The 72,089-nt window shown below is 37.3% G+C and overlaps 3 protein-coding genes across 3 annotated transcripts; 1 reads left to right on the top strand and 2 right to left on the bottom strand.

The window, feature by feature from the left end:
- Nucleotides 1-35,873: 35,873 nt before the first annotated feature.
- Nucleotides 35,874-41,776, top strand: LOC149899905 (neurotrimin-like). Its single transcript, XM_090113384.1, has 7 exons — nt 35,874-35,886; nt 36,012-36,148; nt 37,335-37,475; nt 37,811-37,904; nt 38,178-38,477; nt 38,559-38,709; nt 40,182-41,776. Exons 1-7 carry the CDS (start codon nt 35,874-35,876, stop codon nt 40,213-40,215), a joined length of 870 nt encoding a protein of 289 aa, XP_089969510.1. The 3' UTR covers nt 40,216-41,776.
- A 7,159-nt stretch (nt 41,777-48,935) lies between these two features.
- On the bottom strand, nt 48,936-53,200 carry LOC149899904 (uncharacterized). Its single transcript, XM_090113179.1, has one exon. It carries the CDS (start codon nt 53,110-53,112, stop codon nt 49,768-49,770), a length of 3,345 nt encoding a protein of 1,114 aa, XP_089969305.1. The 5' UTR covers nt 53,113-53,200; the 3' UTR covers nt 48,936-49,767.
- A 3,080-nt stretch (nt 53,201-56,280) lies between these two features.
- On the bottom strand, nt 56,281-61,639 carry LOC149899903 (uncharacterized). The gene is made up of 4 exons (XM_090113383.1): nt 60,737-61,639; nt 59,687-60,469; nt 57,129-57,248; nt 56,281-56,394 (listed from the first exon to the last, which is right to left on the bottom strand). Exons 1-4 carry the CDS (start codon nt 61,637-61,639, stop codon nt 56,281-56,283), a joined length of 1,920 nt encoding a protein of 639 aa, XP_089969509.1.
- Nucleotides 61,640-72,089: the final 10,450 nt, after the last annotated feature.

The following is a 72,089-nucleotide window of genomic DNA, read 5'->3' as shown; positions in this document are numbered from 1 at the left end:
TCTAATAATGCACAACGTTGATACAAAATGCAGCTCATTCCGTGCGAGTACAACATACTTGTAACTTTATTAAACTGTTAAAGCATTTGTTTTGTTTTTTTATAATTTATGTAGTTGCTTGTGAGTGAATGGATAGGAATTTAATTCTTGTTCGTTTTATTTGGTGATATTATGATTTCAATTGTTACACTATACTGCTAATAAACTATCTGTCTCGCTGAAATTGTCAAAACATTTAAGACTTTACACTTTGTGTGCCTTTATTTTGTGATGATATATATTTCGATGAAATTTTGTGTAACAACACATAAGTTTATAAATTATTATAATCAAGATTAACCTTTACACAAATTCTTGATTGCATGGCCATTTTCAGAGCACAAGTTAGAAATTTTTTAATGTTTGGTTATTAACTTAAAATGTTTTGATACCTTCTTTCAATTCAGGATTCTATTGTTATAATTAGTACTTTCTATTCAATGGTAAATAGGTATACACGTACCTAGTTCAGTATAAGTCGCCAGGCTCCCGTCGCGTCACCGCGCGACGACGCTAAGCAGTCTCGACGGGTGACGAGCGCGGAGTGACGGGATGCCAATGACAGGTGTCATTAACGTCACCTTGCTTGTTTCGGTGTTTCGGGCATGGACGAATAATATAATAGGGTATATTTGTCTATGGTTTCGGGCTAGCTTGTGCGACGGTAAATGTGTTATATTATTTGTATGGTAGGTTAACAATCGTATGTCAATGCAGCGTTAGTAAAGATATCTGTAATTCCTTTTATTTTTTTTTAATTTAATCATACAATTAATAGTAATTAATATTATGCCCTTATAAACCAACAATGCATCATCAAATTGTAGACCCGAAATGAAAGTTTTTCTTGTATTACGATTTGATAGAATTTGTTTCGATTCATAGAAAGATAATATAGCCATAGCGTGGTTTTATTCGAACTATTTACCGTTAAATCAAACAAAAAGCAACTGATAACGTGAATACATTAATCCTTCCGCACATGAAACTGAACTGAATTATTTATATACCAAAGTATAAAATAATACGGGCTGAACTTTTTACAAAATAGTTAAATTATTGCGGTTCAATGCGGTCACTGTAAATAAATAACAGGGCAGGAGCAGGTCAGGCGGAAAATCAAAGCAATGCGCGGCGGACACCCGCCCCGCCCCCCGCGCCCGCCCGCGACCCGCGAACATCGATGTACGCTCTATATTATATTATACTAGTACTGATATACCTCTCTTTTCACACTACCTGCTTTGCCCACAATGTTTTATGTGATGATAATTAAAAAAATGCTTGTGACGAGCACGCGTGTCAGAAGTGAAACTTATTTGACAAGATTCAAAGATATCGAAATCGTCGCAACCTTGAAATTTTACTCTCAACGCGCCTAAAGAAGTATCACTTCAAAAGTATCTAATCTTTAAATGTTGCAGTACGAGAAGGCGTTTAATATCGAGTCGCTCTCGTTAATTAGTTTAGATCCGTACATAGGTACTTATACTTATCAAAAAGTGTCTTAAATATGGTTTGGCGTATACCTTAATTAAATAATTAAGATACTAGTAGTCTCACAAACATCTAATCACCTACTTGAATTTATACAATGTACGATAAATGTGAAAAAAATAACATTAAATACGTAATAACAATAACACGTACCAATACAAGTATGTAGTTACAAACGTAAGCATTAAGCCGTGTTCGCAGCCACTCCCAGAGACTGCCGAGTGCCCGTCCTCAGCTCGTACTCACACAGCCAATTACTCAGTAATTGTCATCAATACAAAGAACGAATATTAAAGGATCTGCGATTATTGTATTGAGAGAAAGTGATTTTCAAAGCGATAGAGTGTTAGACACTTCGCTCTGAGTGGAGATAGACTTTTATGTTTTACGCGGTTCGTAATATGATGAGTTTGTGATGTGTGAATTTTGTTTTGCCAGAAAATAGCTTAGTAATATATAAACGATAGATATACCTTTTCTTTTTTTTGAAGAAGATATTTTCATTACAACATTAAATTTTATTTTCTCCGTTCATGCAACATAAACAATTCTTTATAATCGACGAACGGTTTTCTCATAAATAATGAGGTATAATTGAACAATAGAAACAAACAACCACATTAATAACTTAAAATGTTAGAACAACAACATTATATTATTTACGTAACTTTTGTTACAAGGGCTTGTTAAATTTCCCCAGAATTCTGGTAAGCCCGCGGGCACAGTTAGTTATTTAACATTTTATTACATGTAATTGAAATACACGCATATTCAATCCAATTTTATATGCCATTTATCATTAATAAATCATATCCATTGTTCACTATTATTAAATTTATTTTCACCGAAACGCGCAAACGATTATGCTTCACTTATTCAACTGTGTTTTAATATTTGCAAAAACATGTTTATTTAAAGCTATTACTAGGTTGTAAAATAAAAACGATTTATAAATTATTCAGGTCGTTCATTTTTTAAATCAGCGAATAAAACTAAAACAAAAGAATTACCAATTCTTTATCCGATGAATTAAAACAAGTAAAATAAAATGTCAGCTAAAAAGCCAAAGTTGCAACAGCCGCACAATTAAATTCATCTTAGAACTAAAGCGGAAGATGAACTGCAGCCCGACCTAAACTCTTCGTTAAATACTCTAAATGAGCAAAAGAAAACAGTAGAGCTTTATAAGCTCACAGAGAGTTTGCTCAGCGACGCTGCAATTATGGCGTGTTTGCTCACTAGCTTACACGCGGGGCTCAAGCAAACACCACCAACATCCTGCCTTCCTTGAGAAATGATGCGATTCTTAATGATCATTGCTCCACGCGTAGCCTATATGAAAATACATGTTACTTGCTACAACAACTCTTCGTTCGAAATATTTTCGTTATAAAGCAAACTCTTTCATTGTCAAAATATTTTCATAAATACTAGATTTTTTCAATTATCTTAAAAGTCTGAACCTCAGCAATTCCGATGCGAGCGAAGAAAATTCATAATTTTCAGTAATTTCTTCGTTGCTAGTTCGCTCGCCACTTAAGAGAATTGAGATAGCGACAAACAAAAGTTTTTTGAAAAACGAAGACGTTCGTATCAGAAACATTAAAATTCAAGAGACGCCTGTCACGTTATACTATGTTTCTATTAAATCGAGTGCTCCCGTTCTACAGTTCTTCACAAAAACATGCATTATGCATGAGATAGTTTCGCTTCACAAAATAAATCACGCTCGTTGACGTGTTATTTTCAATTGCAAAGGCGCTATTGATGTCCAAAAAGTCACGTCAACGTCATTTGGAAATACAGTTTCCGATCGGAAGGAGCGGAGAGTGGCGCCGCGACGTACAGGCGGAGCGCGCCTCGGAAGGAGCTCTTGAATTACAAGGATGTTGCCTTTTACGTTCATGACGAGGTCAGAGGACGAAATTACGAGCGAGCGAAATAAAAAGCGGCACTCCACCGAGTCGCTTGTAAAACTCTAAACAAAATTTCCACGTACGTTTGTAGAAAAACTTTAAAAATGCCATTTGTGCTCACAGCGCTAGCTCCCAGTAGACGTGCGTGGAAAGTCGGGCTTAATGCGGTTTATTAGCCGGCGTGCACATGCTTTCTGATATAGTGCACTACAGCTCACTATACGAATATGAAAACCTTATACCGTTGCGTGTTTCGGCTAGATTTTAACTACATGGTATCGAGTGTTTTATATTATGATTTTCTATCGCTTCGTAAAATAAAGAAGATGTAGCTTACAAAATCGAAGTTGGTACTGTATTTTTACCGTGTTGAGAAACACTTAAAAATTTATTAAATTCCATTCAAAATATGTTTTGATAAAGCTACCTTTCTGGATGACACGCGTTCTATGACACAAATATTCACGAAGCGACCGCAAGAGCGCTCTTGCGCGGTAGACCTATTTTCATTTCGGGACTTATTAGAAAAGACAAAGCATTTTAATGAAAACTATACTAACATTATCTCATTCGTTTTACATAACCTAAATATCATATAAGTATATATTATTTATTCAATTAGTTTATATACTTTCTTCTGTCTTCTTTTTTATCGAACTATGTAGTTAATGCTTGAATAATAATTACATTTTTGGTATTAGTTTTGATACCGTTTCTCATATAATATTTATGAGTGTGTGATTGATTAGTTATTTATATTTGAAAATTATTACGGACGATGATCGGATGGTAAATTTAAACTCCAAATAAACAAATGAGTGAAAGCTTTAGCTTGGTCACTAAGTACTTTGTACTCGACCTACGCATATGGAAATTTAATCCACTGTTTGACATTCCAAAAAGATTAAACGGTTTATTTGTAGTAAAAATATGAATCAGTCCGCTCAGCACTCACAACATTATGTTAATTTGTATAATTACATCATTCATTCGTCGGCGAGTGTGTGTTTATTCACATGTAATTTGCTCTTTTATTGTTGTGTTAATGTGTGTAATTATTCTGTTTTTCTTTTCCGAAGTCGGTAACAAATGGCCGCTCGCGAGGAGCGAGTGCCGTGTTTTGAGGGATCGAGGCGATTCAGTTATCGAGTTCCGTTTTCATTATGTGGGAGTGTCAGAATGTCGGCAATTAAAGCTAATCCCATTTTTATTTTGTTGGTAGCAATTCTTCAACTATTTAATAGCGATCGAGTGTAGTTGCTACATAATTAACTAAAAATAAGCCATTCAAGTGTCTCCAACTGTAACAAGGATGTATTTTATTATGTTTATGCTTATCGCATTCTTCAATATCTAGTGAATATTCGCTGTACAATATAAGTTGCTCATGTGTTTCTATCCTAATCTGGCTATTGAAATATGGATAGAATCATATCGGTGTGGAAAAGCTCCTTACATCAATTTTCTACGTGAATTCATTTCCAATAAACACGAGATAGGTACTCATGCTCGTATAAAATAAAACACTTGAGAATCCAATAGAGCTATACATAATAATCATTTATTAAACAATAATAGGTGTAATGGTTGTTATCGCGAGTACCAGGGCCGCAGCGGCGTGTAAGAGGCCGTATAGCCGCTATAACCGTAACATCGCCGACTAAGGCCGCTCTTATCTCTCCGCTCTACAATTGCAGTTTAAACGTCTTATGTTCCCAACGTGAGAGGATAGCTAGTGATTACGCGGACAAACTGCGCACTACTGCTGTGTTCCTGGTTCCTGCGGGTTTCACAAAATATTGTGTTCAAGTGTTTCAGTTTTAGTTTCAGAATTGGTCGGCGTTGCATTCAAGTATTTAACGAATCCAAACATTTAAAATTTTTCTTTTGTTTGCTTTTTCATCGTTATTCCGAAAAAGGCGAATTTTAGAAGAGAAAGCAGAATTGACATTGACAGTTATGATTTGTTGTTGGCTAAAAATAGATTGATGGTTTGGAAATAAATTTTGGAATAAAAGTTGGATTGTTTCTAATTGAAATAAACAAATATTTTACAATTCTATCGATGCTTGTATGTATATAAAAGTCATGTTAGTATTTTCATGTGATTTCATGTGATTGAAGAGGTCGCTTTCATCTGAATTTGTTCAAAAGTAATTCACTTACCTAAGCGATGTCATAGATTCTACCTTAAGTTTTTCTAGTACTTAAGTATATACCAATGCAGATCGTAGAATGGTAAAGTGTCTCCCATTTACACCCCCTTTATGTTTTTTTTCCATATACTATTACTGGATAAATTCACGAATAAGTTAAACAGCAACAACATTCCACCATACCTGTACAATGAACACACATACGCCCATAATGTGCCATTATCGCACCGCCGCTCGGTAACCTGTTTTACTATTTTATTCCGTTCAATTTTACAGCCACGTATAAATTGAATGGCTAATGTGGCGACAATTCCGATCGACCCTGTGAAGCGTCACCGTCATTTTGGGGCTAGCGGGGTTTCGTCAATATATTATTGGTGTTCGATTAGCGTAATAACATCATCAGGTTATAATATTTAGTTAAGTGCTGCGTTCGAAATGACTCGCTGAGTATTAGGAGACACTAAAAATAATAGAATACATAAATTGACTACTGCATTTACAGATAAAAGTGTTGTTTCATATTATTTATTTGCAATCAGGTAAGAGAAAATCAGAATGAAGATATCCAAGTTATTGTTTTGTTTCTCTTTAAAAAGTAGTGGCATAAGCTTGAATTTCTGTTACGTTACAGAACATCGTAAATATCAGAATGATAAGTAATCAAGAAAGGAACATTAAGTTCGACCACTCCACGACTTAATACAATTCAGGAGTTAAGTAAATCGCGGGTATCAAGACGAAATGTGTTAAAAATAGTGTGCGGCTCAGAAAGCCGCAGTATCACGTGCACTCTGGCAGAGAGGGCAGAGCTGATAAATGCTCTCATTACAGCACTTACTCACTTTAACGGAGCGAGTTCGGCCGAAGTTTTTTTACGGAACCATAATAAACATTAAACAACGGCTCTAATGGAGGTATAAAGAAAATTGATGTGTTATATAATTTTGGTTTACGACTCGATCGCGCGCCAAATTGCTTTCTTTACAAGCGATATCTTTGATCATTCTAGGGCTGCCACCTCAAAGTGTGCGCTCTCTTGAGATACGGCCTCAGAGATATTATAATAAAAACACTGTTATTGAAACTCGACGACATTAGCATTTTTTTCTCAGAAGTTCATTTGGGTAGAAAATATAATAATTTTAAGTTATCGGTTTTATAACTCTCTGATAAAAAAAAATCTTCTATATTATTTTTATCTACCCAACATTTCGAGGAACACTAGCATGTTCTAACGTTTTTTTTTTTTTTTTAATTATGCCATACTCGCGTTCAGTCAAATTCACGTAAACATAAAGCTATTAAACATCAAGATGGCCTAAATCCTATAAACATCGAGCTAAGGCATCCCTGATGTGCCTCGTTAGGGCGCGCACACACGGGCGACGGAGCGACATAAAAGCGATCGCAATACTGATTTCAAACCAAATTCAATAACATCCTCGCGAGAAATTACAAATCATTATTTACATCCAATTGGCGGTACAAACCAATAATTTACGTTCAGTGACGCATTGCGAACTGTGAATGTGGTCAAAGTCTTGAAAATTAAGTAACTGAATATAATTATCATTCACGAATTAATTACAATTCCAACACGGAAAAATAAATTATTTAATTAAAACAGTCTGACCTAGCAAACTTCGTCCCGTCTTATGAATTTTTATCATAATTTTTTATGAATTTTTATATTTAGACATTCTACCGTACAAAATACGTCATCGTTATCAAATAAATACTTCAGATAATATGCTCTTGTCTTAAAAACGATATTATTACTGTTTACATTATTTTACTTTTATCTACAGAAACAATATTAATAAATCCACCTAAATCAGTTAAAAAATATCATTAATTGTTCAGTCACAATAATTGTAGAGATTAAAGCTATTAATGACTTGAATATTCGTTTCAAAGAGCACTAGCGCACTGTGGAGTGATACATCAAGGCCTAAGTAAGAAATATGGCGCCGGCTCATTTGTCAACCCACGACCTCACACAATGTTGAATTACTTCAAACCAAAGGCTCTTAATGTCTTCTTTAGACGCTCCTTTTAATTACTTTAGCTTTAGATTTTTGTAATCTTCAATCGAAATCGTACCTTTATGTTTTGTGAGGAATATTTTATATTATCATGATCTAAAGAACTGAAATACAGTTGTTTACGTATATAAGTCACCGTAATGATTATTACACTGACTTTTTAATTTTTTATGGCAAGTGATTAACTTACAGAAGAAATAACTAAAAGTAAAAGTCTATTTTAATAAATTGTGCTTTAAAATAAACATTAGAACATTTCAAAAACTTCCCGTTTTTTCACTTTCAAAGTTTTCTCTCTCGACCCACGCACACTCAAAACTTTTCCTTTGTTGAATTAGAGCTAACATTCGTCTAAAAGCAGATACGAATATCCTCCTGCGATGTACTGCGGGCCTGGTATCTCGGGCGGGTACTACGCGCCTGGTACTGCGCCGGGACTGCCAGCCTCTGTCGCCGAACATTTCATTTGGAGAATTTTCAACAATTCGCATCACGCACCGGCGGGGATTCATTTCGCCGACCTTTTTATAATTTAATCTAACGCCTTGTTGCAATCAAAATGATAAAATTGCCGAGCGAGCCCCGTACCCACTATTTAATTTCGAGGAGTATTGTATTATTGTCGGATAAGGAAATTGCTAGCGATATTTTTATTTATTCGCGACACGAACTCGGGGTGACTATTCATAAGCGTGTCGACGGCCGATTGAATTTTATTAAATTACGAGAACGAGATGTAAAGGGAGAGTAATACCTTGCTTTTCGAGTATAATTTGTTGATCCGGTACGTAATACTAACACGTGTCGCGATACGAATTAAACTTGAATTATACTTTAATTGAGATACTTGACCTTTAAAACAATAGCCTTAAATTACGTAGCTACAGATCGGCAAAGGTTGGGAGCTTGCGAGGGCGTGCCTGAAACTTTACCTGTGACTCCGAACGTACAAGTTTTAGTGCTTACTCCACTTGTTCTCGTAACTTTGCTATTTAGAGCGTAATGTGGGACTGTGTACAAGTTAATATATATTTAATGCTCACAATTATAGATCTTAAATGCTCAATAGTTAACTCAACTGGAATTTAAATAAAGTTTAAACACCGTACTGGAATTCATTTAAATATGCCATTTTGTACTTTACCTACATTGTAATTACGTTACTCCACAATAGGTTGCAGTAAAAGAGTATTAGCAATTTTTTGTTGCAGTAGCGTTGCCAACCCTGATAATAATAATATGTAGAAATATAATTTATGATCTTGTTGGATGTGGCGGATACGAATTGAAATGACAGTATAGTAATGCTTTGAAGATAACAAATGTATTAATATTTCTGTTAAACGCGTGTGCATAGAGCGGCAACAACACGTAAGTAAAACAAAACAAAAGCTCGTTATATTAAAAGCATAAAATAAAACGCGAGTATTGCGACTACATAAAAAGGTCGCCCACTTTCATAAAAATCTCGTTCATCAACAAATAAATTCCGTCTTCGCATTTAAAAACATCACAGCGGCAATAATTGTTTGAAATGTATGTGAATATTGTTTCCGTGTAGTGAATGTGATAACAATACGAGTATGGGGAAATGCTGACGTCAGCGGTAATGGATGACGGTTCGAGCGGCGAGCGCCTAGCGAGCGAAGCGAGCGGGGAGCGGACATGATGGCGCGCTCAATGACCGCCATTTGTCATCTTCTAAGGAAACCGGGTTAAGTCGAAATACATCGCACGAAAACAAACCATTCTCTTGTTTACGTAAACCGCGGGATTAACTGACTTCCTTATCTGTATTTCGAAGAGCTTTTTTATGTCACAGGAAAGCGAACGTTAGTTAATGTCATGTTTCAAGGACTTGCCACTTTTAACCTTTCACGACAAATAGCGTATTTGTTGTCCAAGAATCCGATTGGATTGAGAGGTTGGGAATTGAATGGGGGAAAATACAAAACTCATTTAGTTCTGTATTTCTATGTTCAATGTATTATCAACCCAAGTATCACTGATTACGCTAACCTGTATTAATATCGATAATCGTACCACATTGTATTCTACATAGTTTGCAGGACATACGCAACTAATTCAAATCAGTCGCACAAAGGATTATTGTCATAACATAAATAAATAAATAAATCAATTGTCACTTCTGATGCTTTTATTCAAAGCCTGCTGTATAAAAAGTTAAGACTCGTGAGAATTGTATCACGTGGGCTGACGATTTAATTCATGATTTATAAAGTAAATTACGTATCACACACCTATCTCTTTGTTGGAGTTGTGTATTTTTAATAGAATATTACTCTTTAGTACAAACATTCAATTAAAACAGGAAATATAAAAAAAATAATTTATCGTGTGATAGCATCACTACGATAGCAATGTCTGTTCGAACACCTGCGCAGAATATCTAACTAAAATTGGTATCATGTTATTATTATGGTGTGATTTATTGTAAATAAAAGATTTTTGTTTTCGATTTGGAATCAATACACCATATAAGTGTATTGATATAAATTTATATCAATACACTATAAATTAATATAGGTTGACTAGAAGAACTAAAAATAACATTATCACATACAAACACATTGGCCCTTGCGACACCGCACACAAGACCGTAATTGTTGGTGTAAGTTTGTTTAACCTACATAAACAAGGAAGGTGCTTCCGTTTCCGATGGCAGTTTCAACAGACGCAGAAATAAAATAAAAGTATATTTAGTTGTAGAACGAAACGAGGCAACTTCGTCCCGAGTCCTGTCTGCGACGAGGTTTATGGCTCTTCAGGTGATGTGTTTCTGTTTCTGCCGCGACGCCGAACGAACTTGCTGCCCAATTACTGTTCTGTAATTACCCACGGAACTACACTTGTAGATTACGTTATACAAATTATTCAGAGAGTATGTTAAGGTTTATGTTTGACACTTCTTACTTAACAACAAAATGTTTTCTTCAAGAGAATTGCTTTCTATCTCTTTGTAAATCCGATAAAGATCTAAAAAGATGTGATTTTTATAATACAAATTTATTATTTTCTAAATAAACGAATCATTACGTAGATAAAATAAAATTTTCATGTGAGTACACAATTAGTAGTTAGTACCAAATAAATTGAATCGAATAAAAAAAACCTTGACATTGTTATAAATAGTTAGAAGTGTATAAACTTAATAATTTCGTATAAAATAAATATGCAAAGAGTTTAACAAAGAACAAACTTTATCGTGGAAAGAAAGAAGGAAATTATTTCTCCAGTTAGAATAAACTTATTTTACACTTTTTAGTTCTTTCTGAATAATGAGAAATATTTTATTCGTATAGCAAGAATCTTAAATGATTACGGTCTGGTTAAATATTTGGTATCGTAGAATATTTATAAGGATCTGACGTGGGCGAGGAAAGTTAAATAATTAGGGTCGGACCCTCTCCGTGTGCGAGTCCATGTGGCTGTCAGGTGCACGCTTCGCCTCGCGATTTGTTCGCGTTTTAACAAAACTGAATGAAATTATGCAAATTGTTCAAAGTAAGCAGGGAGGAAAGTGCAATCATGACAATGCTTTACGCACGGCTTTTGATACGAGGAGGTAACAAGACCTCCAAATGTTACTTTAATAGCGCAATCAATTTCAGTTTTCATCTTTATCGTGGGGCATAATTATTTTTGTATGATAATTAAAATAAAATGTTATCTATATTTCCCTGCAATAATAAAGCAAAATCTACCCGAAGACTACTTCGGAAAGACAATGTTCGATCGAGAAGTTTATATCAACTTTTGTTTCCGTACACACTTCATAGGTACATAACCATGTACATAACAAACGCAAATACTTACTTAAATTGAATAATTTTACTTCAGCAAGTTTTACTTGATCTAGTCTAGAATTCATACATTTTTGTTGATAATATTAGAAAAATAAGTGTCATAACTTTTTGTTTTTGCAGCTGATTTATTATCTACTATAAAAATGTTTACTTATAGAGCATTAATTATTCATATAACATCTATTCAAACAATGCATATTATAGTGTATAAAAATACAACGATAAGTTTAAAAAAAATAACAAAGTTCAATCTTTAAGATGCCTGCCTGTCCATCACGGCAGTCGCAAACTAAACAGTTAATTTACCCCACATAAAACTATACAGGATTAAATATAAACAAAAAAAACTCGTATCATCGAGTTCTGTAGCGGTTACCATTTGTTTGTCATCTCCGTGCTCCACTGGACCCAAATAGTAAACGCGATGTTATGCAAATAGCCGCTCGCCGCTCGCCGTTCGCCGCTCGCCGTTCGCCGCGCGGTGGCGCTTTTGTAGCCTTTACTAATTGATATTAGCCGCTGTATCGTTTATTTTAAGCTTTAATTTGTTAAGAATCACTTTCATACAAGGGCGATTTATTAAAATAAATAATTATGTGCAGATTTATTCGAATAAATGTGTATAATCCAATGTATTTAAATCGTAATCTTTTATTTAAGTGCTACTTGTGCTGTGGCAAGGGATCTGTTATCAAATATCTAGAACAATGGTACAAATAATTTTGCATTCAATTGCCTCTTTAACCTTTACAGCCCGGTATCACCTCACCTCACTATTCCTTTAGGTGGGCTGTGAAAGCTCTGTAGTCAATACGGCGATGACGTGCCGTGTATTCAATTTTTTGCCGGTTACTGGCCAGCCTCCAGGCACTAAATCCTGGCGCCTTCCGCCTCGTTGCGCAATATTAAATGCGCTGTATATCAACCCTCTCTCCCCTCTCCCCGTGGCTCTCTCCCCGCACCTCGCCTCACGCCCCGCCCGCCGCAAACTGCGAGGCAGCACAAAATATGTTTGACGGTAGTTTTCGTTAATAAATTTCGTAAATGAAAAAAGTTATTCATACGTAGAAAATAATAAAACCAGACTAAATCATTACTTATACATTATATTGTTAGATAATTTTTTGCGAAGAATCGTGGAAATTACGCTTTAATTGGAATTGAATAAAAATAACGATAATGAGGAGAAAATTCCGAGCAACAGAAACTCCAACAACTACCTACATATTTCTTGTAATGGGATTATTTAAGAAGCTTTCACCTCGCTCTTTCTAATGCTAAACCTTAACAAAGGCCACTTAGTTAAGCCTCTTAATTTATTAATGCATTTATTTAATTATAAATACAAATAAAAAAATCTAAAGCGAGGCACTAAATACGTACGTCATAGATTAGTAAATTATAATGCTGCGTCTTTATCATTCGATTTCTAGACAACTTCGGGCAAATAAGTCAGCGTTTAAATGATATTATTATGATATCAGTCTTTCTGAAGCCGCTCCACCGCTAATGGCAGCGTGCCGTGCCGCACATCATACACTTTTATTGCCCCGGTTTGTCCGACCGAATGTAGCTCACTTTCACAGGCATTCGTTACGCAAACATGAAACCATTTGAAACATTGATCCTCATAGACTTGATGAAATATGAAACATATTTACGGACATTTTAAACTATTTTTGTAGAACCACGCTGTTTTACGCAAAATACACTTTATATACGGTTGGCTTATTTCATTTAAGGTTTGGGAACGCGCAACGGGAAAGTTTTTAAATACATATTTCGGTACACTAAAATGTTGATAACTTTTTGTAAAACTGTCGAAATTTGTTTCGTAACTTTATTAATGAAATTTAAAACAATTTATAGTTCCGGTTGTAGGATACAATGTTTATAGACTCAAATTAAAAGGTTTTTGTAGGATTGGTGCATTGTAAAAAGAACTTTAATTCGATAAAGGATATCTTGTAGGTAAAATAATAGAAAAATTGTAGATAAAATTTGTATTAGTTTGAAAAATCTGCGTCATAGAGTCGAAATAAATATACAACGTATTTAACAGGTATTTACTGTTTATTCTCAATGCACGCTTATTCTGATTACAATTCCACATTTTATGAATTAATTAAATAAAATCTCAGCTTTTATCTTTGCTTTTTAAATGAACCATAAATTATTCAACATCAATAAAGCATTTAAACTTAAAGTAGGTTTAGTTAAAAACTTTATAACTGATAAATTACATCGCGTGAAGTTCCATTGAGTGCATTCAAACTTTTATATGCTTTTCATGTAACTTTTATAATCCTTTCATTTGATATTGCAAGTTTACAATTCAAATGTGTATATCAGATTATTTTTTTATCTAAGACATTAAATGAAATTTAAATTTAAAATATCTGACTAGCCGCTTGCTGTGGCTTCGCACGGGCTATATTATATTCCTCGTTGAAGCTTAATTTCTTATGGTCAAAGAAATAAATTTCAAAATTGGTCGAGGAGTTTTTGAAATAAATAGTAAATAACAAATGTCATCTTTGCGATATACAATATAAGTAAAGACTTAGGTAAAGATTAATGATAATATACATAGATGATGATGTGTCGAGTGAAGAAAAGTTTTTATGTAAAATTTAATAGGTATCATTCATAACACGCTTATTGTATGATTGACTTGATTCCAGTGTAATATCTAATGTACGCTGATAATATGTTGAAAGCAGTCTATGGGCAATATTATAATGGGAGTAATATGAGGGTTTGGTATTTGTGTATCGCGCAATAGGGCGGAAGAGGGCGCCCCTCGCGCACGCAATAGCACTAATACATCGCCTGAGCTATCGGCCATATCATATCGTAATATTAAGCTATAAAACATGGAGTTAGGAGCTATATTCGCAATGCTACTAATGGACTTCGTTCTATATTAAAGGTAATACAGACGATTTGTAACTAGGTGTGTTTTAATCTTAAATAGGGAATGTTATTTTGATCTTTTCGTCTGATGAATCGTCTTCCAATACACTATTTCTTAGCTACACATTACATTACTTATGTGTACTGTGTATTGTTGTCTCTAAAAAGCTACATTAGGTCGTTTAAAATGTATTTACTATTCAAAGTAACTGTTTTATTTACACACTTGTGTTAATGCTCATTGTCGGGCCGTCTGTTAATAATAGAATAATTAAAATCAAAAACATTGTTAAAATGTCGTGCAATTTATTGTAGAGAATGCCTGTCGCACGCGGTGATCTCACGCGAAATCTGAAGCAGCTCGGAAGCGCACACATTTACATGAACAGGAAAGCCCGCGCGAGCGTGACTGCTTTATTCTTTTTAATAAATACGCTTTGAAATATTTCAAAACATTTTCCAAAACTTTGTGAAATAATAAATTTATATTGTTTTAGAGATGTGCGTGGGTTTAATAAAATAGAAATTGTTTTTATTTATATCCTGATTGAAATGTTCACAAAAGGACCTAAATTGAATATGAGTTTTTTTCCTGTCAACTCAAGTGACAAAGAAATCAGGAATGTGTAGATTCCAATCTGTACGATAACAGGAAAAACTGAAACGAAAGTAAGATAGTTATATTTTTATAACGATGCATAATAACCTTATATATATAATTATCTGCTGAGTTGCTTTAGTCATTATTGTGATATGTAATTCATCATCTTATTTTATTCTTACTAAATATTCCCTAAAATTATTGAATAGCGCAAGCAGTACTTTGAAACATGGATTGTTAAATTGAAACATCAATGCTTTTATCAGCTTTACAGATAAAACATACACAAAAGAGCGCAATTACACCACAATAGCGGCCACTAATTCCATTAAACGAGCCCGTCAAATGTCAAACTAAATCAATATAATTAGTTGGGAATCGTGATAGCATCGTGAACCAAGATAGGTCATCTCCATCGCCGCAATATGGAGTCGAGTCGCTTAATCACTGGTTAATTACGTCAAGTGTCAAACGATCGAGCGCCCCTTGTGTCCAGGGCACGAATTAATTGGCCTTATTTATGAGTTCTCAACTTGTGTCCATGTCATAACTGCTCCGCCGAGAGATTACAACTTCTCGCTGTTTATTATTTTATACTAACAGTTACGCTATTTCAATTTTCCGTAACTTTTCGTTTAGGACCTTAACTACGTGTTGTTCTATGTGCTCTATGTTAAAGTGATAAATATTATTTAAAAGAAAACGAATTGAAAATATTTTTATTTCAAATAATAAAATTCTCATAAAAAAATATTACAACCTTCACAATAATTATCCAGTGAAAGAATATGTTTATACCATTATATGCGATTGAAAAACCCGCATTCATATCAATTATGAGTCGGAACGATCGAGCACAGTTATAATTTGTTAGCTTTGCGTAATTGTAACAACATCGGCTCGGAATCACTCCAAGTCCCGGCTCCGCTGCACTTATTGTACTTTATTGCGAATGTCACGTGATACCGTGGCGTGCCTAATTGCCGTAAAATATTACATCGCGAAATATTACATTTCTACATTATATTTTATACTCTCTAAAATTTTAATTACTTTAAAAGCTTCACTCAGATTAACACGCAATTTCAAGGACGTCTAATCCCCAGTTTACAGTAATAACGGTAATTATCGTTTCCTGTTTTTGTAAAATTGGAGTATAGATTACGTTGAGTTTTATTCGGAACAGAACAGTAACGACCTCGTAAGTTATTTTCAAAGGAAATAATTAATAACTCCGCACGAGTTACAAAAGTATTTAACGTTGAGCCACATTAGTTTGGCACGGTTTGAATTTGCGATAAAGAACAGTATTAATCCATCAGTCCTCGGAATCACAGACACAATAGAAAATCTATTGTGTCGCGCCCCGATCGGGCCTTACGGTGGTCAATGGGTTAAAGCGCTTTCGCCCGACCGAGCCGTCAGCCCGCCGCGCCGCGTCGCACAGCGCGGAGACGGGCGACGCGTGACGTAATCTGCTTGTACTTGACGTGACATATCATAATAATATATTACGCGGCTTAAACATTTGAGAGGAAATTAAATTTGAACTTTTATCTAGAGTAACCTCCTTGCAACTTTCTTTTCGCACCACTGTGATTTGACGATTTTATAAAAATTACAGGCAAAAATTTACGATTTACTTTCTACGCAATAACTTATCACCCTTTCAGTACAAAAGCCTCCTTCATTTCGAGTTTAAAACGTTACCTACTAGAACAACTAATTGAAATACGTTCACGAAATCCAATATAGTGGAGGGCAAAGGATTTAACATTAATGCGAGACATCCGAGCACCTCATTTAGTCCGAGGGGCGTATTATCTCATTAAATCAGCTCCAATTTATAGTTTCAGCGTAAATTTAGGCGGCTTCTGCGATATATTAGTTCGCCGAATCACTCGTTACGGCTAATGAATTCCGCGCCAATCTGATTACGCTTCTAATGAAAATGTGCCGAGGCTCCGATTTATTACAAACGAAACGCAGCGCCTTGCCGAGTTCGCTTCGCCCGCACCGTCGGCAGCGAGCGGATGGCGGACGGCCTGAGGGCTGCAGCTGACCGCGCCGGGAACTTCTCACAGCAATACTTACAAGTCCTAATAATGTTCTTAAAGAATCGTTATGGTGAGCCTTTCTAATTAATTTCCATATTAAACAGAACTCAAACAGTTACATGAATTTTAGTCCGTAACTTCCCAAAAATAATGAATATAACTGTACATCATACACGAGTAACTATCTAATGACTATTGAATTAGTTGTCATGCTACTTACATCGAAGAATTCACTACAACTTTCGTGCTCTGCGTTAAATGTTCCTCAACAATTACTGTTAACTTGCTTCAATAGATACATCATAACATTTCACATATTTTACAGTCAATAAATTGAATGTACAAGTGATGACTGATCGGTACTAAACCCCTAATATGTTATATTTTGGCAGACAGGAATAAGACTTATTAATGGCGATGTAATAACTAACATAACTAATTTATTATAAGTGTGCTTGTGTGTGCACAACATTGCGCTTTACAAAAATATGTAAATAATAAAAGGTAACAAAAACACAATACAATAATTGCAGGCTAGATTTCATTGAGTAGTTGTTAGAGCATTCCGGCAGCCCGCCGCAACATAGTCACTAATTACTAATTACTAACGTCACGGCACCGCTGTTCCCGCTCACCGCTCACAGCTCACCGCTTACCGCTTACCAGCTACCACATTATGAGCATTGTAATTTGAACAACTTCATAAACGTTTTACAATTACCGCTAACAATAGTTATTTGTGATTTTTAAACATTCCACTTTTTGCAGCTTACAATTTGAGACTAATTTAGTACTTTTATTTAATTTGCTATTTGCTTTTCAGAATTTTTACGTGTTTTAAACTAATATTATGCATATGCGGATTAATTTGCAAATAAAGCTTTGGAAAGATTATATTAAATGTTTATGCCAATGCAAATAAAATGACTAAGTACAGAACATAATAATAATATCAACATAATTATCGATACCCAAAAATAATACACTCGGATTGCTTGCTACGAACTCGTAGGTGATGAAGCGTAGCACTCGTAACGGCCGTAGCATCATAGCTGTAATCTACGGATAATAAATTAAGAAGAAAATGTATATTGCCTGCCGCATTCGCTCTAGTTCAAACTATTTTCTATTTCACATTGTTCGAGTAATTCCTTAAGTATTTCTCATTTACATTCTCATTCCTGCGAACCGCCCACAGTAAATACAAAATAAAGGAAAGTTATAATAGTGGGACTTATTTTAATATGGTTTTATTTAAATAAGGCTCCTATAGTGTTTCATTTAATTAAAGGGAATATTGAATGTTTTAAGTTATATTCTGCCTCAGAAATAATGAAATATTTTATAACGTGTTATTTATTGTTTCAGGTACGTTTACGGATATTTTCAACTACAACAATATGTTATTACAACGGGCGGTAATGTTTATATGTAAGTTGTGTATTCTTGAAATAATGCATATTCAACGTTTCGTTTTTAATATTTTGTTAATCTTGAATATAACAAAAACTTGGCATCGCTCGCTATCGAAAATTTTTCCAATCAACATTTATTTCCAAAAAAGTTGTAGCGAAACACTTGAACGCGGCGGTTTAAGCGTAAATAAAAAGTGAAAATAAAAGTCAATGCACCATTTTGTTGACTGCGGTGTATTGGTGTTAAGGAAAACAAACTACAATGTCGATTGTAGGCGGTCGGCGGCGCGAGCGGGCAGGCGGCGGGCGCGGCGCGACTGAGACTCATTGTGCTCATTTCTCGTTAAATATGTCGTTTTTTCGAGTTTCACTGCAGTTTTGCAGTTTAAAGCTTAACCAAATCTATGCACAGACGAAATTAGGCTCCGCACTTTGTAAAGCGATTTTACTTTTGTCCTTGTTAGAGCATACAAGGGATTTAGTGAAAACTTTCACTTTTGCAGTATTTTCACGGTTGCTACGATATTATGTTGGACGTTGTTTTTTAATAACACATAAAATATCAAATAATTGGCTTGTTGTCGTTGCCCTTGATTGTTTATCGACTGCTAATTGAATAAAATCATTTAATTTTAATATACAAACATACAAAAGAAGAAATTCATAAAAAATAGTTTCTAATTGATAGTATAATTCTCGAGCGATGAGCAACGTGTGAACTGAATATTGATATTCGTTTTATTTGGTATTTTAATCATTTATATCCATACTAATATTATAAATGCGAAAGTAACTCTGTCTGTCTGTCTGTTACTCAATCACGCCTAATTTTTCTTGTATATTTCCAGTTTAAAGACCGCTCAAACTGCGTCGTAACAAAGATTATTGTCGCGAGCCAAAATAATTCGAGCACGAAAGGGAAAAATAAAATGATCGTTTTGTTTGCTGTATCTTCGTTATTTAAGTGGTATAGATGTAGTGGTGCATACAGCTCCGGTAAGTAGATTGTGCGGCGCCGCGCGACTCTGGCCCGTGAGCCCGCGCCGCACGGTGCAGCCCGCGCGACGCACTGCAGACTGTTACGTAAGCCCGCACTAAAACTACGAATTGACACAAATTCTATACAGCCCTGAATGTGCACAGTTTTTTAATCCACATTTATATACGGCCTATTTAGACTCGTTCACGGCCGCGCTATTTAACATTAATTGCGATCTCAGTTTTCGCTTAGATGAGAAAAGTTTTAATTTACTTTTGAGATCTGTAAAACCGTTTAAACACATTTCATTAGTAGTCGGATTCATCGCCGACTCGACTCGAATTAGTCGACTAACGACTTATTTATACAACTCGTAACAAACTTTATCAAATGATTTCGGATTTAATTACGACTCGTGTTAAATATTTTTAACATTAATTATTCCCTATTATTAGTTTAAGTCAAATAATGAACGTTATGAATAAATAATAATTATATAATCAATACAACCTGCTGAATGCTAAAAATGTCTTAATAATAGAAGTTTGTATTTCTTTTCACACATTTGTCAAAACGGATAGAATGATGCAAAACAAGCCAACAACGCGAATGTGAGTGGTTGCGTGGCGACAATTTGCATAATTACACGTATTGAATAACAATCCGCAGCCGTCTGCCCGTCGACCGCCGCTCCTGCGTGCCTTATCTGAAATACTAGTTACACGGATGATCTGTGACCGCACTTCGTATGCTTAATCGACGTGACGGACATATTGTAGCATTTCTCCGATTTTATTTGTATTTATTTCAGAAGCACTTTTCATGTCGATAGAACACGCTTGAATGTAAGTTACATTTTAGAGACAAACTCAAAACAAACACGCATCAATAAATTACATTGAATTTGACAATCGGTAACAATGGATGTTTCAAATAATGAAATTTACTGAAGCGACTACTTTTATACGATTTTTCGATTACAATACGATTGTATTCTGTTGTACCGTGACCACGCTCGACAGTGGCGTGTTTCAAAGGTCGATATAAACAAAGTTTATCTTTATTTTTGTCCCTAGTATTCTCACTGTGCAGACTTTTCATTTGATAAACCGACCAACTAGAAAATCCTCATTTACGTTTACATTTAATCCTAAACTTAATGCACGAAATAAAATGCTACATTTATTCTGCGCTGAACACATAGTTCGTTCGGAAATTCCCACGGTGCGCTACTTAAATCGTAAATAGTTAAAATATAGCTCGGAGCGAGCGGAAGCGCCTCGCCGCGCGCGACCGGCCGAAGACCAACAAGTAATAATTTACAGTGAAAGCGCCCTCATCACCATTCGTTCACGTAATTTGTAGTAAAAATAAACTTTTCCAGTGAATTACGGGCGCGTTTCAATGACCTTATCTCTGAACGCTCGTCAGTCCGCTGAGTCACAAAGGTTCCTCGTCCTTTACGGTCGGCTGGATCTGATGGAGACAGGTAATGTGGAGCTCTCTCGGCGCGTCTTTTAGGACTTCAAACGCACTTCTCCATAATGAGAGCTGTTGTGTTGTTGCCTTCAACATCTTGCATTCATTATGTTAAACTTGTCAACGAGACTGTCGGAACTCGTGTTAGGTATTTGCTCGATTAACATTTTTCAAGAGATAATTGACTTCAATTGTTAGTTTTTACTGAGGCGTCTGATTTTAAATTAGTATTATACTAATTAATATAATATATTATATATATTTATATTACACATAGAAACTTAAGATTAGTATAAGAACCGATTGAGCCTTTAATTTTCTAAAGGTCACGGTTACTGCCAATTATAACATAAAAACATTAAAATAATAATTGATTTTTTTTTTACTTTACGCGTTCAATATCACAATATATTATTACCTTACAACAACTTCAACTCATAATAGCCGAGCTATAAATAAAACTGATAATCACGATTAACAAAAGAAACTTAATCCCGTGCTTAAACTGAAAAAGCGATTTTCATCGATGCGACGTCAATACATGACAAATGAAGTCGGCGACTAGCACCAGTATAGATAGTTCTATGGACACGCATTTTGTATTTATATTAGTAGGAATCGACATCTGAATTTTGAAAATCATTCCTGTTATTAAAACTATGATATCATCCACGTTACGGATTTGATTCTGTCTTCAAATCGAAGTTATTTCATATTTAAATCCTCGACACGATTCGCGATTTCTTAGAAGAAAGAAACTCTGGCCTAATTAAAACACACTAGCCTAAAAGCCTATTCAGCGTCGCCTAGAGACTGGATTGTCGATTTTTGCTAAAGTAGGTCACACATAATCCGAGCGAGATGAGATACTCGAACGAAGTTTAGTGAACGTTTAAAATATAATATTGTTACGACAGGAAATTATCTCGTGGCGAGGAAATTGTGAAAGTTGCGGTGGAATCGAGCGGTGAGGGGCTCGGCGGGGCGCAGGGCGGGGTGCGGGGCGGGGGGGAGGCGCCCGCGCTGCCTGCAGCGTACACACACGCTGAGCTATAGGTGATGTGGTTAAAGGCACAGCTTTACTAATTTGCAATGGATAAAATTAATAGAGACCAACCCACACTTGGCCAGAGTAGTATATTAAGACTCATAGGAGGTACGAGGTCCCTGGAACAATTATGAGCTGATGATGAAAGTTAAAGAAGAGTATGGACATTGGACATTGCCTTTTTTATCTATAATACTGTGATAAGAATAACTTCAATTTCAGTCGATCTTTTCTATAAGGTTACATAAGGTAAGCGAAAACTTTTTGGTCTTTGTGTTTTTATATCTTGTATTATAAAATATGTAAGTGTGCTGTAAGTTTTCATTAATAATAAATAAACAAATCAATTACGCTGCTGAACTTTTAAAGAACCTTCAGAAATGTCAACGGCGTTACAATTTTGTTTAAAGATTAACATTCGAACCTTGTTACTACAAAATAACATTCTTGTTATTTTGTAGTAACAAGAATAATTTAAGGTATTTATTAATTATTGTAAAATATGTTAGGAGTTAAATTTCATTAATCAATAAAAAGCAGTAACAGCATAAAATATATTCTTATTAAGCCAACTGAATATGTTTTTATTGTACTTATTTTATCACTCCTTTTAATGTAGAAACATTTAAGTCAACTTCAAAAGTTAATATTCTTCTTAAAACTTGTTCTAAAATAACAAGACATGAACCACGTCTCAAATTTAAAGTATGAGCTCTAAAATGTTGACTACAAAGCTGCCACAGGGGCTTAAGTATGAATCGAGTGAAGCTCGTCGCGACGTCTTGCGGACAATAAATTAATAACCGCGCTGGCGTGTGACGCCGACACGAGATCACTTCGCTTATGACTATATTATCAATTTTAATTTTACTCTGAAATGTGCAAGCAATTTAAAACTGTCTTTTGTCTACATGTTTTATAAAACTCTTAAATTTAAAATGGTGACCGATCAATGGTTCTTGACGTTAGTTTTCAATTTGAAAGAGTGAAATGTGCTATCCACAAAAATTTAACCAGTGAGAGAGTAAGAGATGATGCGAAATGTTTAATAGCGTCATCGCGTCAACGTATTTACTGCGGACAGTGAAATAAAAAGATATTTATCGTATTCAATGCAACATACAACCGCGTCTTGCTTGTCATCGCTTAAAAGACCAGCAAATTGATAATGTCTTCCCGATAATGTAATCCCACTCCAAGTTCACACGAGTGAGGTCAGCTCTACACAACTTAAATTGGATCCCATCATGCGTCGATCCCCTCGGGGAAGTTGAAAATAAACAATATTATTACATTACTTGTAACATTTATATTAAAGTTAGTTCATAACACTTGCTATGCCCCATTGAGCCCATTCACGTGATTGAGGGTCCGTCAAGTGTTTTGAGGATCTAAATAGGGTTGCCAGGAGCAACAAAAACATAGATATGTATCTAGAAATTCCTAACTTTGTAAATTACTCAACCAATTTAGCGAATAAAGAAAGGGTCCTTCGTTAATAAATAAGTTTTATTTTAACAATTCAGCCGAATCATTACGAAATTTTAAACGAATTTACTCATTACATTATTATATATTAAATATTTTCATAACAATTTCCGTTACGGAAGACTGACGAACTGACGAAGACGTCAGAATGGCTACATAGTCTGAGCTAAAGATTTTATTACTGTAGTTGTACTTTTCATATTTTTATCTATAAAAAAGTCTAAAACTAGAGGTTTTAATAATTTGACTAAACTATATTTCAAAATTCATGGACCTAATTAAAGGATAAGCTATAATAAAGTCAAACACACTAATGATTTTTCAAAAAGGTTTATTCTGTGAAACTACAAGCTGACAACCATAGTGTTGAGTGCTAACCGCTCTCCGACGGTTACGAGCTACGAGCGCGCTACGAGCTACGAGCACACCGCTACGTCACCTCGCGCGAACAGCACTTCGTAGCGTTACTTATAAGTTATAACATAACCTTTGTTGATTCTGCACCTTCTCAGAGAACATTGTTAGTACGTGACTTAACAACAAGTACAACTTTAAATCGTCTGAATTTAAAAATGTATAGATAGATCAGATATTATAATATTACGAGGAAGTATGTGCGCAAAGTTAGATACTTGATTTTTATGCCAATGTTAGTACACGTTTTTGTTTCACAATATTGTATTTAATATAAATCACTTCTAAGTGATAAGGCCGCTGATCTATATTATATTTTGTATACATTGTTTTTCCCATGCATAGTTTTATTAAAGAGTAATAAGTACAAAAGTTATCGTCTTTATTATTATTGAAGAGTCTTTCTTATTCTTTATAAAACATTCAAGGGTCTGATATCTCCATTGCCCAGACAGCGATTTTACAGTATCCTAGTTAAGAAAAAGGATAACACCAGATTTGAAAGGAAGTAAGTGCGCTATAAAGTTCCGCGTATTACATCGCGAGCGGGAACTGGGAAGCGTCGAGCGCTATACTGGTGTTCAATCTCTATTTACAGCCCGACATGCGTCACCGATTGAGGCGGATTTTATCGTCAACGGTTGTCGCTTCCACAGACGAGCTGCTATAAAACATTTCTAGAAGTTTTGCTTGAGTGACGAGTGACAAAATGTTTTGGGAAATGGAAATTCTTACACTTACGTTTGTTACAAGTTTCGAGTATTTTCTATCAAACACAAATTACAAAGTATTGATGCAACAATATTTTGACAAGCCACAGAATCTCATCGATGTATTATATAAGAATTTACCTGTTTTACGCATAATATTTAATAATGTCTTAATTAAAAATGTTTAAGCTACGTAGACGTAATAATATACCATTAATAATGTGATGGATCCGTCACGCGATAGCTCTCAAGTGCTCGAACTGTGGCTCGAACAGTAATATTGGTACAATAACTGTTTTAATTATAATTACTCTTCCATTGTGTTGATTAATCTGTTCCGAGTGTATTAAATCAACGAGCTTTAAATTAATAAAATGTATGTTTAAAACATTTTATCTTACAAACATAATTAATTTTATGACTGCAACATTTTATTTGGTTTGTTCTGCAAATATAATGGGAAAATATCGGAATGTATATTGTATTATCATTGTATTTTTGTTTAAAAGTAAGTATATTCATTATTGTACATGATGTTAAGTAGTCGTATATTTTCTGTACTTAATATGTCGTTGAGATTTTAAAGCTATTGAATTTACAGTGAATAAAACGAGTTTTAGGGAAAAATATACATTTAATTAAGCCGATTTATCTCCATGCACGTGTCATTGGTAGCTTAGGGCAGTACGTGAAAATGTCGTTATTTTATTCCAGTATGATCACATAGCGATGTTTCCTCTCACCATTCATAATATGGATTCCCTATACCTACATACATAATATTTTAAATTAGTTTTTGTACATATTAATCCAGTTCCAAGCTTCAGTATAGTTGTTGACGGTTGAGCTATTGCTGATTTATCATTAGGAAGAGATTCATAATGTAGTTCATAGCTTGTCGATATCGCATAGTTTATAGACGGCAATAAACAATATGTCGGCCGGTAAATCACAGGCGACATGTTAATCTGGTGTCACACTTGTCGCCTCCCAAAGACGCCTCGATTGTTCGCCAACAATCAGCGACATTGTCTGCCGGGGCCGCTCCCCGCACGCCAAATTACACTGTATTGGCCTGTCAGAGATGCCAATATCGCCTGCCCCAATATGTAACGTAAATGGGGTTCGGTGAGCGTGGTTATTGCTGCAAGTTGCGATGTGTGTCACCCGCTTGTGCACAATCATTACCGTTCCTGCTGCTCTCTTATTAAAATACCTTCTATTTTACTTTTCGGTTTTGGATTAAATTTAATCGGTTACATTATTTTGTTTTATTTATGTCGGATTATAGAATGTGATCTGGGATATCTGTGTTGACTGAGAATTACCAAAAGTGCATAATAATATGTATTATAGTTCATATTTTTAATAATAATGAAAATGTAAAGATTTATCTTTTCTTTCTTCCTTGCTATTTCTTCAAAATATTCAATTTAGTAAATACTTGCTAAATAATTTGAGCATCTTGAAAAAATGCAAAGCAAATTGATCAAGTCTTAAAGCACGCCTAAAATGAAACTAAATATAAAGTGCAATTTATCAAAATTCGTGTCATTGCAAAGTATCCAAACTGATATAGAACAGCCAACATTTTTCAAAGGTATCTGTCTAAAATAATAAATAGTGTGAGAGCGTGTCAGTGTCACATTGACACGCTCGAGCGCGGCTTGCACGCCGTGTCACGTGCTCGATTAGCCGCCGGCAGCGGGACAAGGCGGGACACTGCTCGGAGAATTACATAAACGAAAGCATTTTACAATTACATAGTCTTGAAATCATATATACAGAACATCAGACATGCAGATATCTTTCTATCAGTCTATTTTTAAAATACTTAATTTAAATAATTTAGTGAAGTTTACGTCTTTCGAAATCATCAATATAAACTTTTTACGTCGTATGACCATTAGTTATATACTTCCGATCTGCTAAAGAAGAAAATACATATTACGTACGATCAAATCTAAGGGAATTTTTATAAAAATCTGTGTAAAATTATATCTAAGTCTAAGTAAATAAATGTATGCACCCCGATTCATAAATAATTTAAAAGACGTGAACGAAAATACGATAAAGAATACAATATTAAATATGAAGGTTGTCACTTGTCAAGTATTATTTCGTAGCGAGCGAGGACACGTCGCAGCTCGCATGCTGAAGACAACCCCCGAGCGCCGCGCTCTCCACATTTTTAACATTTCGCAAAACTGCAATATGTACTGAATTAAACCGCCGACATTTCCTGCCAACCTGCCGCACTATATTGTGTTAATGTTAGTGGCCGACCGGCCACTAACAATATATTTGCCATTTGAAGGATAGAAACCCGAACTATTTATGTAATAAGTTTTTGGACCACTCATTCGTAAATGACTTTGCTAAAAAACATGCTGTAGAACAAATTGCGTCCCTGTGATTATTAAAATTACAGCGTTTTCTTTAGGAATACCAATAAGAATTCAAATTGGTTCAAAAATGTTCACAAATTTATATTTATTAGCGCACGCCCGGAGCAATTTACATTTAAATAATTTATTCAAACGTAAATTGAAACGTTCCAATCAAATAAGCTTATTTTACAAATAAAAATAGTAATTCTCTGCAGACGTATGGCCTGTATTATTGCTTATTTGTGGTTGTATAAGATGTTTGTTCAAGGAAATGTCATTATTTGTTATTTGATCGAATTTTCAAGTGCGCTCGGCGAGCGGAGGGCGGTAGCGGCGCCTTGCTCTGTGACAGCTCTATTAGGGAGCCAGAGACCAGCTACCGAACTATTACCGTGCTCCCTACATGCGACACTTCTGACGGCCCAGCATTTCCTTTTTCATTTTAACAAAATGTATTGATAGAACTTAAATCATATTAAGCCAAATATTTCGTATCTTATATATTTTTTAAAAATTCATGATATTTTATTTATTTGATTGTGATTTTAACTACAAAATCTCAACTAAATAATGATTATAAGCCGTACGAATTGACATTTTAGAAAATATTATGTGTATGGTGTATACGATCGTTTAATATTTATTCATTTTGAAGTAATAGCTAAAACCCCTCATTTGTATCAGATTATATACTGTATCAGATAAATTTTATAAACAGAATTTACAGACCACTAAACAAAATATAAATATTTCCTCGCAATGACGCCAAGCTACTGAATAAACTTTTATAAAGTATAGTTATTGTTTGTTATAATATATTATGGTACATAAATTTGAGCGTTCCGTCTGCTTCGTAGAATTTGTTTTAAACACTTTCCACGCTTGTACAGTTTGAGCAACAACTTGTAAAAGTTTCGCATTCTTCCCGTTACATATTTGGTTGCTATTTTCAAACAAACTAATTACAAACAAAAGAACAATGAAACATTTTACGAAACACAAAATCCTTGAGTCTCCTTGTTCTTTTAATCAATTTTCAATTCACCTAAATTTTGTCCAAGGCTTTCTTCTTTTTCTTCGATTACTATGACGTTGTTCCTATCATTCCGAATAACAAAAATTAGTAAGTAACAGAACTATGCTAAGAAATCTGATAAAGGTCTCAACTTCTTATACTAAACCCTGCTAAATATGTTACAAACACAATAAGCTATGCGCATTCCTGCTGTAATTTATTCCAATCATAGCAAGCATTACGCAGTAACCGTGTAAACGCTACAGTGGAGTATCTCGAGCGGCTGCTGACGCGACAACACGTGCCAACACGCGCCACCACGCGACGTGACGCGCCGCTCACTTCTAACGTAATTGTAGCTAATTAGATACTCCCGCGTAATTAAGAAGAATAAACAATTGCCGAGGCTGCATGTGAATAATTTATGAATTTGCTTGTTATATCGTGTGTCTATCTGTAGAGTAGCATTGTGACAGACTGTTTACTTTAGTAGTATTGAAATAGTGTTATAATTTTCGTTTCTGTATCCATTTAAGTGTGTTTGAAGAAATATAATATTAATAGAAATTACACGCGAGACTGGGTTAAATATTAGTTTGAAATGTGATTAGAATGTACTGCGATTCTACACAGCTACCTAATTGATTAACAAATCGCAGCAAGTCAACGACTATTAGCAAAGTGAAGGTAGTTGGGTCAAACGTCGTATAAACAACGTCCGAGCCACTAGGCACGATCCGTACGATTACGCGCCGAGTCAAAGGAAAGCGGCAATTTATAGTATTCGACAGCTAAGCATGTTCTGACAGGTGACATTGACATCTATATTGACAACTATTCATCCACAAAAATATTACCTAAATCAAAAGTTACGTCTAACAATATTATTATTCGAAACTTTAACAATTACGACTAAAGTCATTTTTAAACAACCATTACCCACTTTTATAAATCTTAAGAGGTTTTTGTTTGATTGAACGCGCTTATATCAGGAACCCCCGATTTGAAAACAAAAATCGCGGGGCACAGCTTGTAGCAAATAATAATATGATGTAATGGCGGTTAGCTCTTTCATCTTCTGAATCAATCAGCAATTGAAACTAACAATAAAATAAGGCTCCATATCTGCTACGTCTTTATTGCATTGCCATCAGCGTTTATGGCCGTAATGATGATCGTGACCGCATTGGATGTGCGCCAAAAGCGTCACGGCGCGGGCAGCTGACGTATCGCGCGCGTGTAGCGTCGTGTCGCGTGTTGCGTGTCGCGTGTCGCGCCGGACGCGCCGCGTATCGCGACATCTGCTTTACGAGTGCGGCCAAACTCGCCGACAAGCGCGATACGGCAATACGCCGACACGGCCCAAGTGCACGCATTTGCATACCGCCATACGTCGCGTCCCGGACACGGCGGGAAGCTTGCCTGTCGCCTTATTCTCGACAACTCCACCGCGTGTAATACATACTTTTAAAATTTTTAATTAAACAAATTAAATAAAATGTGTCCTAAGCCTACGCAATTGATTAGCATAATATAATATGTATTTAATATTTACCTTATTGACAAATTCTATGGAATATGTTCGGAAATGTGATAATATAGAAAAGTATTGAAGCGTACGCATTAGGCCAAGGCTTTAATTATCTACAATAGGTACGAGCATTGATCGCTTTCGGTTCGCTGGCGGCGCGCGGCGCGGCGACCGCGGCGCGAGCGTCGCGTTCTTTCACGCGCCGCTCGTTCATTTGCGGATATTTTAAAGATTGAAAGTTGAAACGTAACGGCGCGAGTAAATTGAGTTAGAACGAGTGACTGAATTAGGTCAGGGTGACGGAGAGTATCGCCCCCTCGACACTCACGATTCATTCTTTTGTTGTCTCAGCCTTGTTCCTGGACTTTATTATATTGAGATAAAAACTGTGACATTTGCATTTCTCTACGTGACCATGTTTATTGCAAAAACATTTATCTTTTAATCTTATCACGTCTCACCAATTAAGAAAGTAAATTCAGGTTTTATTTGCAATAATTTGGATTGTTATTGTCCGACGACAAAACAACTTGCATTTCACTTCTGAAAATAAACTCGAAGACATAATAGGATACACTTTCTACATTTTTATAGTCTTAATAATGTTAGAAAGTTGCAAGCAAACGCAATCAAAATTGCATAGATTGTCCGTCTGGCGTTATTGTCAAGTCATTTCAATGTTATATGATAATGCCCACATAATATCCTGTCATATCCTACTAATATTATAAATACGAAAGTTTGTGAGGGTGGATGTAGGTATGTGTTTGTTACTCTTTCACGCAAATACTACTGAACCGATTACAATGAAATTTAGCACACATATAGAAGGTATGTATGTAACTTGCATTAACACATCTGATCGGTTTTATCCCGGACATCCCACGGGAGCGGGAACTATGCAGGTTTTTCTTTGAAAACGCGGGCGAAGCCGCGGGAATAAAGCTATGTAGTTCCCTATAATACCATTCAACAACTGAATTTTATTTCAATAACCCTTATAAAAATGAAATACGCCGATGTAATTGACATGAACACTGTCGTTTATTTAGTTATTTTACATGATATCTAATAATTGTCTATGATATCTAAATAATGTTGTGGGAACAATGCCGCTGCGATTGGCATTCATTTACACTAAGTAAATGTTTATGTTATCATACCTCGTATGCCTCGTGCGTGACATGTCACTGTGATGTCACAAAGAAAATTCACACACACATCTATAAAACAAAATATGACCCGATTTGTTCACTGTGCCGCTGGCAATATTTATTATTTTTGTGTTGTTCAGAAGATTATTATTTTTATATCCGTTTCTATATTAAATCTGTGACAGGAAAATAATATTTGTGTTCGTTATAATATTGTTATAATATTATAATTTATAACATCAAAAGTTGTGCGAACTAAGAATTCGGGATAAATATTTGACGCAAATATATTATATATAGTATATATATATATTATAGTTTTAAAGCTCTTGTCAAAAATCATTTCCTGTCTTTATAATGTGTTGCTTATATTTATTTTATATTATGTAAAATAGTTTATACTGTATTGTATGTAGTGTATTTAGTAGGTTATGTACTATTATGTGTATGTATATTTTTAAAATATGTAAGTAGATATTATATTATATTTATATTAATTTATAAGTATTTATTATATATATTACGTTATTATTATTATTGTATATATTATTTTTATTATTTGTATTGTACCTTTTGCTTAATTTATTTATTGAATTGGCGCCAAGTCGCGTTCTAGCATACATTCCTTACCAATCAGGGTTGCCTGGAAGAGATTGCTTTTGAGCAATAAGGCCGCCTTTTAGTACGTATGTGCCGTGTGTTTTCATTGTATTTAATTATAGTATAGTTTATTTATGTTTGGTATATTATGTACAATAAAGAATAAATAAATAAATAAAATAAATTATATCTACTTATGATTAACAAATAGCTTGCGGAAGTCACTCTTGTGTGAGTATTTACATGTAACTCGGTGAACAAACACGCGGACGTTTTACGTGACGTGATGGTCAACAACACGTGATAGGCTTCTGCAAGTTCATGTCTATTTGTTTCACGTATCATATAAAATATTGCCAAAACCTGAACACAAAAAAAATCTTACGCAATATTTTTCGACAAAACCCTGGATTCTAAAATCTAATTCATCTCCGCCTTGATCCACTCACAAAAAGGATTACACAAGCGAGCGATCCTATCCACAAGTCTAAAAGAAGATTCCTGTTCGTGTTTTGGTGTCTGAAAGCAAGTCTAGTGTCAGCTTGACCCAGTTCATTTCGAAGCCTTATAAATGATTTCGCATCTCCTTTCCGAAATTCAAAAACTTCGCTTCATAAAGCGTAGCAACGATTTAAATACTCAGATAAGCTCCTCGCTAATTACGGCGCATGAAATTATGTCATTGTTCAAAATTGTGCATGCAAGTCTGACGTCACGGGATAATACAGGCTTCTTGTGATTCGACGTCGGCTCTGAGGCTCGCTCGCTGTTTAATAGCTCTACGTATTCACACGAAACTGCGAGAATGTGCAATAAACTAAATGTATAACATGTGCCTTAGAGCATTGAACACGCAAACGTCTGCAAAATAGACAGAGTATTTTATGTAAAGATGAGATTGAAATTTAACACAATCACATAATTATTTAACAGTAAATTTCAAAGTAAATGAGTTCTGCAGATTCGGCCGTCTATCCAGTACATCTGTATTCTGCATATTCAATGGCGACCGCGCTCGCCGTCGCTCCTACATAATGAATGCGACTCGGAGCTTCGTTTTGAAATACTACTCGTCTCTAACCGCAACACCTTGCCCAGATTTATTGAAACTGTTTAAGCCACTCGCAATGAGAGCGCCGGCTAAATGGCTACCCGCGGGCCCGGCGGGGAGGGAGGAGGGGGGGGGACCGGCTAGTTCTCACTTATTTACATACCTGAAACTGCAACGTGCTTCAGCCTAACAAAATTGCGAAAAATATTCTCATCGCATATTTCGGCCAAAATTCAAACTATCGCAATGTAGTATATAACTACTACTATGTAGTATATAACAATGTAAAAAAAGAGTTATTTTCTTTTTCCTGTATAGATAAATCAATTACTAAATTTCAAAGAGCAACTCATGAAATCATTCAATTTCAAATTAAAATACTCTGTACAATACACTATCAAAATATTAAATAGATTCCACTTAACCATTATCATTCATGAACAACAAAGAAAATCGACACTTTCGTCAACAGAATGCACTAAGCTCGACATAATATTTGCGCCACTAGCAACCACATCAAACCCAGCTGCGGCCACAATGCGAGTCTCAGGTACACAATGCGACACCAGTCACGTAATTACGCACACGATTACTGTGCGATTGTGTATTGATTGATGACACGCAGCGGGCCGGTGTCACGGCGACACGCGTCACGCGTCAGGCTATCGGCGGCGACACTGCCGCTCGCTGCGACGTTAGACAGCGCTTACTGATTGGACCCACAATTACTGCGATCGCATGAGCTAGCATCTGAGCGGCATAATGAACAGCCAGCTGTAGCCGGCGATAATGTTGCCTTGTTAATCATTCCGTGACAATTGTAAGTAGCAGCATTGCACAATGCACAGGCGCTGTCAAGCGCCCGTGTAATTATGTATATCGCATAATATGTAAACAAGTCCGATTAATACAATGAATTTGGTACGATTTATGTTTAGGCAGATATTACTATTATCCTTTCTTAAATATGACTTAAAATTAGAAGGCTGTCGCCCATGACTAAGTATATCAACTTTATCAACATTTTTGTAAGAATTTTACAGATGTAGGTAATACCGGAATGTTTTATGATGATAATATGTTTATAATTATGACGTATATGTTTATATTCATACGTATATTGAAAGACGATTTCTCGTGAAGAGCAACGAGTGCGATTCGCAGCAGGCCGCAGGGCGCCGCTGCTCGTAGTCACTCCCGGTAATGAGGTCCGGTCCCGCGGGCCGCGCCTCGCTCGCTAATCGTTGCATTCATTAACTAAACTACCCACACGTAATATGACGATATAAACACATTATACAATATTACCTCACATTAAAAGGCACACACTTATAACTTTTTTGAGCTTATTGTGCGTCGTGAGTACTTTTTTAGAATTCCGAAAATGTTACGTACATACTTGTTAAAATAACATAAAAGAAACAGAAGCAATTAAATGAATAATTTTTGTCTAAAGTATAAATAGGAGAGTAATTACGCATAACTAAATATTATAATAATTAATCCTATTTCTGAACTCAATTTTGAACAACAATGAATATATATTCGGAAACCTTTAATTTCATGTATATTGTCCAATATTACTGAATGATTTTAATGATGTTATTGCAAAAAACATTTGGACATGACTTTTAATCCTTTGAATTAAAATGTCATAACAAAATATGACCAATTTTTACAACCTTATGGTAACCACAGCGTAAAACCTTACTATCCCCCATCGCTTATGCAGCACGACCGCGCGTGTGATTACGATATCGCTATAAAACGCTCGTAAAACGCTCGCGAGGCGCCGTCGCGTCGCTTCTTGTTAACATTAATTAAAGCCCGCGCCCCGCGCCCGCCCCACGCCGCCCGCCCGACCCGAGCGGACCGCGCGCACATAAATCTCCTTTTTATTGGCTCGCCCCACAGGAAATCTAAAATGGAAATGAAGGTGGACGATCGAACGTGTATTGGGACCTGCACCGCCCGCAGCCGCACACCGGGGTCGGCGGCGCAGCCTGCGGCTAATGCCATCTTGTGCGGAAACACGCCACATGTCCTGTACGTAGAGCTAGCGAACTCAGCCGCAATGTTCAGGGTTTCGCCAACCATTCCACGTTCGAATTTATTCATCACTTTCTGTTAACGCAATTAAAAAACGGCATTATAGTATTACGGAAATTCAATTCGATGCAAACTACTTGAAACAACATTATTATGAAACTGAATAAGGCACTTGCGTCGTCTCTTATTGAACATTCTTCTTTGTTAATTCGACTCAAATCAAAGCAAATAATTTCATAAAATATTTTGCTTTAATTATCCACTTCTTCATTTATACACAATTATCATGAAGTATATTTTATTCAATGACTTTATCAGAATATAGAAATGAACTCAAAAGGTCGGCTCGAATGCAGACCTAGTTATTCTGAGAGGAATTAATTACAATATTTTACAAATATTGGACAACTGATTGGATCAGAGGCTCAGAGGTTACCTCTTCTATAGTTTAAGTCGTGGATTTAATGAAATGCACCGCTTTCTGGTATCGCTAGTCGCTAGGTCGCGACTAGGTCCTTTAGGACAAAAAGAGTTTACCGAATGGACATGGATCGGTGGTAATTGAAAAATATGGCCCGATTCAGTGCGACGCGGACCGTCCGCACGCGGACTAGGTTTTGCGTCCGTCGCGGATGATTTTGTCGTTCAGTGCGATGCGGATCGGGATCGACTGTAACCCTCTCGGTTTGCACATTTGACGCAGCCGCCATGACAACGACAGTACTTTACATCCGCTCCGCGCGACTGTTGTCCGCCGAGCACTGAACAAATACATTAGAACCAGGCACCGTCCGCCCGCGGACATCCGCGGCGCGGAGGAGCGGCGCGGAGCGATTTCGACCGCGCGCGGATAGCTCTCCACGACGCGGACAGCTCCGCGTCGCTCTGAACGCGCTGCAAGGTTTCATATATTTTACCGTCCGTCGCGGACGTCCGCGTAGGTCATCCGCGTCGCACTGAACAGGCCCTATGTTAGGACAATAATTTCAAAGTGCTTCTAGAAAAATTTTAATGGAATTAATAAATGTTAAATGTAAAATTCAAATTCAAATTCAAATATATTTATTTGCTCGTATATGGTTCATAAGGGTGTTACACAAATTTTTTTATCGCATATACTGCCATTTTAAATGGCGTGCAAAAATTTACAAATTAATACATTCAATTAATATAGTCAAATTATAAAATACATTAATAGACAATTACAAAATTACACACAAAATACACAATTACAAAAATTACACATAAAATTAGAATTAAATTAAATTAAGATTCATGTTTTAATGTCACGATCATTTAAATATTCCTTAACACTATAATAATTTTTAGCTTGTAGCAGTCTATACAGTTTATTTTTGAAAAAATTCAAAGTCAATTCTTTAATTTTTATTGGTAAGTGATTATAAATAGTTATGGCCATGCAATACGCATTATTTCAAATAAATATGAAATAAGAAGATCATATTTTTTTAACAAATAAACATATTTCCAAAATGTATAAACAAGGTAATGGCAAGATTTTTAATTTTTTAAAGAGGGTTGCAGCTATCCATAAAATGTGCTCCACACATCTCCACACAAAAGTTTGACTTATGACATATGACACTAATGATGTGATGTGTTTGTTGCAGTGTTGTCGTGCGGCGAGACGGGCGGCGGCGGGCGCGCGCGGCGCTACGTGGGGCTCTACACGGGGCCCTACTTCGATCCGTCCGCGCCCAACAACATCACGGCGCAGCTCGGCACGCACGCCTACCTGCCATGCAAGGTAACATTGCTTCCTGATATTTCCACTACTGGCTCTTTATAAAGCCGGCAGAGCACCTGTAACGCCTGAATTGGGTAGATAAGTGGTTAAATCTAGATTCTATAAAAATAAAAAAATATCAAAAAGTATGTTTCCCGCCGAGATATGCTAAGCGTAACTCCGTGCAAAAGCAACTTCGAGCAAAAGTGCTGAGGTATTATGCCTCAGGTATCCTGAGTGGCTTCCTTTTTTAGCGCATGCAACCACACATATATTTATGTCTTCTATTACATATTATTTAAAATTTACAATGCTATTTTATATGTGTGTTGTGTGTGTTGGAATAAATGTTTTCTTTCTTTCTTTCTTTCAAAAAGCCTATATCTGCCAGTTTCGCACTTTTTAGCGGCTTAGGAGTATTGTCAGCCACCTGTATCTGACACTTGCTCATTTATGTACCGGAGTTTGACAACATGCACACGTTAAAATATATTTAATTAGTTTTTTTTTTATATATATAATGGCTTCCAAGAGACCAAAATTATTGGAAAATTTATAAGTGAAACAAAGTCTGCGAGCTTCATAAGAATATTATGTAGTTACACATTCTTATCATAATATTATATATCATAAATGTATCTGCCAATTGGCAATTAATTATTGCTTTACCTTGGCCGTAACTACCAGTTAAGTAATATTGAAATTTTTAATTCCTGTCGTATCTGCAATATTTCTTTAACTACCTATTCAATAAATATAGGTATAACATAAAACACGAAAAATAAATATGACTTAATTATGTTTATGTAAAATTGTTCGACAGCAATAAGAGTCTCGACACAGTAACTCGAACCAACTTATGATAACTTTGTATTGGCTCTCCTATAAAAATGGCGTTATTCACTTACTGGCTCATACGTAGGATGTGTCGATTACGCATCCAAGAACGACCGAACCGACAAATCTCAGGAAACATGGCAGACTCCGCATTTCTGAAAAAGTATTAGATTCTTTTCTTCACCTACCCTGATCACAATAATATGTTATTTTTACTACTATTACTATTCTAAAGAATATTCTAATCTCATCAACGACTTGCGGAAATAGCGTGAACCAGGAGATGCATTTACAGTACTGACTACAAGTTCATAGTACTATTGAAGTATTCCTAGAAAAAATCTCTAATCATCATCATCTGGCATTCCAGGTGCGGCAGCTGAGCAACAAGTCGGTGTCGTGGATCCGGCGCCGCGACGCGCACATCCTCACGGTGGACCGCTTCACGTTCATCGCCGACGAGCGCTTCCAGGCTTTCCTCGTCGAGGCCACTGACACCTGGACGCTACAGGTCTGTGTAATTCGCAACTTGGTATAATATGGATATGAAGTTATTGGTGATAATTAAAATTCTTGTGGTTTTTTAAAACCTCTGGACATTAATTGTTTGTCGTCATTATAACAGCAACAGGCAAACGTAAACAACTTCTTGAACGAATCTATGAATTTGAAATTAAATAGCAACAAAATAATGTAATATTATACGAATTCTGATTTAAACTTAACTGTGAATACAAAGTAGATGTACTAGCGACAAATAAGATGAACAAAAGAATAACTGTTATCAGTTAGTGAATTGATTAAAGAGAGAATAGCGTCAATAACAGAAGCACCAATCGTTTTCAGGTGAAGTACGTGCAGGCGCGAGACGCCGGTGTGTACGAGTGCCAGGTCGGCACCGAGCCGAAGATGAGCCACTTTGTGCAGCTCAACGTCGTCGGTGAGTGCCGCCTGCCAACCGCCATCCAACTGCCGAGCTCTTCTGGCTTTGCTATGCGTGATATAGCTTGTCCAATTTCAACAAATATCGCGTAGTAGCTCGTTTATTTAAATTTTATGCACTGGCTTGTGTTTGTTTAACAGGAATGTAGGGATTTCAATAACTGAATTGTTATATTTATGTACATCAATTTTCATAAGGTACAATTCTGAAGCGACGTAATGTTTAGTTCCAACTTCCAATGTATTTCAAAGCGACCGTCCAACATTGCAGTCCCCAAGATCGAGATCGCCGGTGAGAGCGAGATCTACGTGAAGGCGGGCAGCACGGTGAGCCTGAAGTGCGTGATCACGCAGGCGCTGGAGGAGCCGGCCTACATCTTCTGGTACCACAACGAGGAGCGCGTGCTGAGCTACCGGCGCGGCCTGAGGGACATCCGCGTGGAGCGCCCCGCGCCCGACACCACGGTCGGCCACCTCGTCATACACAACCCCGTGCGCGAGGACTCCGGCAACTACTCCTGCGCGCCCTCCAACCTCGACTCGGCCTCCGTCGTGTTGCACGTCCTCAGCGGTCAGTAAAGCTTTTAATCGTTATATTTGACTCGATCACATTAATGATTAACTATTGTAATGTACGTATTGTGCACAACAGGCGAGCAGCCGGCGGCCATGCAGCACGGCAACGCGGCGGCGCGGCGCGGCGCACGGGTGTCGCTGATGGCGGCCGCGCTGTGCGCCGCACTCGGCGCCGCGCCGCGCCCCGCACGCCTAGCGCCCGCCCTCGCGCTCGCCTTACTGATCATGTGCGTATACAGTATCATACGCTAGGTTTAGTTCATTTTTGAAGTGAAAACTTCTTTAGCGGCGTTGGGTATAAAATCTTAAACTCGCGTCAGGGATCGAAAAAGCGTAAGACGGATGGATATCAAACATGCTCAACGTTAATAATCAAGTTTTCACTTCTGCCGGCACTCCCGGAGTGCAACCCGTCTTTTTTTTTAAATTGAGTAACACCACATCATACATAATACGAAACATTACAAGAATAATCATTGAACATAGTATCTAACATGTATGACAATAATGGCGTACATAACTTTATCTATAACATTATTTGTATATTTTTTTTTAATGAATATTACAAGTTTCTTCACGAAAACTAGATAACAAAATTTAACAATATATTTATAATATGCTAAAATTAAATTATGGAAAAAAAACTAAAGGTAATAATTATAATACTAGGTAATTATTCTATTTCTTTGAGTACGTAAGAATTTAAAAATACACCTTTTAAATAGAGATAGCTGGCTACAAAATATATCAAGACCCGAAATACCTACTACCATTGAGTTTATTGTATTCCTTAAGAATACGTACGAGGGGAGCCTGTGCACCTTGTTGTTTGTTGATTCGTGTCCTTGGGAATGTAAGTGGTACATGAATGTTTACATGTTTTAAAATATTATCTCCTAAACGTTAACATTTTGTCTATAATTAAACCCAGATCACGAATTTCGCTAACTTCTTTTAATTGTGCGCCGTCAAGCTCGTACAAGCAAGTGGTTTTTTTCTCTCTGGTATATTTAATAGGAAAGCATTTAGCTGCAATAAGAGTCATACCATTTAGAAGGCACTACTCTTTAATGTTATTAAGATCTTCTTGAACAAGAATAGTATCAAAGTTTTAAATTATAGTTTTGTAGATTTTTAAATCATCGGCAAACATTGATGCTTTACAATATTTTATGCGGTAATTTATATCATTCACGAAAATAAGAAAAAGGTCCGAGATGAGAGCCCTGTGGTACACTGGTTCGCGCAACGTACGATGCGGAGCTAGAGTTACCAACAGCCACCGAATGAGGCCGATTGCAAGATAGGAATCTAGCCATTTCAATAATCGTCCTCCAATCCCGTAATTAGCAAGTTTTTTAAGTAGCAAAATGAGGTTTACTGTATCAAAAGCCTTGCTAAAGTCGTTGTATCTCTATATTGCATCCACCTCACTTCATCCTTCAATTCATCATATTGCAGCTAATTCGACTATAAGCTTATATTGACTCTTGTTCGATGGATGCACAATATCTGCTATCTAATTAAAACTTTGTCTTTATTCGTGGCACGATTGTTGTTGTTTCAGTTTGACATTAGCGAAATTTCAGATATTTCACTTACGTTAAAGTAGCAGACATATTATCACCACAAAGTAATAATTCATGCCGTCTCTTCTGTTCGTTCCATTTATTAAAATTAACTTTTATTTACATTTCAGGTTACAGTGTCACGACGAGGACGAGCCCAAATAGCGTTTGGCGAGCTGCAAAGCGACAGTTCCACCCCCTCGCCCCTCCCCCCGCGAAGAACTCTTAACTCGTATGCTATTGTACTTCCAAAGAAATACCAAATAACTTATAACTAAAAGAACACCACATGTGATGTGTAAATAGTATTTTTAATTGAATTTTTAATATATCATAATTGTATGGTAATATAAGGCCGTGTTTTCTATTCGGGAGCCGCAGTGGCCTCCGCCCGTAGGTTACGTCCCCGCGAGCTCGCGCCGCACCACTCCCGATCGAACTAGCTTAAGGTTCCTTTAGTCAATTAACGAGCAGCGACCCTTTCGAAGTACAATACATGGACCATCCTCCCGTTGCGTCGCAGCCGCCTGCGCTCGACGACTTCTGTTATATATTATATACGTTTTACTCTTTGACTCTGCCCGCGACGGGGCATTTGTAAAGTTGTAAATATTATGAATAGTTAAATAATAATATATATCTTTCGAATAAAATATTGCACGCGATTCATGAATATAAACGCGTTGACGCGCCGCGCCCGAGCCTCCCGGTTAGCTGTATTCATATTTCATAGACTATTCGGCGCATATTTTCAAAGTAGCTAATCTTAACAAAAGTGAGAGTTATAAATCATAATATTATAATCTAAATCTGTTAAATTTCTATTATAAACCGAGAGATCGTGCAACAATTGTGACTTGTTTGCCCTAAAATGTTTATAGTCAAAAACTGGTTTTCAATTTGTTAGAGTTAAGACATGATGCATGCTATACATGCATACTTTCGACAATGTACAAATAATTCAGTAATAATTATAATACTGAATCACTCTATATTATACATATTATTACATAGTAAAAAAATATAAAGTCAAACCGCAAAGTAAAATTTAATCACACTGATTGATGACAATTGACAACATAACATTGAATTGCAACTTTGCAAGTCATATAGTTGTGCGATCGCTGGGCTTGCGTGACGCGTGTGGTCACGTGGTGTACATAGTGTGTGTGTGGTGGGGGAGGGGGCGCGCGCGCGTCCGTCACATCGAATCATCCGTTCGCAGCCCGCGCCCGGCGTGCGGCCCGTCGCCTAGCGACGCGCAAACCTCACATCCTTCATTCTACTGCGAGCGACGTCTGCACGTAACCCGCATTATTGACATTCATACAAATTAAGAATTATTGTTTTACAATTTGAAACATAACAACATTTTTTTATTTTATAATCACAAAGACTAACCGAGAACTAGTTCTCGTTGAGGAAAAAAAATAGTACAACCTAATATACTTAGCTTCTCTAATATTAAAGACACGGTAGGAAGATAAGATTCGACTGTTATTTTATTGTTAATTAGTATAAAGTGGCGTGGCCAATCGGCCACCGTTTAATTATGTAATGTATGTAGGTATGCAAGTCGGTGGTTATGTGCAGACGGCGCCGCGAGCGTAACATAGCGAGTGAGCCGCGCTCAGCCGCAGCCGATGTTTATTCGTTGACACTGTTACTGCCTCACTGTAAATATATTATTGTAAGTAATATAAATAAACAGACATCGTTGAAATTATATTGCCGTTTTATTTTCACCTTGTTATTCAATCCCAAAATCGATGGCTGTACCCGTCTGATGTTGTGTCTTAGCACGAATAGTCGTCTCGTGATTCACGATAGGACCATATCGAATGCATCAAAAAGAATTATCAAAATCGATTCAGTTGTTCACGCGTGATGCCAACGCGAAACGGGTTTCATTTTTATATATGTAGACTAGCTGACCCAACAAGCATTGTCCTGTTTTAGTTACGGAACAGTCAAACCCGTAAATAATTCTAATTATCTAATATTATATAACGCCATCTAGTATTAGACTATTGTATACTTCCTCTGTACTGACTGATAGGTAACCTATCCTATCTTTTGAGTTAGATCAAACATCATACGGGGTGTAAATCAGATTTAAAATCGGTACAGTAGCTTTGGAGTCTATCGCGGACAAACAAAGTGACACGTCCTTTTTATTTATCACTACATAGTATAAAACAAAGTCGCTTTCTCTGTCCCTATGTGCTTATGTCCCTTTGTACGCTTAAATCTTTGAAACTACGTAAGTAACGGATTTTGATGCGATTTTTTTAATAGATAGAGTGATACAAGAGCAAGGTTTATATGCATAATAACATCCATTAAATAGTGGAGAAGTATTGCTATTTTTGAGGTTTCTAATGTGATGTCGTAAATAATTACATTTTTTCCGCTTACATTGCAAACGCAGGCTAAACCCTACGAGTTTTATCAAAATAATGTACTAAGTATTGTACACATTGAAAAGGTCTACAGAAAAGTCCGCGATGGTATATGTCTATCTCTTATGGATAACCCACAATAACTTTTTTTTGTCATTACATTTACATTTAAACGACGATGAGCTAGTAGGCAAAAAACTCTAGAGCCTCGCTCATCGTCGCAGAGTGGCCAGCTTATCGGTTTTTTACCCGATACACTTTGGTGAGTGCGCTGCGGAACTACACGAACTTGTTCCGCCATCCCCGTTCTTCCATCGATCGTCGAGGCGCACAGATTCTAGGCATCGCCATATGGTGGACGTTCCATGTACCCGGACTAAGCGGTTCGGTTCCACATTCTTCATCCGAACCGCGAGGGACTGGAACGCGCTTCCTGAATCTGTGTTCCCCGACGAGTACAATATGGGGGTCTTCAAGCGAAGAGTGAACCGGTACCTACTAGGGAGGCGCGTACCATCTTAGACCGCATCTAGCTTTCCATCAGGCGAGATTGTGGTCAAGCGCTTCCCTATCTACAGTAAAAAAAAAAAAAAATACTTTTTACGACAAATAATGGTTAATTTTCGAAGCGATTTTAACCAATACAGCATTAATCCTTAACGAATTAAATACCTTGAATACATTGTTCATTTAATATAGATCTATATGGCCCTTTACACCGTATGATTTAAGTGAATATTTTCGAAGATAATACAGATTTAAAAATTGCGGGACGTAGCGTTTGCGGTGGTACCGGCCGGCCGCCATTGCACCCGTGCGAAGCCGGGGCGGGTCGCTAGTTTTACATAAAACACAATTTCACTGCATCACATTTTTTTCTGAATCAACATGAACATTTATATTCCACTTATTCTCACGACAAATTTTTACAAAAAAAAATCTATATCTTCAAAACTTATTTAGCTAAGTAGGTATAAGTCAATTGGAAAGATCTGGAACGGCTCAGAGCGAGGTAACGCCGCATGAGTCATGTTTTTTCGCGCGTGCAGCCGGCTCTATCGAATTATAAGACGTTGTCACGTCAAAAAAATATAAGTCAAATGAAATGATTACATCTATAAGAAAAATTGTTTGTTCATTTCACTTTCATGATCATGTCAAAGTTTGGTTAATAATGTCTTATCGTCAGACAAAATTGCATTTACGTTAACCAGCCAAACAGCTGATTCAGGCTAACTCACGCTCACTCACGCTAACTCACTCTCACTCATGCTCACTCACGCTAACTTACGCTCACTCACGCTAAATCAGGCTAACTCACGCTAACGCAGGCTAACTCACGCTCACTCACTCTAACTCACGATCACTCAGGCCAACTCACGCTCACTCACGCTAACTCACGCTAACTCAGGAACACTCACGCTAACTCAGGCTAACTCACGCTCACTCAGGCTAACTCACGCTAACCCAGGCTAACTCACGCTAACTCAGGATCACTCACGCTCACTCACGCTAACTCAGGATCACTCACGCTAACTCAGGCTAACTCACGCTAACTTAGGATCACTCACGCTAACTCAGGATCACTCACGCTTACTCGGGACCACTCACGCTCACTCACGCTCACTCAGGCCAACTCACGCTCACTCAGGACCACACACCATCTTTGTTGGATCTCTTTCTAACTTCCTCTCCTGACAACTATGAGGTCAACGTCGTCGCTCCTCTTGGTTCTTCGGACCATTGCCTTATACGGTGTACAGTGCCTTTGTCACGTCAATCTCAGTGTCGTCCAGCTAGTAGCCGACGTGTCTGGCACTATGGGTCGGCGGACTGGGATGGGATGCGCGCGTTTTTTTCTTCTTATCCTTGGAGACAGGTTTGCTTCGCGGAAGAAGACCCTGATGCCTGCGCCGACTATGTCGCTGATGTGGTGCTGCAGGGCATGGAACTCTTTATCCCTAGCTCTGTGGTACCCGTCGGTGGCAAGTCTCAGCCCTGGTTTGGGCAATCTTGTAGAAAGGCTTCCCAATTGAAACAGGATTGTTATCAAGCTTGGACAGAAGCGCGAGTTGCACAGGATCCCAAAGCCAAGCATCTTAAAAAGATGTACAACTCGGCCTCCAGATCATTCAAGAGGGAAATATCAGAAGCGAAATCAGCATTCATTAATAGAATTGGTAAGAAGTTAACACACTACCCTTCGGGCACACGCGCATTCTGGTCTCTTGCCAAGGCTATCCAAGGGAATTTCTGTCGATCGTCGTTTCCACCACTGCGCAGGTCTGATGATTCCTTAGCCCATACCGCTAAAGAAAAAGCCGATGCTCTGGCCACTCTTTTTGCATCGAACTCGACGTTGGATGATGAGGGGAAAGTACCACCAACTATATTACACTGCAATAGCACGATGCATGAAGTCAAATTCACGCAATCGGCAGTTCGTAAAGTCCTTTTCTCTCTCGACACTCACAAGTCAAATGGGCCTGACGGCATTCCTGCGATCGTACTTAAGACCTGTGCTCCAGAGTTGGCTCCGGTATTGACGCGCCTGTTTCGATATTCATACGCCACCGGTATAGTCCCTAGATCCTGGAAGACCTCCTTAGTACACCCGATCCCTAAAAAAGGTTCACGCTCCGACCCATCCAACTACAGGCCCATCGCAGTCACCTCCTTATTCTCCAAAGTGATGGAGTCCATCATTAACAGTCAGCTCTTACGCTATCTAGAGGATCACCAGCTGTTAAACGACCAACAGTACGGCTTCCGTCATCGTCGCTCGGCTGGTGATCTTCTTGCATACCTGACTCATCGATGGGCTAAAGCAGTTGAGAATAAGGGGGAAGCGCTAGCTGTAAGCTTGGATGTAGCGAAAGCCTTCGATCGGGTGTGGCACAAGGGGCTTCTTTCCAAACTCCCGTCATATGGGCTACCGCAGAGGTTTTGCAATTGGGCCGCTAGTTTTCTTAAGGCACGTAGCATCAAAGTCGTTGTCGACGGATATTGCTCCAAACCCATGCCTATTAACGCTGGTGTGCCGCAAGGTAGTGTAATATCGCCTACGCTGTTTCTTCTGCATTTCAATGATATGTTGCAAATACGCAGCGTTCATTGTTATGCAGATGACAGCACAGTTGACGCCTATTACGCAGGTCAAGCAAAAACCTCCCTGGAACAAACTACCCTGTATCGAAACAACCTTGTGTCTAATATTGAGAACACCCTCGAGAAAATCTCGACATGGGGCAGATCGAACTTAGTCGATTTCAATCCGGCCAAGACACAGGTATGCGCGTTTACCGCCAAAAAGAGTCCGTTTGCCGCTTCCATTCGGTTTCAGAACACTCCCCTAACTGTTAAACCTAGCATCGGAATTCTTGGGGTCGAAATTACGCCCGATGTCCAGTTTCGCGGTTTTTTGGAGGACAAAGCTAAAGTAGCTTCGAAAAAACTTGGGGTGCTCGCCAGGGCGAGACGGTATTTCACGCCTGCTCATCGTCTGCAATTATATAAGGCACAAGTCAGGCCCCATATGGAGTACTGCTCCCACCTCTGGGCCGGAGCGCCCCAATACCAGCTCCTACCATTAGACCGCGTTCAGCGACGAGCCGTCCGAATTATTGACGACCCTAAGCTCTCCGATTCGCTGGATCCACTTTCACTGCGGAGAGATGTTGCATCTCTATGCGTGTTCTACCGGATTTATAACGGGGACTGTTCTGAGGAACTTTTTGAACTCATTCCAGCTGCTGAGTTTCACAATCGCACTTCTCGCCACAAATTAAAGTTCCACCCCCACCATCTGGATGCATGGCGGTCTACCACAGTGCGCTTTTCTCGACACTTTCTACCAAGAACGACAACCTTGTGGAACGATTTGCCATCCTCAGTGTTCCCAAACGGATTCGACACGGAGACCTTCAAGAAAAGGGCATATTTGTACCTCAAAGGCCGGCAACACATTCGCGGTGGCCCTAACATCGCGAATGCTTATGGGCGGCGGGCATCACTTTCCATCAGGTGACCCGCCAGCTCGTGTGCCTGCTTAAGCGATAAAAAAAAAGAAAAAAAAAAAAACTCAGGCTAACTCACGCTAACTCAGGATCACTCACGCTAACTCGGGACCACTCACGCTCACTCACGCTCACTCAGGCTAACTCACGCTCACTCAGGCTAACTCACGCTAACTCAGGATCACTCACGCTCACTCACGCTAACTCAGGCTAACTCACGCTCACTCAGGGTAACTCACGCTCACTCACGCTAACTCAGGATCACTCACGCTTACTCAGGATCACTCACGCTAACTTAAGCTCACTCACTCTAACTCACGCTAACTCAGGCTAACTCACGTCTCACGCGAACTAACGCCAACTCACGCCCACTCACGCCAAATCACGCCAACTCACACCAGTTACTCTTTCACGCAAATACTACTGAACCGATTACAATGAAAAGCAAAGTATCTAAAAAATTAAATTCTATAAAAATAAATTCTCACGACTAATCTAAAGGAAATGAAATAAAAGAAGATTTGTATTGCTATAATATCATTAAACACAAACACTTGTTCCGTAAAACGTCACTCGGTCGAATAATCTGCAGCAGAGTTCCATCCGTGGAACTCGCGGATTTGGTCTCGAAGGCGATAGTTGGGCGACAGTTGTGTGCTGTGCAGCCGGCGCTGCGTCATCGGCGATGTATCTACATGTAAAACAAATTAATTAGATTTGGGTAATTTGCGGGAGCGGGACTTTTTAGGAGAATAATTACAATTTTGAAACATTATTTGATACTGATCTTATATTGATTGATTTTATACTGATCTTTTATTTCACATACAATCCACATTACGTGGTTCAGATCTCATCATCTCACCCATTAAAATAATATTATAGTATGTACGTGTGTGTGTGTGTACGTGTATTTGTAGTGTTTGTGTGTGTGCGTGAGGCTACCGGGCGCGTGCGCGGCGAGGCGGTGCTCGAGCAGCGCGGCGCGCTCGTACGTGTAGCCGTCGGGCGCGCGCACCGGCTCGCGCAGCGGCTCGTGCGTCAGTGGGCAGCGCAGCGCGTGCCCCACCGCCACCTCCTCCTAAGCACGATAACACAATCTTGCATAAAAATCCTCCCGCCACGCCCCACGCAGCGTAGCGCGTGAATACGTATTGCTAGTATTGAGCATTTCCATCCACGCGGGTTCATTGAAGACTAGCGGACGGCTTCGAATGCACAAAAGACCCCCTGTGATCCACAAACACGCGCATATTAACGTGTAGAAAAAAACGCGTCGCTAAAAATCTGCCTCATGCATTCGCGTAGGTGCGCATAGACCCTACTTGCAGCATGATGCATTGCAATGCAATGATAGCGTTAGATTATTTTAGAAAAACTTTTGAATAAAATTTTATAATATGGGTGAAAAAAATATTTGGTTCACACTACGACCTGCACTTGACCGGTTTATTTTTAACATGCTATAATATAATATTCTGTCTCTTGTATCTTTGAATTACTTTGAACGCAGATAATATGGAGTTTCCTTTGACTTTGAATTTGAACTATGCTGAGTGCTGACGAAAAGCTAGTCTATACTATTAGAAGTAACACGCGAGGCCTGGTTAAATATATTTAACTTATAAGTTTGAATTTAATAAGAATGTACTGCGATTCTACGCAAATGCCTAATTGATGTAGGTAGTTGATAACAAATCGCAGCAAGTCAGCGACTATTAGCAAAGTGAGGGTAGTTGGGTCAAACGTCGTATAAACAACGTCTGATCACTCTGAGCCCCTCACGATTCGTACGAATGCGCCACGAGTCAAAGGAAAGCGGCTTTTTATAGTATTCGACAGCTAAGCATGTTCAGATTTGAAATAATGACACTACATTGACCACTATTCATCCACAAAAATATTAAATCAAAACTTACGTCTAACAATACATATTATATTATAAAATCGTAGGAAAGTCAAAATTGTACATAAAATATGGATAAATTTATAAAGAATAAAAAAAAGACGGGTTGCACTCCGGGAGTGCCGGCAGAAGTGAAAACTTGATTATTAACGTTGAGCATGTTTGATATCCATCCGTCTTACGCTTTTTCGATCAGGTCACGTGTCCTGACGCGAGTTTAAGATTTTATACCCAACGCCGCTAAAGAAGTTTTCACTTCAAAAAAATTTGATCACGAGACGGGACTCGAACCCGCATCCTTTCGCGCCAAACCGGGGCGGATGCCTAACCAACTCAGTCACTCGTGAGTCGTGACCCGCCAGAGCGATCGAATTTATTCTAATATTTCAATTTTATGTGTCTAAGGGACACACCGCGCGCCATCTGAATGAATATTTATAAAGCATATTTTGAATGCCGTAAAACCAAAAATATCAAATTCAATAAAATATGTTAGTCTATTTGTTAGGGCAATAAGGTTCACTTTTGCTTGGTAAAACTTGGTTAAGTAAAACGCACGTCCAATCTTGATAACGTTTATTTCGTTACTAACACAGAGCAAGTAATATGGTTAGGTACTAATTTCTAAAGCTACTTACTAGCGGCGGCGCGTACATACCGCCCACCAAAACCTATAGGTAACTAGGTTTTATCTTAATGGGCTAACATTTTTGCTAAACGTTTTGCATTACATACATATCGAATATAAACTTAAACATGCATTCTTCAAATAAACAAAAAAAAACAAATGATTTTAAAATTAAGTTATACAAATCAATAATAATCAGTTACTGTTATTATCTAATGTATGCCTTATTGGTTTTGGACTCTCTACCCCTTGAAGTTAAAATTTGCAGTGTAAAAATGGCCGTGACGGAGTCACCCTCACCTCAGGTAAGTCTCCCATAATTTGTAATCTGGGTTTTGCTTTGAGTCTCGCACATACAAAACATTTATTGATATATGATTAAACAAGTGATTTAATTTTAATAATCCAAAAACAGCTTCTTATATAATTTATAGTCAATTGTGTACCACCGTGTAGCGTCTTTTTGTGTGCATTAGCTATTATTAAAGTAGTTAAACAGCTTTTATGGCTTAAAATCATGGGATGTTTCTCCGTTTCTACAAGATGGGCATGCCTGAGTCTGCCGCCCACCCTGAGAATGTTTTCAGCGTCCAGGTAAGGATTAAGATTTTTAATACAACTGTTGCCTTTTATTTCTTTCTTTTGTTTTAAATCTTCTATTTCTTACACATTGGTTTAAACTGTCATGTAGCTCATTTGTAGTTATAGCCTTAACTTCTTTAATTTTCCTTACATTTAGAAACCGCGTGCAATAGACTATTGCTCTCAGTAATTCATATAAGTTATTAAATTTTTAAATTTATTTGACCAATGTGCCTCATCTACTATTTTTGTATTTGATATAATCTTTTTTCTTTTTTCTAGGTTGGTGTCATAAACTAAATTGTTCAAAGTAAGCTGCTCATCTCGTAGCCATTTTGGACCTTCCCACCATAATTTACAATTTTTAAGTTCAGGTAATAACATTCCACGTGAAGCAACATCGGCAGGATTTTCTACAGAAGGTACGTGGTACCATTTATTTATTTTTATATTTCTTAAACTTTCTTTAATCTTAAACCAATCTTCTTTTATTTCAGGTACTACTTCTTCATCCCACGAAATTCTCATCAACCACAATTTTTGAATTATTATTTTTGCAGGCAGGAGTACAGGAGTTAACCAACCGCGAGGATCAAACAAGCGTTTAATTTCCGCGAGTATGGTTCTTATGGTTATGGTTGCCGGTGACACAGGTAAGTCAGCATAATAATGTAAAGTATCATCGACCACATTCCACGATAGCCCTAACGTCTTTACTGTTCCTTCAAACTTAAAATCTATACTCAGGCGAGAGCTTAGTTCACCGGAAGAAAAGGTTTTCAAAAAATCCTTATTATTTGATGACCATTTATGTAATTTCATTCCTCCTCTACTTAGTATATTTGAAATTTGTTTCGCTATTTTTGTAGCCTCCTCTACCGTATCCTGACCGGATAGTAAATCATCCATAAAAAAATCATTTTTTATTACATTAGCAGCCGCAGGATAGCCTCCTCCTTCATCGTTAGCAATTTGGTGAAGAGTTTTTACAGCAAGATAAGGTGCCGATGCTGTGCCGAAAGTAACTGTCAATAAACGATAATCCTTTATAGGCTCATCAATGCTATTCCTCCATACAATTCTTTGATAATCAGCGTCCTCTGTTGTGATTAATATTTGCCTATACATTTTTTCTATGTCTGCGACAAAGGCAATTTTCCGAAGTCGCCATCTCATAATCAAGGATCTCATATCTTCTTGTAGCAGTGGACCAACAAGTAAGTCATCATTGAGTGATATATTATTTTTGCCTGTTGCAGACGCGTTGAAAACTACTCTAACCTTTGTGGTATCACTTGCTTCTCTAATAAGTGCATGATGCGGTAAGTAAATTGATGGGTTATTAATTTCGCTTTCTGGAACTTCTTCCATGTGGTTGAACCTTAAATATTCATTAATGACATTTTTATACTCTCTCTTTAAATCCGGGGATTTGACAAATTTGGATTCTAATTGTTTAAATCTGAGAATTGAAATATCACGGGTATCACCTTGTGTTGCTCGTGGGGGTTCATGTTTTACAGGTAATTTTACAACATATCTTCCTTCCGCTGTTCTTGTATATGTATCTTTATATGTTCGTTCACATGTTTCTTCTTCTATGCTTAATTTGTTGTTTGTTTCAGGATCCAGCTCCCACAACCTTTGCAACATTTCATCCACATCTATACGATGGTGCATAACTAGCATTTCATTATTAGATTTCATTTCCATATTGTCTAACACGGAACCGAATAATATCCATCCCAAGCTTGTTTCTTGTGCACATGGTGAACCAGGAGGACCCTTGATCAAAGGTTCTTTGATTATTTGTGCATATGTGGTTACGCCTAGCAGCATGTCGATCCGTCCAGGTATATTGTATGTAGGGTCGGCTAATACGAGACCTTGAAGATGTGACCATGAATTTTCACTGTCTATCAAATGTTTGGATGGTAACACATTTGTTAAACGAGTAGTAGAAATGACATATGCATCAATGAACAGTTGGAACTTGTCGTCATATCTTGATAAAAGCTCTAATTCCACCGTGTGTTTTACCTTAGTTTGTGTAGATCCTATTCCCGTAATACTTACATCTATAGCCAATGGTTTACGTTTAACTTTAAGCAGTTGAGCAGCTCGTTCGCTTATAAAGTTCGCTTGTGAGCCTTGGTCTATTAGCGTGCGGAGTACAGTTACTCTGCCGTCGCCATCTGTAACAGGGACAAGAGCGGTAGCTAGCAGAGCAGAACCTTGTTTAGTTGCTACGAAAGAAGAGATAGTGTTAACCTGTTCCTCCAAGTGTTGCTCCTGCTGTTCTTCGTCTATCTCATCCTCCACCTGATTAAAGTGCGATTCTATGTTGCTGGGTTTGACCACGGCCATTGACTGATGCAACAAAGAATGATGACGCCGTTGACATACCTTACAAGAAACCCGCAAACGACATTTGCTCACCATATGCCCACTGCATAAACAATTAAAGCAAATATTATTGGAACGAACAAACTCATTCTTTTGTTGTGGTGTAAGTGATATAAATTCTTTACAGTGACATAAAGCATGTTCTAGTTGACATTTTGGACAGGGTTTAAATTGCACTGCGGGCGTCGCTATATGGAATGACCTTTCTTTAGATGTCGATGGCGATAATAACTCCAAAGTACGAAATTTTAATTGTAGAAACTGTTGTAATTGTTCCCAACTTGGTAATTTGTCGGTATCAGTCTGGACATACTCTTCCCAATCCTTATGTGACTCTGGGTCCAATTTCTGTACAACCAGAAATATAATTAAAGGATCCCAAGAGTCTGTGGTTATGTTTATGTTTTTTAAACTATTAAGGCACTCCGTGGTAGTATCCAGTAAATTTTTTATTAATTTATAATTTTGTGAGCACATTTTCTTTTGATTAAATAATCTTTTAAATATTGAATTAACCAGCATTTTTTTATTTCCAAATCGTTTATTTAATAAATTCCAGGATTGCTCATAATTAGCTTGTGTTATTTGAACATGTTTTAATATATTTTCAGCTTCACCAGTTAAGCTACTCTTTAAATAATATAATTTTTGTACATCCCCGAGCGCGGAGTTATTATGCACCAATGACTGAAACATATCTCTATACGAGGGCCAATCTTCATATGAACCCGAAAACGTCGGTAGCAATATTTTAGGCAGCTTCAACTGCTCGTTCGCGTTATTTGCTACTTCCAAACTTGTTCCATAGGCGGGATTCTTATTAGCGTTTATTAAAAGATCTTTTAAATCGGCTTTGATGCATAAATAAAGATCTTCGAATACAAAAAAATCTTCGTTCACAAAATACGATATTTCAGATTTCTTTTCTTTAGGTACTGTTCTCACTAAACTATTGTGAGCCTCTTTAAAAGTGTTCCAATACTCCTCAATACTTTGTAAGCGGGCTTCCACGTACCCCTTCGTCAGTCGTTGTTTTGGACACTTTTTTAAATTAGTTTGCGCCTTTTGTAATAATAAAGCCGTATCCTCCAATAAGGCGAGTAACTGCTCGACACCACTCATGTTTAGTATTTTATCAATATTGTACGAGTAACGAATAAACGTGTAAAGTAAATAACAATAATCTGTAACTTGTCACTCTTAGAATCCTTCCGTAGAAACCGGTTTCTCGATGTAATTTATCATTAATTATATCCGGCGATGGACCATATGTTAGGGCAATAAGGTTCACTTTTGCTTGGTAAAACTTGGTTAAGTAAAACGCACGTCCAATCTTGATAACGTTTATTTCGTTACTAACACAGAGCAAGTAATATGGTTAGGTACTAATTTCTAAAGCTACTTACTAGCGGCGGCGCGTACACTATTGAAAAGTTACATTTGGGGTTGCGTTTTTTAGAGGACGCAATTTTATTTTTTTGATGTGAATAGGTCAGTGTGAAGCTAAAACCAAGTTTGTGGGGTCGCCACCCTTGTCCCACGGCCGCCATCTTGAAAATAGCGATTGAAATGGTTTTTACGATATATATCTTAAACTATTTGTCCGATAAAAAAAATTGTTAACATTATTTGTTGCAAATTAAATTCTCTACAACTTTGGTCCAGTAAGTTTTTGTTGTAGAACTATAAATAAAAAGTTATAAGCCAAAATGTTAACCAAATTTAAAGACTGTATACACGGGAACTAACCCTGTAGGTTTTGATAACCTTGCAAGTTGCAAGTAGATGAAAGTTTCCGAATATTTCTTCTAATTACGTTGAAATAAAAGTTTTTATTACTGCTTAAAGGTAGTATAGACTTAAGTTTTGGTGTGAATATCAATTTAATACATGTGAGCGTTCATGAGTAAAAGAGTTGTAAGTTGAATATTTTTAAAAATATTTTGTGTACACGGACTACACGGGAACTAACCCTGTAGGTTTAGGTGTTAGGCGAAAAATTTCAGCATTTAAAGCTGTATCTTTTGATTGCATTGGCTTATATACGTTTTATTTTTTCACAGCATCAAGGAACCGTAAACAGAAGTGTTCGATATAAATTTCAGCTTGACAGACAGACAGTCAGACGGACAACAAAGTGTTCCGTTTTTGCCTTTTGGGATTCCTAAAAACAAGAATTGCTCGTATAAATTACAATATAATTTACCTCCTTAAAATAATTCGAATTATTTACGCTATTTGTGTTAAAAAATATATTGATACCGGCGCGTCGTTGTGTATCCATCGGAGCCAGCGCAGCTCGTCGAGCAGGCGGCGCCGCGTGCTCGCGCTGAGCTCGCCCGGCTCGGCGCTCGCGTCGCCTTCGATCTCCTCTGAACCACAAATATAATAATTAATAATTAATAAGAAGATGAAAACCCATGGGGTTGTCAAGAACCACAGGCCAGTTCTTTGGCATATTATGATAAATGCAGCAACATAATTATATCTTTGTAAAATTATGTTTTTTGACGTATCTTCTCCATAGATATAGCTTTCCGAATCGATTGTGAATTTAAAAAATACTTTATGACGATTCAAAAGTGCTTCTAGAAGAAGTCTAATTGAAAAAATAAGTTTGAGTTCGAGTTTGATTAGAATACCTAAATAATAATAAAAATAGAACCATTGACATTGGAATGTACGTGCGTACCGGAGCGCAGGAAGAGGCCGGCGGCGTCCCGCAGCGCGGCGCCGAGCAGCCGCGCGCCGCTCGCGCCCGCCGCCCGCGCGCGCCGCTCCAGCGCCGCCTCCTCGCGCGCGCTTGCGACACCACCTACATTCATTTATATTTTACTGGCTGTGCTCCGCGGTTTTACTCGCTGTGCTCCGCTCCTATTGGTCTTAGCGTGATGATAATATATAGCCTATAGCCTCCCTCGATAAATGGGCTATCTAACACCGAAATAATTTTTCGAACCGGACCAGTAGTTCTTGAGAATAGCGCGTTCAATCAATCAATCAAACAAACAAACAAACAAACAAACTCTTCGGCTTTATAATATTAGCATATATGTTACAGTCAAAACCCTTAACCAGTCAATAACCTTATTGACCGGTAAAATTAGTCAATAAGGTTACTGATCAAGGTCAAAATCCTTACGCACTTTCCAAAATAACAATAATTGAATATTACCGAGATCAAACCCTAGGTACACGTCTCTTATACGCAACGTGGTAACCCTAACCTGTGTTAATAACCTTAATATTATATGTATACAGATTAAAGACAATGGCGTACAGGAAACTATATTTACGGGAATAATAGTTTAAACAAAAGATTATATAAAAGGATACAATTTACGATGTACGTCACCACCGTTGTACAGCCAGGCACACTACGTCGCCACTAAATACTTGTTTGATGTTTCATATAACGAACAATTCTCGCGTTATGTACTGGGAACCGTGGCGTTATTATGATTAACACAATTAGAAGCAACCAAAACTTCCCGAGAAGTGCTTTTGATACTCCGTATCAAATTAAACAAAACGCGATCCGCGCGTGATTACTGCAATATCTCGAGTCAGAACAACGAATTCTAATACCGCTCATCCCACCAATCCCATTGGCCGATTGAATAAAAATAAATAAAAAAAATCATTTATTGAACCAGTAGGTATACATTGCACAAAAAAGAGGACCCCAGACTCCTGATACATATAGCTTTCGCTGTGTTTCAGGAGCCTGTGCCTTCCCGATACACTATATACAAAAGTTCATTAGCAATACAAAAAAGAAAATCTATTTAAAACAATGTAATTCTGTTAACCAATTTGCAAATATACAATAAATTTCTAAAATAATTATTAGATTAGCTGTTTATTAGTATTATTTCATTTAAAATAAATGTTAAATCTGTATATTATGTAGGTAGTATATTATGTGTGTGCGTATGTGTATGTGTGTGTGCGTGTGTGTGTATGTGTGAGAGAGAGAGTGTTTGTGGATCTTAGATCATGAAGTTGTGGATATAACGGTAGAGTGCAATAAATAAATAATAAGATCAATGTAATAAATAAAATCATGTCTTAAGTAAAATATATCGCGTCACGCGCTACCACAGATTAGAGAATAGTTACTTCGTGCGCTACCCTCATTTTATTTATACCTATTCCGAACAGTATAGATTATACATATTACATTTACTTTTTATATTATTGTTTTTATTTTAGTAAGATATTGTGTCTGGGCGTGGCCATAACGAATCGAAGACCGTTTTTAAATATTAACCGATTACAGATTTATCTTCACCGACCCGGGCACCTGGTGACGTACTCCCGCAGCCAGCGCAAGACGCCGGCGAGCCCCCAGCAGCGCGGCGCCGCGTCCTCGTCGTCGGCGGCTTGCCAACCGTCTTGTTCCTATAAACGACAGTCGACAACTATTATATCGTGATCCTGATATAGATATATTATTTATTTTAGAAACAAACAGTCATATTATACAGAAAGAAATATACAATAAAAATACATAAACAGACCATTTACACATAAACAGATCATTTTTTACACATACATTTTTTTAGGTATAAGTATTATATACATTTTTTTAGGTATACGCTTTTACAACAGAATTCCTCATAATATTAAAGAGTTTAGTAGTTCTAAATTTAAAACTTATATAAAAAATGTACTAGTTCAGAGAGCCCATTACAGTATTAAGGAATATAATATGGACGATAAAAACCCATGGAGGGTTGTCGCGTAAAAACCACAGGACAGTTCTTTGGCATATTATTATGATAATAATGTTACAAAATATTATGTATTTTGTAAAGTTGTAAAACTGACATGATTAAAAAGAGCAACTATGGAGTTTCTTGCCGGTTCTTCTCCGTAGATACTGCTTTCCGAATCGGTGGTAAATGTTAAAAATACGTTTCAAAAGTGCTTCTAGAAGAAGTCTAATTGAATAAATAAATGTTTGAGTTTGAGTTTTTTATGTTATAAAGCTCATTGCCGGCCAAAACCTTTTTTGACTGATGAAATCGGTCAAAAAACTTTCGAATGAATTTTGCAGTCAACAGTGGTTTAGACCAGCAATGAGCTTATTCTTATTACTATGCAACGTTTTAAGACCTCAACACATTCCTTACCGGCAGCTGCCAGAGCGCGAGCGTGCCGTCGAGCGCGCCCACGGCGAGGCGGCCGCGCGCCAGCAGCGCCACCGCCGCGCCGCCCGCGCCGCCCGCGCTCACCGTCGCTAGCGCCCGCAACTGCACGCGTTTATGGTGACTGTCGTTATTCGATCGTTCCAATTAAATTTCAATGTTATTATCGGTTATGAAACAAAAATAAAAGAGTAAGCTTCTTACCGAAATTCTGCGTTAAAAAAAACCGGCCAAGTGCGAGTCGGACTCGCGCACCGAGGGTTCCGTACAAACCTTAAATTGCTGTTTCTTTTGATTGCGTTGACATAGAAGTTTGATTTTGTTACAGCTTTAAGGTATTATAGACCTGAGTATTTGGTATGAATTTCAATTTAATACCTCTACGCGTTTATGAGGAAATGGGTAGTAACTTAGTAAGTTTAAAATTATTAAAAAAATATATATTATGTGATGTAACTAAAAATTTATGGTTTTCGTAATTTTTCCTTTTGAGGTACGGAACCCTAAAAACCGACTTCAAAAACGGAAAAGTAAAAAATAAATATAAGATTTGATATTATTAATTACGACATATTATTTAGATGAGCTAATTATTAAATAGGGTTGTACGAGCAAGCAGGTCCAAAGTGCAATAAGGCGCTTTGCTTGCAAATTGCGTAACTCAAATTGTTTCCAATATTTTAAACTTTATATTATACTAGCTTTCCGCCCGCGGCTTCGCCCGCGTTTTCAAAGAAAAACCCGTTCCCGTAGGATTTCCGGGATAAAACCTATCCTATGTCCTTTCTCGAGTATCAAAATATCTCTATACCAAATTTCATGCAAATTGGTTCAGTAGTTAAGGCGTGATTGAGTAACAGACAGACAGACAGAGTTACTTTCGCATTTATAATATTAGTATGGATTAACTAGGTTTCCGCCCGCGGCTTCGCCCGCGCATTCAAAGAAAAACCCGCATAGTTCCCGTTCCCGTGGGATTTCCGGGATTACGTCATTTTCCCGGGATAAAAAGTAGCCTATGTCCTTTCTCGGGTATCAAAATATCTCCATACCAAATTTCATGAAAATTGGGTCATTAGTTTAGGCGTGATTGAGTAACAGACAGACAGACAGAGTTACTTTCGCATTTATAATATTAGTATGGATTAACTAGGTTTCCGCCCGCGGCTTCGCCCGCGCATTCAAAGAAAAACCCGCATAGTTCCCGTTCCCGTGGGATTTCCGGGATTACGTCATTTTCCCGGGATAAAAAGTAGCCTATGTCCTTTCTCGGGTATCAAAATATCTCCATACCAAATTTCATGAAAATTGGGTCAATAGTTTAGGCGTGATTGAGTAACAGACAGACAGACAGAGTTACTTTCGCATTAATTATAATATTAGAATGGATTAATTATACACAAGTACGGGATAGGCCCGTACAAGGGTTGATGTTGGTACCAAGCCAATGTAAAACTTACCGGCTTCCACGGTCTTAATACTAAGTGTGCTTGTCACCGACTTCAAACCTATTTCTATAGCATATCTAAATAATATGTAGTAATTAATAATATCAAATCTGATTTATTTTTTACTTTTTCGTTTTTGAAGTCGGTTTTTTTTAACACAGTTATTTTTATTTATTTATTTATTTATTTATTTAACACTTTATTGTGCAAAAAAAAAACAAAATATACATAAAGGTTACAAAAAATAAGATTAGAAAGCACAAAAGGCGGCCTTATCACTATGCAGTGATCTCTGCCAGGCAACCACGGGGAGAAAGGCAAAGAAGCGCAAAAAGTTGTCGGACAAAATAAAAACATATTTTTAGAATAGGGTAGAAATAATAAGAGAACACAATAAAATATATACACATTTTATACAGTACATGATATAAATACGTAAAAATGAACAAAAATAAAAAAATATATAAATAATAATATTACTAATATTACCTAAATAAATATATGAAATACAAATATATCATAAGATACTCATACATACACATATGCATACTACATAGTAGTAACTATATAAATATTAAATATATATAATATATATATATATATATATATAAATAAATATAAATATGTCTAAATAGAAGTATACTACATAAACTAATCCGAATTATAGGCAGTTAAGAGGAAATGATTACGGACATGATGTTTAAAAGAGGATAAGGAAGGAGCAAGTCTGATTTTTAAAGGTAGGGAGTTCCATAACTTGACGGCAGAGACAGCAAAAGAACCCGCATAAAAATTGGTGCGATGAGAGGGAATACACAAAATAAGTTTGTCAGCTGATCGAAGAGAGTAGTTTTCGCAGTGTTGAAAAATGAAGTTATTCTTAAGGTAGGAAGGAGAGGAAGGATCGAAAAGGATACGGTATAGTAATTGAAGACAGTGGAGATGATGTCGGAGGCGAATAGGGAGCCACTTGAGGCGTCTGCGATAGAAAGAGACATGGTCGAATTTGCGAAGGCCGAATACAAATCGAATTAAAAGATTTTGCAGACGCTCAAGTTTCTCCATATTCTCAACCGTAAGGTCAGGAAAACACACATCCGCATAGTCGAGGATAGGGAAGAGAAGGGATTGAGCTAACATAATTTTTGTTGGAATAGGCAAAAAGTTACGTAGACGCCGAAGAGTACCCGATGCCGCATACACCTTACGACTGATCTCTTGTAGGTGGTGAGACCACGATAGTGTTTGGTCGAGATGGACACCTAGATTTTTAACCACCTTACAATAAGGAATTGTTACTCCACCAAGGCAGACACTGGGTAAGGCGCCCCAGTCAATTTCGGAAACGAGATACGGACTTCCCATGATAATCGCGTGACTCTTTGCAGGATTGATTTTTAGACCGTATTCGTCACTCCAATTGACCAGGGTTGCTAGTTCGGCATTTATATGTCGGATAGCACTAGGTAAATTGTTGAGCGAGGCCTGGGTGTAGATTTGTAAGTCGTCAGCGTACATATGGTAGAGAGAAGTGAGGCGCGAGGTTAAGGAATTTATAAAGATAGAAAAGAGGAGAGGTGACAACACGCCACCCTGCGGCACACCGGCGGAGACAGCAGCCCAAGAAGAGTGGGTGTCACCCATCAGAACACGCTGCCGCCGGCCACGCAGGTAATTACGAAACCAGTCAATCACCGAAGTTGGAATGTTAATCAAACGCAGCAGACTCAGCAGTATGTCAAAGTCGACTGTATTAAAAGCATTGCTGAAGTCTAGAAGAGTAAGAACTGTGAGCTGCTTATTATCCATCCCTGCACGAATGTCGTCTGTTACCTTCACTAGAGCAGTAGCTGTGCTGTGGCCAGAGCGGAACCCGGACTGGAAAGGACTCAGGATATTGTTGGAGTTAATGAAAGTGGTTAATTGTTGATGGATAAGGCGTTCAAGGACTTTGGAAAGGAAGGGTAAAATAGAAATAGGACGATAATCGGATAACAATTTAGGACTAGATTTTTTAGGTAGAGGAATAATGTGGGCATCTTTCCAACAGTTAGGAAAGGTCCCGGACGAAAGAGAGAAGTTAAGGATATGGGTAATGGTGGGATTAATTATATCGAGGATAGGGATGATCATTCTACGACTCACAAGGTCACAGCCGGCAGCGTTAGAGGCGATGGACAATATGCTTTTCTTAACATCACAATCGGTGAGTTGACTAAAACTGAACGGGGGAAATTCTGGAGTTGGAAGAGAAGCAAGGTTATCTAGTGTGATTTGTTTTAAAGTATTGTTGATATAAACTGAAGATGAAAAATGCTGATTTAAATTATCTATATTGACATTGGGAGAGGACAAAGAATGGGAATTTTTACCAACTCCTAGACTTTTTAGGAAGTTCCAAATTTTGACAGAGTCGCCGTTCTCGACAGATGAATGGAAATGGCGTCGTTGTGCGTCTCTACACAATATGTTGCAACGATTACGAATTGTTTTGTATTTCTCCCGGGCATCGTCTGTTTTTGCAGATTTAATTTTGGCCTTAGCTCTATTTTTCTTATTTAAAAGTGATTTAAGGTCAGGAGAAAGCCAAGGAGCTGGAGTATGTTTTCTCTTCACAGGTCGAGTGGGTGCGTGTTTATCGTATAGGCCAATTACAAGATTATTAAATAAGGAAACCTTGCCATCGATGGATTCGGCATCAACGACACTCTGCCAATCACACAGCTTAGCATCAGCAGAAAGCTGACTTAGGTCTATCCCAACAAAATTACGTAGCATAATAGTAGAGGGTTTGAATTTAGGAGGACGAAGGTTATAGGACAGATAAAGGAGATCATGGAAGGAAAAAGCGTCAGCAGGGCATTGACCGTACTTAGCTACAAGACTAGGTGAAGATACAATCATTAAATCAAGGAGGGAGGGATTACAGCCGGGAAAGAAATGGGTAGGATTAAGTGGAAGAACCTGGAGACTGTGGGAGTTTAGGAGGGAGAGTAACTTCTTGCTACGGCTGTCGCCTTTTAATAGACATGTGTTGAAGTCACCCATAAGGATTAAATGATCATATTGGGGAGAATAAAGGTCAAGGAGGTCTTCAAAACTGGAAAAATAATCGATGGAGAGGGAAGGACTATAAAAAACACCGACAAGAATTTTGGAATAGGGCAGATGGACTTCAAGGAGAATATTTTCGGTGGAATTAGGGGGCGGGGGTTGAGGAGAGGAAAATACCAATTTATAGGGAATATGGGAACGGATATAGATGGCAACTCCACCACCGCCTCTCACAGTACGGTCGTTGCGAATAAGGCTGAAGCCTGGAAGGGAATATGCGGATGAAGGAAGATTAGGCTTGAGCCAGGATTCAGATATGAGGATCGCGTGTATGTTGGTGGAAAGGAATGAAGTGAGTAAATCGGGAAAGTGGGCAGGAATGCTTTGAGCGTTGATGTGTACAACATTAAAGTTTCTCGGGACATCCAGGAAAATAGAGGAAAGAGTTATATCAAGAGATGGCGGAGACACACTACGAAAACTATCCTCACTGCTGCCAAGAGAATCGGAAGAAGGTGAATCTAAACAATCAATAAATTCGGAACTATCGTTAACAGACATTATAATAATATAAACATAAATAAATATGTACTATAATAAATAAAATATAAGAAAAAAAAAATATATATATACAAAAATCGCTTCAATACCCCTAACCCACCGGAAAAAATAAATAAAAACAAAACAAAAACAAACAAAAAAAAACGACATTTACAAATAATAAAACATAAATTTGAAAAACCGATAAACGCATAGTGAATGTTAAGTCTTATTTACAACACTAATTCCATATGACAGCTGTACGACTTGACATTTGACAGCAGAAAAAGAAAAAAATATGACATTTAAGTAGGGTAAACAATAATATAAACTACCGTGCGAAAAATATTATGTGAAAGCTATAGAATAATATGTAGAAGTAATAATATAATAAAATTATAACTAAACAAGAAAACGAAATATACAAAATATGAGACACTAACTTAAATGATGAGAAAAAAATACAAATACAAATCTTCTAATATTATATGGGAAGACAGAAGTTTACAATCTTTAGAGTTATTTGTTAATTAATAAGGAAAATAAGGAAAGGCACTATTTAGCTCTATTGGGTCTCCTATTACGCGCTGCACCTTTGACATCCATCGACGATGAAGAATCAGTCTTCGCAGGCACACTGACACAAGGCTTATTACCAGTATCACTCGCAATGGCCTTCAGATCAGCGTTGGTTTCAATACGGTGGCGTGAACCATCAGGAGCAATCACATAAATGCGACCATCTCGAGTCCAACTTTTAGTGACACCAAACCGCTCTCTAGTGGCCATGAAGAGATCATGCCGGTGCTTAGTAAGGAACTCCGATAATGTGACGCCAGATCCCTTCAGCTTCGCTTTGGCTGACCATAATTCTTGTTTCAAAGACAGATTGTTAAACTTCAAGAGAATAGGTCTCGGCTTGCCATCCTTCAGAGATCCCAATCTGTGACATTGAGTTATGCAGTCCGCAGACAAGTTAGGAACCTTCAAATGTTTGGACATCAACTCAAGAGAAATGGTGATGGGGCTTTTATCAGTATCTTCGGCTACACCGTGAAGCAACAATATCTTCCTCCGATTTCTCATCTCTAAGCTGTCATACATTTGACTCAGAGAATCAACTTGGGTTTGAAGGCATTGAAGTGATGTCACAACAAAGGAACGGAAGGCAAGGAAATCAGAGGCCAGACGAGATGGAGGACTTGCCAGAGTGGTAGTTGAAGTGGACTTTTGAAGTTCCTGCTGGAAATCTAGCATTCTTTTGTTGAAGAGTTCAGACATTTGTGCTAGAGACTGTTGTATTGCCTCCATAGTGAAATCAAATTTGTGAAGTGATGAAATCAGCAAAGTTAAGGATTATTATAGTGGTTTTTTTTTATGGAAAATATAAAAGTACATCCGGTGAGTGTTTTAGGGGCTTACTTATAGCATATTTTAATATTTATTCAATTCAAAAGTATAGAGCAAGAAAAAAGGCGTGCTTACTTTTTTGACAGCTACCCCCAAAAAAAAAAAAAACTTACACAAAAAAAACTTACACAACAAACAAATTTAATACTTTTAGTGTATTTTTCAACACGAATCAAACGAGCCCAAACTTGATAAAGTTGAGACAATTAATTACTGAGTTCCTATGACCACCTTCCGATTCCATCATCAAATCAGCCCTATGACATGATAATTTTTCATCGCTATCCAATTTACATACGTATACAAAATTTCAGCTCAATCGGTAACCGGGAAGTGAATCAAAGTTACTTGCTAGATTTTTAATTATGTCATTGAGATCAAACAAAAATGCTCAGAAAATAAAAACCTACCCGAATGATTTTTTTATGGGACTAATTCGAAACCATTCTGCATCAAACAAAAAGAGAATCACGTAAATCGGTTCAGAAACCTCGGCGTATACATTAAAAGAAAAAAAAAACCTTCTCCTTTTTTTTGAAGTCGATTAATGAGGCACACCTCCACGCCATCGCCGTCGTAGTGCAGCGTCCACACGCGCGCCCAGCGGTCGGCCCCGCCGCTAGCCAGCGCGCGCCCGTCGGCCCGCCAGCGCACGCACTGCACCGCGCCCTCGTGCGCACTTACCGCACGCACCAGCTCCAGCGACCCGCCCGATCCCTGCGACACTCATATTATGTAATACGAATCTCATTTTACGTCATTGCAACTTTATTCTGAGCGTCTATTAAGATTTATATTTAGAGAAAGATTAAAATTAAAAACATAAACCTACCATTTCGTCTTCGGTGAGTGTCAATCGCCACAATTTAATGAGGGCGTCTCGGCCACCCGTCGCCAACGTGTAACATTGGGCGGTATCTTCGGATGCAGAAAATAAGGACGAAGGAGCGAAATCACAGCTCAGGACGCCTAAAATTGAAAAATTAAAATTGTGACAGTGTGCGAGAGTGTGAAAGAGAGCGAGAAATGGAAACACAAATGTGTGGAGGAAGGAAGGTGGAATTCCTCCATCAAAAAAGGGAGGATCCTCGACCAGTCTACTCGACTGGCCGGCCGTGAAGGCCCCAATGGATGATGTCGGAAAGTTGCATATATGCTCTGTAGCGAAAACATTTCGCTTGCCCGATTCAGAGCGAGGTGTCGCTACAAATGTAAATGGAAACGATAAGGAAAATGAAAACAAAAACGAAAACGAGAATGAGATGGCAATTATAATAAAAAGCTTTATTTCAGAAAATAACGGTATAGTTTTAACAATAGCTCCTACATATACAGAAACGACAAAATAATAAACATATACAAGACTAGCGGTCCACCCCGGCTTCGCCCGTGGTACATATTTCGCAATAAAAGATAGCCTATGTTCTTTCTCAGGGTCTAAAGATTATCTGTGCCAAATTTCATCAAAATTGGTCCAGTAGTTTATGAGTCTATTCATTACAATCAAACAAACAAAGTTTTCCTCTTTATAATTTTAGTGTAGATGAGAAGGAACCATAAAGCTAGTGACCGAGGTCGTGCGCGTCGGGCTGCAGGCACAGCGGGGCGAACTCGCACGGGGCCAGCACGCGCAACTCGCCCGTGGCCGCGCCCAGCGCAGCCGCGCGCGCGTCGCTGCTCCACGCGCAGCACGTGGCGCTGTCCTCCAGCCCGCCCCACGCGCTGCACACCACGAAACACGCACTCATGGCACCGATACGTTCGCTCACAATTCAGGGGATAAGAATCATTATGTTTATCTTTAAACTATTACTAAAACGGTTGTATTGAGTTTTTAAATACATAATATTGTACAGTACTCCAAAATTAATAATGCGCATGCAGATCTTAGCCCCTCGATCAAGGGTCTTAGAGTACTGGTAGATATATGTCAAAATTTTGCTAGCGAACACGGGTTAATGTACAATGAGAAGAAAAGTAATGTCTTGGTATTTCGCTCGGGAAAGGGTCCCGATAACATCCCACCTATTTATTTGAACGGAACGAAACTAGCCATTGTAGAAAATTTTAAATATTTAGGTCACTTTGTCACCCACAGATACATGTCTGTGTTGTCACCAGTACTCTAAGCGACGAAGTTGACATAGAGAGAGAAAGGCGAGGTTTAGCTGTACGATCTAATATGATTATAAGAAGATTTAAGCAGTGCAGTAGAAATGTTAAAAAGCTTCTTTTTACCTCGTATTGTCAGTCTTTTTAAATACGAGCAACCTCTGGGTTAATTATACGCGTAGGACCATGAACATTCTAAGAGTTCAATATAACAATGCTTTTAGGATGTTTATGGGCCTGCCGCGTTACTGTAGTGCTTCCTTGATGTTTGCATTATATAGAGTAAATGACTTTTATGCAATTATGAGAAAAAAGATTTTTTCTATTAGAGACCGTATACGTAAAAATTCAAATATTGTGTTAAAGGTGTTAAATTATTCGGATAATATCATCAGTAAGCATTGGATTTGTAAATTAAGCTGTAGTAATAAATGTATGTAGGTAATAGGTAATTGTAATACTAACACTAGGATAAGATTTTACTAACACTTTATGGGCTATGTGGCCTGAATTGACAACATTTCAAAATTTTAAGCTACTTATTTTTTTATTTTAATGAAAACTAGATCAAAAATTATGATACACGTATTTTTTGCTTTTTCTAAATATGGAAGTTTTCATTCATCTTTTTGAGTTTTAAAATCTTCTCATTCTAAAATGTCGTAAGCGCCAAATGACGTCATACATACGGAGGAATACATTTTTTCCTTTGCCACATACCTAGTTTAAATTAAAAAAAAAACTTTACAGTTGACATTTTGGCACATTTGTCACTCTGATTTGTCAAGCTTTGTAAATATTGTTATTTGTTATTTGCTGATCCAAATTTTAAACAAAAGAAACTTATTCACAAGTACTGATGATGATGACTTTATGCAGGATTTGATAAGGGGTGCTGAAAATTTCTGGGAAACAAATATACTATCCCAAACACGTTAGAAAGTGTTAAATAAATACAACTTTTAGTAAGTAAACAAAGGCTTTTATTTCAAGAAAATTATGAACACTATAGGCACTATTTGTATAATATAAATGAATTGGTCCAACTCCAATCAAACAAACATCACGCTAATGAGATTAAATTAGAAAACCAAAACAAAATAACACGATTTAAAAGTTTGTTTACATGAATAATTCACAAAAATGACATTAATATGAAATTTGACACATGGCATACCCTGTAAATGTCAGTGATAGTTTTTTTTTAACTTTTTTTTAAATTAGGCTAAGGCGCATTTTTATTCCTCCGTATGTATGACGTCATCATCACATTTATCGTTTTTATTTAATTTCTCTTAAAATATGCGATTAAAAAATGAAATAATTTTTTTTCTGTAATCACAAGAGAAAAATAAAGAAACGGTTTTTTTCTTGCATGGCCTTAGAAAAAATGAAATGTTGTCAATTAAATGAATTTTTTTTGAAGTGAAACTTCTTTATCGGGGTTGGACAAAAATTTAGTGTAACATTTTTGCGTTACGCCGTACGCGTGACATTTTTGCGTTACGCCGTACGCGTGACATTTTTGCGTTACGCCATACTCGTGACATTTTTAAGGTCATAAAGAAGTTTCACTTCTTACGTGTGTACACTAGTACACGCACACATTTTTTTTTTTTTTAGATCTTCGCTGATTATCGTATTTCCAGAAACACCCGAATCAAACCGAATCGTAAGTGCCCTAAACAATGCACTTGCATCTTGCACCTTGTTCGAAAGAAATAGGCGTTCCGCAGGGATCTATCTTAGGACCGTTTTTGTTCTTAGTGTATATTAATGACCTACCTTATTATTTGCAGGATATGTATGAAATAGTACTGTTTGCAGATGACACCTCATTAATTTTTAATGTGGATAGACATGACACAAATGTTGACGAAGTAAACTCTGCTCTTTTACGCATATCCAATTGGTTTAATGCTAATAATTTACTATTAAATACAAAAAAAAACAAATTGTGTAGAATTTATCCTCCCAAATGTAAAAAAGGTGAAAAGGAATATTATTTTAAACGGGGAGGTATTATACCCTGTGGAATCGACTGTTTTTCTTGGTTTGACATTAGATGAGAAGCTTCAATGGGGGGCCCATGTTACCACCACCGCTGCTAAGCTCAGCTCAGCTGCATATGCAGTTAGAAGAATAAGGCATCTCACCGATGAAGAAACGGCTAGATTGGTTTACTTTAGCTACTTTCATAGCATAATGTCCTATGGAATTCTGCTGTGGGGCAGGGCTGCAGATATAGAAACTATATTTATATTACAGAAAAGAGCCATACGCTCTGTATATAATTTGCGTGCTCGAGACTCACTAAGAGATCTCTTTAAGAATACTGGTATCCTTACTGTACCGTCGCAGTATATATTTAATAATATTTTATATGTACATAATAACGCTTACTTACACACAAAAGTAGGAGATAGACATTGTTATGACACAAGAAACAGAAATAAAATTGAAATGCCATTTTTCCGGCTAGCTAAAGTTAAAAATTCATTTATGGGCCAAGGTATACGCTTTTACAACAGAATTCCTCATAATATTAAAGAGTTTAGTAGTTCTAAATTTAAATCTTATATAAAAAATGTACTTGTCAAGAGAGCCTATTACAGTATTAAGGAATATATGGAAGATAAAAACCCATGGAGGGTTGTCGCGTGAAAACCACAGGACAGTTCTTTGGCATATTATGATAATATATTATGATATTACTTAGGTAATTTGTAAAATTGTAAATCTGACATGATTAAAAAGAGCAACTATGGAGTTTCTTGCCGATTCTTCTCCGTAGATACTGCTTTCCGAATCGGTGGTAAATGTTAAAAATATGTACTTAATGACGTTTCAAAAGTGCTTCTAGAAGAAGTCTAATTGAATAAATAAATGTTTGAGTTTGAGTTTGAGTATAGGAGTCAATTCAGAGTCATACACAATCGAAAACAATTCGGGCGATAGGTGACGGTAGCCTGTCAGTCAAAAAATTCAAAAATCCGTCAGTCGTCTTTATACAGGGTGTCCCAAAAAGTAGTGATGAACGGAAGCTGGGAGGTAGAGGACCAAGAGGGCTATCCGAATCACCCCCATGTGTGTTATGCGATTTTTCGTATTTTCGGAGTTATTACATTTTTTTCAATTTTTCATCTATCGCCGAGTACGATGAGATTTTTATTTATGGTGACGTGAATTATTGCGCTAGATGCTTGTTTTTTTTGTGTGCTAAGCTGAAAGTTAGACCAATTCAGTATGGTAACATTTACTATCGTTAGATCTTCGAATGGAATAAAAAAAAGAATTAAATGCCAAGAAAGATAAAATTACCCAGTATGTTCATAACTTCAAGGGCCCATAAAAAAATAAAATCACATAAAAAAGGTTTTCCATTTGGCTTTTAAAAACTTGCTCTATCGATCAGGTAGCCACCATAAAAATTTCATTTTATTATTCTGAAGGCTTCAATCGAAAAATTGAAATCTAAATGTGGTAAGTGCAAAATTTTTATTAACATGATGATCATTAAAACCAATAAATAGGTGTTTAATTACCAGAATTTTTTTAAATAGCCCCGCTGTTGCTCACTGCAAGTGCGACATCACCGTAAAAAGTTGTCTTTTAAATGTCTGAATGCTTTTTTATCATTTTTAATGGTTTCTTCTGCTACTATGAATTTCCGGGTTATTTTGTCCAAATTGGGGCATTCTCTCAAGTAGCCGAGGTCTTTTTAGTATCCCCATTGAAAAAAAATCAATGGGGTTTATTCGAGGGACCGTGGAGGCCAGGCTTTAAAGCAGGCGTCACCGGCGCATGCGCAGGCTGCAACGACCAATCCATCTTTCAGGGTATTTTTGCCCTTTAGCCTGGCCTCCACGGTCTCCGGACATAAACCCTATTGAATTTTTTCCGTGGGGATACTACAAAGACGAGAGACTGCCACAATTTGGACGAAATAACCCGGAAATTCATAGTAGCAGAAGAAACCATTAAAAATGATAAAAGAGCATTCAGACATTAAAAAGACAACTTTTTACGGTGATGTCGCACTTGCATTGAGCAACAGCGGGGCTATTTAAAAAAAATTCATTTTTAAACACCTATTTATTGGTTTTAATAATCATCATGTTAATAAAAATTTTGCACTTACCACATTTAGATTTCAATTTTTCGATTGAAGCCTTCAGAATAATAAAATGAAATTTTTAGGGTAGCTACCTGATCGATAGAGCAAGTTTTTAAAAGCCAAATGGAAAACCTTTTTTATGTGATTTTATTTTTTTATGGGCCCTTGAAGTTATGAACATACTGGGTAATTTTATCTTTCATAGCATTTAATTCTTTTTTTTATTCCATTCGAAGATCTAACGATAGTAAATGTTACCATACTGAATTGGCCTATCTTTCAGCTTAGCACACAAAAAAAAACAAGCATCTAGCGCAATAATTCACGTCACCATAAATAAAAATCTCATCGTACTCGGCGATAGATGAAAAATTGAAAAAAAATGTAATAACTCCGAAAATACGAAAAATCGCATAACACACATGGGGGTGATTCGGATAGCCCTCTAAGTCCTCTATCTCCCAGCTTCAGTATATCACTACTTTTTGGGACACCCTGTATATTGGTGGTGACCGCACGTATTATCTCTTTATGGAATTATATAGAGCTGCTGTTACATTTCTTAGTTTTGTTACAAAGTTGAATTTTCCGCTAAAATGATTATTTACACAGGTAGCAGATAGCAGTGGGGAAAGTGAAAATTAATAAGAGCATAATGAAAGTTCTGATCATTCTACGATATCAGAAATAGAGAATATAATCCCTGATTCTGTAAATCCTTTGGACTAAGATTTTAATGATTAGATTTCACAATTTAAATGTAAACCAGTGTTTGAAAATATATTTTTTTAATATAAACTTTGTCTTATTTTAACATCCCATACATCCATCATTACGCCAGCTTCAGTAAGACACTTTAATAGTTCTAAGCACAGACTAATAATAATATACCACGTATACAAGTTCTAAGTATAGAATTTTCCAAGTAAATCAATACAACAAATATAATATATTCACAATCGTGTGGCTTATCCTCGCTATTAACTTACATTGAATTATCGAAACAAATTTCGTTACTTATCTCTTTTACCATAAAATCACAATAAAACTCATAATTCTAATCAGCTATGCATGAAGAAAATACATTTAACCACTCTATATACATATCGTCTTCGGAGGCTCGGGGAATATGACAGTTGCCGAACAGTGACGAATTTTTCTATGCGCATTATCAGTTTGGGAGTACTGTAAAAAGGTGTGTAACTAAAAAAATCTGAATTTAACAGTCTTTAAATAAAATAGGTATAATATTAAAAATGATAAATACCGTGTCGATTCGGCGAGGTTCTCGTCAAGTGTCCACAAGACGGCATTCCCGTCGTCGGTGGCGAGCAGCGCGCGCAGCGGCGGCGCCGGCGCGAGGCGCGCGTCCCGCACGCCGCCGCCCCCCGGACTCCCAGCACCGCCCGCATCGTCCCCCGCGCCGGCGCCCACGTACAGTGACGCTACTTCTATACCAGACTATATCAGTCCACGTTAAAAGGTATAACTTTAATTAATACTTATAGCAATAAAAGAAACATTTATATATGTACAGTCAAAACCCTGAACCAGTCAATAACCTTATTGACCGGTACAATTAGTCAATAAGGTTATTGACCGACACCCTCAGTCAATAACCTTATTGACTTATTTAAAGAGCAGACATTCAGTCAATATAGGTTTTAACCAACGTACTGAATAGATTTTAACACTTAAATCTTTCTGTAATGGGCAAGTAAAACTCGCTATTGTTTTACTTAGAAAGTTTAAATGTAATTCGACTCAGTAGGTTAGGTTAGGTTTGAGCTGCGACCCTGCGAACTGCGACCCAGAACCGAATCCTTATTGACTGATTTTATCTGATAAAGGATATTGACCGACACCCTCAGTCAATAACCTTATTGACTAATTTTACCGGTCAATAAGGTTATTGACTGGTTTAGGGTTTTGACTGTAACATATTATATACTACAAACAGGTAACCGTAAGATAAAAAAGTAGAAGAAATGTAAATTCAATTATTATTAAGCGGGAAATAAGAAAAATATCGGCTTCAGAAAAGTAGTCTACTACATATAATATTATCGGCAAGCGATAAAGACAAATTTGAGTATTTCTAATTTTGATTATTTCAGTGATTTTTTTCAAGAGTAGAACACACCACCCACACGCTTCGCGTTGTGTGGTTAATAATATTTTTTCTTATTTTTAGTATTTTTTCTCTCCAATGTTTGACTGTCACGGTTCATGTAAGTGAAGGTTAGCGCACGGGCCTGCACATCG

Source organism: Colias eurytheme, chromosome 19, assembly GCF_061535395.1.
Source record: "Colias eurytheme isolate Ceu_HAF_F1 chromosome 19, ilColEury1 Martin Lab GWU primary, whole genome shotgun sequence".
Classification (NCBI taxonomy): Eukaryota; Metazoa; Arthropoda; class Insecta; order Lepidoptera; family Pieridae; genus Colias; species Colias eurytheme.
The sequence above is the reverse complement of the archived record's forward strand: the minus strand, read 5'-3'. Positions and strand labels throughout refer to the sequence as shown.

Bases quoted from the DNA above. Each gene is read 5' to 3' on its own strand.
- LOC149899905 (XM_090113384.1), top strand. The intron at 37,476-37,810 runs GTCTGTGTAATT...AATCGTTTTCAG, and splicing joins CTGACACCTGGACGCTACAG to GTGAAGTACGTGCAGGCGCG. The intron at 37,905-38,177 runs GTGAGTGCCGCC...CCAACATTGCAG, and splicing joins TGTGCAGCTCAACGTCGTCG to TCCCCAAGATCGAGATCGCC.
- LOC149899904 (XM_090113179.1), bottom strand. From the start codon at position 53,112: ATGAGTGGTGTCGAGCAGTTACTCGCCTTATTGGAGGATACGGCTTTA.
- LOC149899903 (XM_090113383.1), bottom strand. From the start codon at position 61,639: ATGGGTGACTTCAACACATGTCTATTAAAAGGCGACAGCCGTAGCAAG. The intron at 60,470-60,736 runs GTGAGTCGTAGA...AGTCCTTTCCAG, and splicing joins ACGCTGCCGGCTGTGACCTT to TCCGGGTTCCGCTCTGGCCA. The intron at 57,249-59,686 runs GTGTGTTTTCCT...AAACGCGTGCAG, and splicing joins CTATCCTCGACTATGCGGAT to TTGCGGGCGCTAGCGACGGT.